The sequence below is a fragment of the Leptonychotes weddellii genome, chromosome 8, assembly GCF_054177405.1.
Source record: "Leptonychotes weddellii isolate Sample4059 chromosome 8, ASM5417740v2, whole genome shotgun sequence".
In the NCBI taxonomy this organism is placed as follows: domain Eukaryota; kingdom Metazoa; phylum Chordata; class Mammalia; order Carnivora; family Phocidae; genus Leptonychotes; species Leptonychotes weddellii.
In genome coordinates this window covers 102018253-102089525 of record NC_138376.1, presented here as the reverse complement: position 1 = coordinate 102089525, position 71273 = coordinate 102018253, and the positions used below count along the sequence as shown (strand labels likewise).

The 71273-nt window shown below is 40.2% G+C and overlaps 2 protein-coding genes, 4 non-coding genes and 1 pseudogene across 11 annotated transcripts; 1 reads left to right on the top strand and 6 right to left on the bottom strand.

The window, feature by feature from the left end:
• Positions 1–14306: 14306 nt before the first annotated feature.
• Positions 14307–14413, bottom strand: LOC115943265 (U6 spliceosomal RNA). Its single transcript, XR_004077864.1, has one exon. It is a non-coding gene; the product is annotated as a U6 spliceosomal RNA (small nuclear RNA).
• Positions 14414–19096: 4683 nt separating this feature from the next.
• LOC115943260 (small ribosomal subunit protein eS12) lies at positions 19097–21884 on the bottom strand. 2 transcript variants are annotated; one of them, XM_081829030.1, is made up of 6 exons: positions 21758–21884; positions 21593–21643; positions 21290–21406; positions 20145–20247; positions 19602–19703; positions 19097–19186 (listed from the first exon to the last, which is right to left on the bottom strand). In XM_081829030.1, the coding sequence occupies exons 2-6, from the start codon at positions 21604–21606 to the stop codon at positions 19124–19126; spliced, it is 399 nt and encodes a 132-aa protein (XP_081685156.1). In that variant the 5' UTR covers positions 21607–21643; positions 21758–21884; the 3' UTR covers positions 19097–19123. The 2 variants fall into 2 exon arrangements, with proteins under 2 accessions (XP_081685156.1, XP_081685157.1); XM_081829031.1 differs by lacking the exon at positions 21758–21884 and adding an exon at positions 21726–21744.
• LOC115943266 (small nucleolar RNA SNORA33) lies at positions 19310–19439 on the bottom strand. The gene has a single exon (XR_004077865.1). It is a non-coding gene; the product is annotated as a small nucleolar RNA SNORA33 (small nucleolar RNA).
• On the bottom strand, positions 19792–19868 carry LOC115939247 (small nucleolar RNA SNORD100). The gene has a single exon (XR_004074116.1). It is a non-coding gene; the product is annotated as a small nucleolar RNA SNORD100 (small nucleolar RNA).
• LOC115939246 (small nucleolar RNA SNORD101) lies at positions 21000–21072 on the bottom strand. The gene has a single exon (XR_004074115.1). It is a non-coding gene; the product is annotated as a small nucleolar RNA SNORD101 (small nucleolar RNA).
• A 12472-nt stretch (positions 21885–34356) lies between the features above and the next one.
• SLC18B1 (solute carrier family 18 member B1) lies at positions 34357–61932 on the top strand. Of its 5 annotated transcripts, XM_081829025.1 has the most exons (15): positions 34357–35849; positions 35936–36003; positions 37758–37897; positions 42274–42369; positions 43064–43137; positions 44430–44577; positions 47858–48014; positions 52191–52327; positions 54501–54602; positions 56417–56508; positions 57635–57730; positions 59394–59468; positions 60369–60462; positions 60559–60608; positions 60832–61932. In XM_081829025.1, exons 3-15 carry the CDS (start codon positions 37856–37858, stop codon positions 60896–60898), a joined length of 1230 nt encoding a protein of 409 aa, XP_081685151.1. In that variant the 5' UTR covers positions 34357–35849; positions 35936–36003; positions 37758–37855; the 3' UTR covers positions 60899–61932. The 5 variants fall into 5 exon arrangements, with proteins under 5 accessions (XP_081685151.1, XP_030891434.1, XP_030891433.1 ...); XM_031035574.2 differs by having other exon boundaries at positions 34357–36003; XM_006740283.3 differs by lacking the exons at positions 34357–35849; positions 35936–36003 and adding an exon at positions 36438–36659.
• Positions 61933–65088: 3156 nt separating this feature from the next.
• LOC115943259 (splicing regulator RBM11 pseudogene) lies at positions 65089–67130 on the bottom strand (annotated as a pseudogene).
• Between the last annotated feature and the right edge of the window lie 4143 nt (positions 67131–71273).

Here is a 71273-nt window from a genome sequence, read left to right as displayed (position 1 = left end):
CTCTGTCTGCCGCTCTGCCTACTTGTGCTCTCTCTCTCTCTCTGTTAAATAAATAAAAATCTTAAAAAAAAAAAAATTTAAATGTATTTACATCTAACATATGAAATACATTTTCTCATTTTCCTCCTACCTAATGACTCGGATGGCACAAAATTAGCTTTTGAGGCAGGTATAGAGCATTGATAAAATTGTAATAATTCCATTTAAAAACTTGAATTCTTTAATATGTAGATTCATAAATACATTAAGATGTTGGGAGTGATGCTCCATCTGGGGACACATCTTTTACTCATTCATCCAGGAGGCGCATTGAGTGTTCACTGCTCTGTTAGACTGACTATAATTTTGCCAGGTTAAAAGTGGCATTTTAAAAAGGCAACTCGGGATCTAAACTAGAAATGAGGAGTAACTTGACAACATGAACATTGAGTTTCCATATTCACACACACATGTCACAATGGCTGTATGTTAATGATTTAAAAATTAATAGATTTCTGTAACTCCTTTAGGGAGAGATCCAAAAGGTGTTCGAAATCACAGCAATTAACTTTTAGCCAAGTGAACAGATATTCTGTGTATTTATTTCTTTGATAGGTTTAATAACTATTAATTGGCAAGAGTCAATTAATAAATTCCAATCAAAACAATAATCAGTTCAATGAGCAAACATTACACTAAGAAGAAAAGTGTTAATGTAGTAATATGCTGGTGGTTTGTGCTCATTTCTCAGCAGATTAACATTTATTTAGTCATTTAACTAATGATTGCATTTTCAATATACAAAGCCCTCTGTTAGGTGCTGTACTAAGATAATAATAAAAAAACAGTAATCTGTTCTTTATGTTCAATTCATACTGACAAATACAACTACAGATCAGTGCACACACATAGGAAAAATTGTGCCTATTGATCCCCTGAGAGCCTAGTCACTGCTGTCTCCGAGACAGATGAACATCACATTTTCTCCTGAAAGTCCCTCTACCACTGTAGCATTGGTATATAAATTGTTTCCCAAATTCTGCATCGTCTCAGGTTTATTTTTTTCCTTCTGTTTATTTGGGGTTCCTCTGGCCACTACGTGCCCTCTCTCTTTTCCTCCACAGATGTCTTTCCCTTTAGAGCTATTTTGACACAGGTGAACTGGTGATGGCCTGTTTGTTAATCTTATTTTACAAATCAGTATCATGCAAGAATTACAGGACATGCTAAATAAATGTTAACAGTGAAGGAGACATTCAGGCTAGAGGGTGTAGATGTCAAGGGAATAGAAAAAGTGAGCTATTATCATCACCTTTCCGTGAACTTTGCTTAGCTGGAGCTTAATATTGAGGAAAGGGCATCATCAGTCTGTAAACTTCAGAACGTATCCTAATTCATTTTCCTATCTTTGTGATGATGGGCATGGACTTGGACCAGTTGATATCAGTCTACTCTATCCTCTATTTGCAAATGTCTAGTGTCAGTCAGTGTAAGTGTTCTCTCTGGGTGTTTTGCATCGAACCTCAGTCTCTTCAGATGTTTTGTGTCTGTGCGCAAACTCCACAGAACAGTCTGTAATCTCCCCAGTCCTCTTTAGCTCCCTAAAATTATTGTTAGAATGTCCTGTGTCCTTACATCAGTCCAGGTTCCCATGGGAAATAAATGGCATACTCAGATTGTTTGAGCAGAGTTTAATAAAGAGATTATTTATTTAAAAATAAGCACATTTGGAGAAACAGTAAGGAATAAGATAGGATCCTAGGACTAGCAAGAGCAGAAAGCTGTCACTACCCCTGGAGAGAGTAGGGACAAACCTATGGTCCTATAGGACGGGGGTGAAGCAACATGGAGCCCCAGTATGAACACACCACCCTTACCCCCTTCCCACCCTGCTGGCGCCTCTCCTTGTTGTGGCTAAAGTGAAGGGAATGAGAGAAAAAAAGGGATGGGGGGAGAAAGATCATAGAGATAGCAGAGTCAGACAATGTAGGGCCTTGTATGCTTTTAAGGACTGGCTTTTACTCTGAGTAAGATGATCTAATTTTTCAAAGGCTCACTGTGGCTGCTATTGGGGAGAATAGACTATTGGGGTCAAGGGTGGAAACAGCGACCCTGGTTAGAAGGCGACTGCAGCTATCCAGGTGGGACATAATATTGACATGTCCCAGAATGGAAGCAATGAGGGTGGTAAGAGATCACCTCATGTTGACTACATCTTGAAGGTAAAAACAACAGGAGTGGCTGACAGAAGTGAATGTGGAGTATAAGAGAAAGAGATGACTCCCAAGTTTTTGGCCTGAGCAATTAAGAGGGTAGAGTTGTGATTTACTACAATGGGGAGGAATCAGGAGTGGAGGGAGTTTTTTGAGGAAAGATGAGAAGCTTGGTTAGAGAAGCCTGTTAGACATCCGAGCAGAGATATCAAGTGAACAGTTGGGTATAAGCTATTTGGAGTTCAGGGGAAAGGTCTGTTAAAAAGATATAAATGTGAAGCCCTCCACAAAAATATGGATGAGACCACCAAGAGAGTAAGTGTGGATAGAGAAGAGATCCACAGAATGAAACCTCTGTTCTCCAATTTTTAGGTCAGAGATGGAATGAAGAATTGGTAATGTAGACCAAGAAGGAGAAGTCAAAAAAGCAACCAAAAACAGAAGACAAGTAAAAGAAGTGGCTCACAGAGGAGGGAGTGATCCACTCTCAGATACTACCCAGAAGTCAAGGACTGAGGGGCACCTGGGTGGCTCAGTCGGTTAAGCATCTGCCTTCGGCTCAGGTCATGATCCCAGAGTCCTGGGATGGAGTCCCACATCAGGCTCCCTGCTTAGCAGGGAGCCTGCTTCTCCCTCTCATTCTGCCTGCAGCTCACCCTGCTTGAGCCCTCTGTCAAATAAATAAAATCTTAAAAAAAAAAAAGAAAGAAAGAAAAGGACTGAGGAGTGAACATTAAATTTAACATGTAATTCCCTGGTGACCCTAAGAGAGGTTTCAGGGGAATTTTTAGTAAATACTGGTTGGAGTGGTTTCGAGATGAACTGGAAGGAGAACTGAAAACAGGGATGATAGAAAATCCTTTGGATAGTTTTGTTCTGAATGGGAATTAAGAAATGGGGACAGTAGTTAGAGGGGATGTGGGATCATATACTTTGCCCATTCACTCTGTCTCTCTCCTGGATGTCTCCTCTCACCTCAAATTTCCATCACCTCCTCCCTCACCTTGATTCTGGCTGGTGACCTTCCTTCTTTATTTCACTGAGAGAAAACAGAAATAATCAGAGAGGAACGTCCACTTGCAACCACAATTTCTAACCGCCAGTCTGCAACATGAACCCAGTTGGTTTGGTTGCATGCTTTTCTGCAATGGTATTCAGCTATGTGGGTGTAGGAATGGACGAGGTTCACTCATATTGTATTAACCAGTATTGTATTAACAGTATTGTAATAACCAGGGGTGGGTTTTGATATGTGAGGATGATGAAGGGTGCAGGGACAAGGACAGAACATGAGCACTGGGTGTTATACACAGCTAATGAATCGTTGAACACTACATCAAAAACTAATGATGGCTAAAACTAATATGTTGGCTAACTGAACATAATAATAAAAAAAAGAGAAAAAAGAAAATTAAAAAATAATAATAATTATAAAATTGTAACTGTGATCCATTCCATTCTTTATGGCTCCTGAGAGCGTAAGAACTGTCATATTGTCAAAGCCTGGACCCTGCTAGTTCAATAAGAACTGCTCAATCTTGGCAGAAATATGCCAAGATGGTGACAGCTCACATTAGTTCTAAAGTTCAGAGATTTGCTCACAACATGCAGCTTCCTTTAACTCTTTATTTTACAATTGCCTCTACACTTATTCAAACCTACTCTTTTCAGCCCGTATCACACTTGAAATAACATGGTATCTATTCAATATGTAAAGTAGCTATTTCATGTAACTCTTTCATAGATTAGCCTAAATTATAATGGTGAAAAGAATGTGTTTGTTTAGGGATGCCTGGGTGGCTCAGTTAATCATCTGCCTTCGGCTCAGGTCATGATCCCAGGGTCTTGGGATTGAGCCCCACATCAGGCTTCTTGCTCAGTGGGGAGTCTGCTTCTCCCTCGGCCTGCCGCACCCCCTGCTTGTGCTCTCTCTCTCTCCCTGTCTGACAAACAAATAATTAAAAAAAAAAAGAGTGGGTTTGTTCAGTCTGTACCACACATGACTCCTGTCATGGGATTCAATTATCATCTTTCTAGAATGAAGAGCCTCCATTTTAGCCTAGTCATGTTTGGCAGTGATACCCCCAATACACAAAATATGACCACAGTTCATATTCATGTGCTCATTTTTCAAGTACCTTTTATTTTTTTTTTGAAGATTTTATTTATTTGACAGAGAGAGACACAGCGAGAGAGGGAACACAAGCAGGGGGAGTGGGAGAGGGAGAAGCAGGCTTCCCGCGGGGCAGGGAGCCCGATGCGGGGCTCGATCCCAGGACCCTGGGATCGTGACCTGAGCCGAAGGCAGACGCTTAACGACTGAGCCACCCAGGCGCCCTTTCAAGTACCTTTTAAACAAAACATCACATTAGGCATTGGGGAAAGCATATAAGAAGAATGCTTCCTACCTTCAAGAAAGTCTTAACCAAGTATGAAAGTGTAAGCTAGTGTGGGTGGTGTAAATAAGGGTTCAGAGCAGGTAAGAGAAGACGGGGAGAAGAAGGTAGGATAAGGGACAAGATTATCTGACCTCATTGTTCAAAAACCTAAACTGTCCTTGAAAGAACACACAGAAGACCCAACATCAAAGAGATTTCAAGGCAGGAGGCTTAGATTTTAGAAATATTTGTTTGTTTTGTTCCCTAGGTAACAAAAAAAAGTTCGACACCAATAAAGAGTAACGCACTGTGTGAAACATCCAGTATGTTAAGTAGTATGCAGAAATGAATGTCCTGTTTGACAAACGCTGTTCAGAGTAACGGCTCCACAGAGCCACAAACAACACTCTTAACACGCATGCTGTCTACGGGGGCACAAAGCCAGAGTTGAGAGCTGAAGTCAAGAGCAGGGATCTGAAGAGACATAAACTCCCATTGGGCACAACAGTTTTCTATAATCTTTCTAAATAATCTTTAGACCAGCTTCTATGAACCCCTTAGGACTGGGACCCTAATAAAGTCCATGGCCTTCGAAAGCTATTTATAAAACTTTTCTGAGAAGGTTACACAAATATATTGTCTCAAGCACTGTGTAACTAAAAGTTATAAACTTATTCCTTAAGGGATATCCAAGTTTTTAACAGATTTTAAAACTATCTTTATATAGCCTAGGGCTTTGCAAAGAAAAAAGTAATCTAATTGTATTGTGTGTGTGTGTGTGTGCATATACATATATATAAAATTTGCTGTGATAATTCTGTATCATCATAATACTAACCACCACCATTTATGTTCTGAACACTGGGCTAAGCACTTCACACATATTATCTCAGTTAATTTTCATTTTAAAAAAGCTATAAGACATTATTAGTATTCCTCATTTAGAGAAAAAGAATTAGGGTTTATATAAGCCAAATGACTTCTCTAGGGTCTCACAATGACTAATAGGCAAAGCCAGGATTCACACCCAAGCCAGTGTGGGCTGAAATAACTAGTACGTGAACACACACACACACACACACACACACACTGGAGGTCACTGTGTTCCCTTGAGTTCTCATTTTCAAATTGGTTATGAACACCATATCAACTTATACTATTCAGTCTGATGCCCAGTGGTTGGTCCTACCAACACACCGAAAACCTCTGTCAAGTCTCATTTTAAAGTCCTTAGTACATCAAAAAGGATGGAAATTAGCAGTATCTTTGTTCACAGTTATTTAATGAGGAGACACCGGACACTGAAAAAGAAAAGTGGTACATGTTTGGGGCGCCTGGGTGGCTCAGTCGTTAAGCGTCTGCCTTCGGCTCAGGTCATGATCCCAGGGTCCTGGAATCGAGCCCCGCATCGGGCTCCCTGCTCGGCGGGAAGCCTGCTTCTCCCTCTCCCACTCCCCCTGCTTGTGTTCCCTCTCTCACTGTGTCTCTCTCCGTCAAATAAATAAATAAAATCTTTAAAAAAAAAAAAAAAGTGGTACATGTTTTAAGGTTAACTATTCCCTTCCCGCTACATATGGAGGCAAGGATAAACCTCTTACTGAGTTATGATTAAACATCTATGGTTTTCATTTATTCACACTCAAGCCATTATTTCTGATAGAGTAACCCTGTCAGTGAGATAAGCCAAGTGGTAGACTCAATTTCAAGTTCACCTTTGACTCTCTAGTCAACCTATAAATGCTATGTTTATGTACTTGTTAACTTCGGATTTTAATGGAAAGAGAGTTAGCATATTAATAAAATGTTCTGTTTAGTACACACAATCCCAACTTATGCAATTGTGGAAGGGTTGCTTTCTAAAAACAAAAAAACAAAAAAAACAAAAAAAACAAGCATTGCCTGAAGCAGACTCTATGCAGACATGAGGAGATTAAAGCTCATAGGTTAGTGAAAATGAGCAACAGAAATCCATATATTAAAGGTAGAGTTTTTGAAAATATCTCCTAAATAAGACTCCTAAGAATATAGAATTTTTAAATTTTTTTAGAGAGGGAGCAATAGAGAGTACTAGCAGGGGGAGGGGCAGAAGGAGAGGGAGAAAGAGAATCCCAAGCAGGCTCCCCGCTCGGCATGGACCCAGCGAGGGGCTCAATCTCACAACCCTGAGATCATGACCAGAGCCAAAATTAAGAGTCAGGTGCTCAATTGACAGAGCCACCCAAGTGCCCCTAAGTATATAGAATTTTAAAATGAAGGTTAAGGCTGGAATGCAACTCTCCAATTTCAAACGATCCATTGAATCTTTTCTTTCCTAACCAAAGACCTACCATAGGTAGCAAAAACCCTTTTCTACTGGCCTTCATTTTCTCCTCTTTTTTCATAAAGCCAATAAATTTTGATTCTCCAGGTACTCTTCCAACAGCTGCTTAAAATTCCTGCAGGGAAGCTAAGAAAGAATATTCCAAGTTCGTTACACAGAGAACCTATGTAAATTTATTTACAAATACATATCATTTTAAGTATGTCAGTAAAACATATCCAGGTTGCACATTACATGTTTGTATTTCTTGAAGTTGCCTCCTCCAAGAGAGGTACCAAACCGAATACTGAAAAGAAGCTGAGGTCTTGAGACCTGGAGGCCCATGGGTTTACCAATCTAATAGCTTCTTTCCTACACTGACATTGTCACAGACAGACAGTTCTGGTGCATTTATGTATTTTTATGGATCTGAGATCCAGCTTCCTTGTCCATTATTATTAAAGTCTATTTAGAAATTTGAGAAGAAATAAGGAAGATAAGTGTTTAGTGTTCTTAGAAAATTACTTCTCCATAAAAAAAAAGAAACAAAACAAAAAAACAGAGATTAAAAATCCCACAGCTGTAGAGCCAAGTTCTTTGTTAGGCTTGTACAGCTTTCTAAATCCCATAAAAATCTCAACATCTGACCCATTTCATTTTTACAAAGGAAGGGACTATTACCCTGGAAAATATGCATAAAAATCTGCAGCATTCAGAGGCATTAAACAGTTTTATTTCACATGTGTTTCCTATGTATCCTGCTTGATAGACACACTGTAGCACCTGCTGCTATAACTCTACTCTCCATCAGCCCCCAACCTTCTCTTTTCAGAAGGGATTAGAAGCCTCTTCTCGAACATCTGAAGTCATGCTGCCATCTCCTGTTCACTATGCAGAATGTAATGAAATCACCTTCCAAAGGCTAGCAAAGGCATGCAAAGGACAAAACCGACCAACTGGAGAAGGCTGGCTCTTTCATATTTCCTCAGCCAGCAGATGAAAACCGCTTTCATTCCAAGTGGCAATGTCATAATAATCTTGCTTTAAATGTAATATGTTTTAGATAGAAGTTACTGTAGAGAAGTTGGGGAGTTTTTATCTAAACATTAAATCGGTAGTTCTGATTTTTCTAAATATCACTTCCACATGACCTAAATTTCGATTCTCTATTTTTTCAATGTAAACATGAATAAAGCATTTTAAAACATTAAAAATAACAACCATGTATGTTGAATTTTATTATTAGCTAGAGTGTTCTCAGGAAATTAATTTCTCTCAATGATTCCAAACTTAGAAGCAGTGACACAGAAGACAGTAGGTGGAAGACAAGTTAACGTTGACAAAAATTACAGTTTTATCTTGGAATTTTACCAAACTACAGAGACAGGTAAGTAAATAAACTTTTCAAATTTTCTTTTCTTTTTTCTTTAATTTTTAAAAAATATTTTATTTATTTATTTGTCAGAAAGAGAGAGAGAGAGCACAAGCAAGGGGAGCGGCAGGCAGAGGGAGAAGCAGGCTCCCTACTGAGCAAGGAGTTTGATGTGGGACTAGATCCCAGGACCCTGGGATCATGACCTGAGCCGAAGGCAGATGCTTAATCGACTGAAACACCCAGATGTCCCACAAATTTTCTTTTCATCACTAATTTTTAGAATCTGAAAACATACCCAAGAGGGAGTTCCATATTTTCTAAACCTATTTTTTTTCTTTTGCTCTTGTTATTGCCATAAACCATTAACACTGATGTGTTAATGCAATTGTCTCCCCAGATTTGTGTGGATAGGAACTGCATTCTGGGCTAGGATAAGAATCCAAGTCTCATTCATAATTTAGATTATTAGGAGGTAGGCTCTTCTCTACAAACATTAGCAACATTCTGCCAACAGTATATCAGAAAAATGGACACCTAATCCAGGACCATTTTTAAAAGGAAAAGTCCAAGACACCTGGGTGGCTCAGTCAGTTAAGTGTCTGCCTTCGGCTCAGGTCATGGTCCCAGGGTCCTGGGATCGAGTCCCTGCATCAGGCTCCCTGCTCAGCGGGGAGTCTGCTTCTCCCTCTACCCCTCCCCACTGCTCATGTTCTCTTTCTCTCTCTCTCTCTCAAATAAATAAATACAATCTTTAAAAAAAAAAAGAATAAAAGTCCAATTCTCCTACCAATCAATTATAGATGGCAATGCTCCTCCTTTAAAGTTACTTATAACTGCTTCTGCAAATTAAGACTAATATATTTTTTTTTCCAGGTTTTTTTGTTTTTTATGTTTAATGGAAAGGCAAAGCCACTAGCTGTAACCTTTTGTAAAACACATCCTCAGTATTCACTTTGAGACAGGTTTTCTTCAAATCACTGCTTTCTGGACAAGTAGCTCCCCTTATCTTCGCCTTTTTGTTTTTTAAAGACACATCTTTCGGGACACCTGGGTGGCTTAGTTGGTTAAGCGTCTGCCTTCGGCTCAGGTCATGATCCCAGGGTCTTGGGATCAAGCCCCGCATCGGGCTCCTTGCTCAGCAGGAAGTCTGCTTCTCTCTCTGCCTGCTGCTCCCCCTGCTTGTGCTCTCTCTCTCTCTGACAAATAAAAAATCTTAAAAAAAAAAAATAAAGACACATCTTTGAACCTATTAGTTCACCTGTGTACTGAGGGCCCCACAAAGGTCTCTGTTGTAGATCTCTAATTCAGGAGACATCACTACTCTGTATCATGTTGTTGGCCTGGATAATATGGAACAAGTGCAGATCAGGAAAATACTGAATAGCCAAATTCCAAGTGCTGAACATTGCAAAAGGATGGCCTGTGGAAGCTTATGCATGTACATTTTAGTCTTGTATAAACACTCTTCCACATCTGTACATTCCTCTTGTGGGAGCCAACTAAATTGCCATCATTAACTTTTTTTCAGGCTCTAAAAAGTGTTTACGGACTCATAGTATGTTTGTGGTTCTCATCACTGATATTTTTCACTTACACACATCAATTTACAAATACAATCCTTCTACATATATTAAGTACAGAATATTTTAATCTTCAACAAACTGACAAATCCTATAATCTCTCGGTTTATTCACACAGCCAAAGGCTTCTTGGGGCATGTTCTGGGATTTGGGACTCTGTCTTCTCAGCTGGAAAATGAGGGAATCAAACAAGACCATTTCTCAGGTCCTTCCATCTTAAAAATTTGGATTCTAACTGCACGTAGAGTCTACAGTGGGAAAAATTTTGTCGCTTCAGGCCTGAACTCCAGACCCAATTCTTTATGCGCAAAAGAGAGCAACTTCTCCAGAAATATAGGGAGAAAGTAGCAAGGTCACATTTTGGTCAGCCCACAGCTACTTCAAAGACATAACACAACCAGAGGCAAGGTAACTACTGACTGTCAGAAAATAATTTACCACAATTGCTATGATTACTTTAGATGACAGTATTAAAGAATATCACTTGCGTCATTGTGTAGAATACTAAAATTCCCTAAATTTGTATCATTTAGCAATAAGGTAACTTTAGGAGGTGATCATGATAGGTATAATAGAAAAAAAAAAATGTTCACTAAATGATTAAGTCTAAGATAGAGCCTAGAATTATGTAAGAGCCCCTTCCTGGTAGACCCTCTTCAAAGGACTCAAATCAGACATGAAGCAATTTGGGGATTTCCTACAATGACAAAATGATAGAATAAAATAAAGGTCTGTTATTTCTTTGCACAGTTGTTTGACTCTCATTATCAAGGTATCAAGGCAATAATCAAAGATTCAGAATTAGAAGGCTAAAAGGCACAGTTTACATACCCACACACTCAATTTTGTTTTGATTCCATGTTATTTGTATGTTGGGAGGATTTTGCTTGGTTATTTGTGTTCCAGTTTAGTTAAAGCAATATAAATGTTATTAAATATATTTTTTACTTGAATAAGAGTTTGCTTCTTTCATCCAAACTGGCTGTTAATCTCCAAATTTCAATGCCTTACGAGGAAGATAGAGTTAACCTATATACGTAGGATATAACTTTTTATTTTGCTGCTCAGAGAAAAATTTTTAGCACACAAGCACAAGTCTGGGGACTGGCAATGATTATGAGCACTTTCATTTCAATAAAACACCACTGCAGTTGAGACTGTGATCACCAGGGAAAACAACTACCGGAGTTCTAGCCAACGCAAGAAAGGTGGAACTGGTCAGCTGATCTGCAACTCATTTATACGCAGTTTCAACTAATGATTTATAACATTAAGTGATAGCTGACCTTCCAAAATCAAAGGCAAATGTTGATATTCATTTTTTTAACTGAGGAAAATAATGTGTGGAGTAAATAAATTCTTTCTACTAATTTATATATAAATTATACATAAACATACACTTCTCTCCCTCTCCCTCCCTCCCTGCCTTTCTCCCCTCTGCCTTCCTCCTCTCCCTCCTTCCTCTCCTCCTTCTTCCTCTTCTTCTTCTCCTTCCCCCTCCTCCTCTTTCTTCTTCTCCTCCTTCCCTTTCTTCTTCTCCTTTTCCTCCCCCTCCTCCTTCTTCTTCTTGTCTGTCTCCCTACCTCCTTATTCCGTCTAGGAGGAAGAATTTCCTCTGCCCTTCAAGGTCCTTTCAGCTGGACTAAGAATCAAATTAAACAAAATCAGGTTAACAAGAGAAAATAAATTTTCATTTCATATGTACAGGGAATCCACACAGACATGGAAATTCCAAAGACAGGCAAAATGAGGTATATATGTCATTCTGAACTTAAAGAGAAGGGTGTAGGGGTCTGGGACTTCAAAGGGATGGGATGCAATTCACAAGAAAATGAAAAAGAGTGAATGTTTGGTAAACAAATGTTTGTTGGGCCACTCAGAAACAATGGGACACCAAGGACCCTGATCAAACAGGTCTTGCTAGGCTCCCCCCTGTCTACTACACCTAGTTCCCATTATAATGTAGTTATCTGTGGTGATAGCTCTCTTTCTGGAACAAGTCCTCCATCTAGATTCTTTTTAGGGGCACCAGGGTGGCTCAGTTGGTTGCCCGTCAGACTCTTGGTTTTAGCTCAGGTCATGATCTTGCAGTCGTAGGATCAAACCCTGCATGGGGCTCATGCTCAGTGCAGAGTCTGCTTCAGATTCTTTCTCCATCTCCCTCCCACTCTACCCATCCCTGCTCATGCTTGCTCTTTCTTCCCCTCTCTCTCTAAAATGAATAAAATTTTTTTTTAAAAAATGAATACATTCTTTTTAGACAATTGTGGAGGAAGTTAAGAACTTTTCCTGAATCTACTAGGTTTTGATTGCCTTTAACTCAAAAATAATCTTCATGCCAAAGTGTCCCATGTTGGGGCAGTCTGCCCTTGGTCCCCACAACTCCCTCTCCCATTTTCTATATCTTTTCCCCCATTCCTCCCCCTCCTTCCTCTTCTTCTCTAACCCCCAGGCCCCAGAAATAAAAGCTTGCTTTTAAAACGTCACCTTTATTTGCCACAAATGAACTGAACACTTACTTCCAAATTGTCATGACTAGAAAGTCCTGGGACTCATTGGTCAGACAAGTTTCTGCTTCATTAAAGGAACCGTTGCCCATTGTTCTCAAGTCATGACAGGAGAAATGCACTCAGTGGTTTTACTAGAAGACCAACTCATTTCTTACCTGTTTGATTTTTACTGCCACCCAACACGATAGTTGCAGGCTGCCACTGACCATTAGCCACATCTACATCTGTCCTGCATTCTACCCAGTGCTGCAGATGGCTGCCACACTCCCTGGAATGCTTTGAATGAGCCGGCCTCCCATGACAACAGTAGGCCACAATCAAGGTCCTAACAAGGAGGATCTTTATGCCTTGATCACAATTACTTAAAAATCTTAAAGATTTACTATACATTGATTCCTGTCCATACAGGACTCCCAATTCTGCTTCTGCATGGTTCACATTATGCATGTTATCATTTCCATGCTTTAGAGTAAAGTTTCTAGATTCTTTACATGAAAGAAATTTAGAATACAAAATTTTGAACTGGGTATCAAAATGCAGCTGGTGGCGTGGTTGGGAGTATAGTGAGCATAGCTGCCTTCCAAAATGCAGCTTGTGGGTGGGGGTAGAAAAGGGTATTTCTTCTTTAAAATTATACATGTGGTCCCTCCTGAAATAACAGCATAACTGCATCATTTTATAAACCACGAGTGGGTAAGCACCCCAGCAAGACACAACATGCACCCACTTAGCAAAACATCTGCTGACCCCTGGAACTCACCAAGTATATTCGAGCATCAAATCCAAAAGCGAAGACAGGGCTTTTAATTTGTAGCCTTTTGTATGTTAATATTTTATTTTCCCCTTATGAATATCATATTTATTTATGTGCATTTTGTTCCTTTTAATCTGGTGGCAGCACTGTGAAATATCACAGGCCTTTCACTCTGTATTTCGCTAACAAGCCAACCAGGTACAAACAGGATTTTTATATCCATTTGTAAATTTTAGTTGGGGGCAGTTGAGAGAAGGAAAAATAAAAAGACAAATACTACATTTGTGTAAGGTTTAATTCACATCACTTGTACGATACTGTGCTGTTGGCATGTGTCTTAATAAATAGGCTTCAAAAAGAAATTATTGCAATGTAAAAATAGTTTCACTGAATTCACGTGCTTTTTACTGTTCCCAGGTCTCAAAGTGGCTTTTAAAATGATTTTTCAGACTCTTAGAGCTCTGTACCCCATATTGTGATAGGATACATTTCTCTGCCCTGCTCCCTAGAGTGGAGCTGGAGTGAAGGGAGGCTGCGAGAGCTTGGCACCATTCTAGTCTAAAAGAGGCCCAGCTTGAGAGATTCACTGTTGTTGCCAGAAAAAAAAGGAACATGAGAGATTGAAGTGTCAAAAGAAGCTGGGGAGTTTAAGCCTGAGAAGAAAACCCACAAATTAACTAGCTAACTTACCAGATAGATAGGCAGGTCAACTCTTGTTTATCCAACAGAAAATCTCTTGAGTGCCTAGCACACCAAGCACTATACAAGGCACTGGAAAACACTGCATGGAACAAAGTCAATGCTTCCACGGAGTTACAGTGTGGACTGTAATGTCCAAAATACATGTTACCTTGATACACTCCAAATTATGCCCATTCTCCAAAATTGGCCTGCTCTGAAATCTTCTGGCCTTCAGGTAGCTCTAGACAAATCTCAGTGTGGAGGAAGAGAAGGAGTCTAACAGAAGCATACAATTATGGACCCAAACCTTTTTCTCTAGGAATGTGTTGCAGTTTCAATGTCTTAGTTGTATATAGAATAACCACAGTCACCCCTACTGACAGCCTCCTGGCACATAATGAAACCACCTCACCAGCTTGGGATCCTGGATTCGGCAATATCAGGGGGAAAAAAAAAAATGCTGCTAGAAGTAGTAAACTAAAGCCCAATAATCTTACTTCCGGGTGGGAGGAGACGCTTTTCCTACGGGGAGCCTGCTGTAGTTAGTGCTGCTTCACGAATCTGCATGGCATTCTTGCGCAGCGGCCACGCTAATCTTTTCTGCATTGCTCCAATTTTAGTGTATGTGCTGTGGGAGGGAGAACTGTATTAGTGCTTGTTTTTGGATAGGTCCCTCACCAGGTACCAGCTTCTTACTGCCCTCTGCTGGTTAAATCTGAGTTCAGCCTTTTTTTTTTTTTTTTCAAGATTTTATTTATTAGAGAGATAGCGAGAGCAGGAACACAAGCACACAAGCAGGGGGAGCGGGAGAGGGAGAAGCAGGCTTCCCGCCAAGCAGGGAGCCCATGAGGGGCTCAATCCCAGGAGCCTGGGATCATGACCTGAGCTGAACGCAAAGGCTCAACAACTGAGCCACCCAGGCGCCCGGAGTTCAGCCTTTTTAAACTTGTGTTTTAACCAACTGCTATTTTTTTTTTAAGATTTTTATTTTTTGACAGAGAGAGCGAGAGAGGGAACACAAGCAGGAGGAGTGGGAGAGGGAGAAGCAGGCTTCCCACCGAGCAGGGAGCCCGATGCGGGGCTCGATCCCAGGACCCTGGGATCATGACCTGAGCTGAAGGCAGACGCTTAACTGAGCCACCCAGGCACCCCAACCAACTGCTATTTTAGTAGACAAGTAAATAAATGCACTTGTTCACAAAACATTATTTTTTTTAATTTTTATATTAGTAGTACTTAATATTAACCCAAAGAGAGCCCTATACCATTATCTCGTTTCTTTAAATATGTTTTCTTACTACAAAAGCAATACATGTTGAAGAAAAAATAAGCAAAAGGTAAACCAAAAAACCCACCTTCTCAGAAACCACTAAAACCTTGATGTATATCCTTATTTTTTTTACAAAATATGGTCCTATTGTACATTTTGAATATTGCTTTAAAAGTATATGAACAAATGTCCTTCATATTGTCCGTTTTTTAGGCACCATAATATCCCATTATGTAATTGTACATTTTAATCATTCTCCTACTTTAATGCCAAAAAGTATATTCTCATAGCCCTGTGATATATTAATAGCTATAATCATGCTTTCCCTTGCAATCCGTCAATAAATGTGTGCTCTTAACTAAGGGCATTCTGAATTGATGCTGTACAATTTTTTTTCCTTTATCATCAAAAACTGAGTAGTTAACAGAACCTCTTGGATTGGCAGGGCCACGGGATGATCACCAGTCTCTCCACCTTCACATATTTCACAACCCAGTTTAGTTCATAAAGAGACTTGAAAGAGATTTTCTACCTATAGAAGTACTTCTCTCTCTCCTCTTCGGCACTTTCCCTGTCCAAACCTAATTTGCTGCGGAAACCAATTTAGGAATGCAGTGATGATGGGGACTATGGAGTCAAAGAATAAAAGCAGAGGGATACTCTTAAGGAATGCTTCATGCAAACCAGGAAAAAGCTTAGAAAATTGCCCCTTTTGTGTAAAGAATCCTCAGGATCACCTTCCTCCCTCATTTCTAAGCCTTTCCAAGCAAAAGCCAGATTGTAATGCAACCTCAATCAGCAGACTGTGGTTAGGTAGTGCAGGGTTTAAACAGTTGACTGAAACACCTTGCTGGTGATACAGTTTGAATTTAGGTGTGCTTGTGCTATTTGAAGCATAAGCCTGTTTTTTTAAAAGGACGCAAAACTTTTCCCCCTGGGGAATGAACATCAATCTGAATCCTTCTGGACACTCTGATGCATTAATATGTAGCCCAAGTCCCAAATGCCTGACCACTCTCTGGAAGATTAATCTTCAACTTTGACCTCCATCACCCCTCTGCCCCCAGCACCTGGCAACCAGCAATGAGTCATACTTCACCCAATAGGTTCTCTGAGAGAGCCTGGCAGCCACCATCTTGGACACCTCCTCAGCCAGGCCATGATGCCTCCATTGGTCTTGCCGGAACTTAACTGCCTGGAAGTTCTGGCTTGTGGATTGAGCTTTCTGAGGACTGGGAAGACAACGCCTTAGCCCTCTCAGCCCGTCCTATCATCCACATGGAGTGATGAAAACTGTGATCCTATTTCCCTTCCTTGGCTAAATATCCTCACCTTCCTTCTCTGTGGGTCTCAGGAGTACATCAAGAGGCATTAAAAGCTTATTTGAACATATCCCTTGAACCATCTAAAACTCTGCCTACACAATGGTTCCGTTGCCTCTATAACCCAGTTAAAAATGAACGAATTCCTGTTAACAGACACCAACTTAATACACCCGTCATTATTCCACTATGGATGTCCTGGGTTTTTTTTTTTTTAAAAAAGCCATTTAAAGTGGCTTACCAAAAACACATGTAACAGAAATTTTAATAAAACCAGGACCAAGCAAAAATTTACAAAGTAATAATAGAGTTAAGGACAAAGAAAACGGAGTATTTGGCTTGGAGGCTTCTTACAGCCAAAGTGAACAGGAATGCCCAAGTCTCACTGACCATAGGAGCAAGAGAACAGTATAGTGCTTGGCTCAGGTATGTTTGGGTCCATGAGGGAAGTCCTCAATGAGTGCACACAGCAACTGGTTTCACAAAACTATCATTTTCCCAGTAAAAAAGGACACCTGCTTCGGCCTTAGCACTTTAGCATGGATGAGCTGCCTTGTGAATCCCATATAAGCTATACAGACCAATCACAATCTTAAGGTTGAAGTTACATTCGAACTGGGTTTTGAAAGATAAGTAGACTGCCAGAGAAAATTGCAGTTCAGGCAGAATGAGCTCAGAGAGCTACCATGAAAGCAGCGTGGATGCTAAGTCAAAGTGAGCAGTCACTCAACAGCGTTAAAGTTAGTTGAGCAGCTACTGCAGTCCACGAAGTCTGTGATGACTATACAACATAAAGAGCAGAAGCAGAGGACGCCTGACGTCTCCGCCTTGAAAACTGGTAAATGCTTGGTGCAAAGCCTGATACACTAGATACTCAGTAACTACTTACTTCTAACTGACCACATTTTATGATCAAGTTCAGTTTGAGGTATACAAAAGTTGAGGTACAAGTGAGTGTTCACAGGGTGCTCCCTAGTGCACACCATTTGTCTAGAATGGACCAAAACTAAAACAGAACTCAGATTTAGAAAAAAGGAATCCAGGGCAGAAGCTACAGGAAAGGTCCCAGGAAGGCTGCACAGAAATAGGGCCACAGCAGAACTGTAGTTCTAGTGGAAAGGGATAAGGGACCAAAGAGGAAGTGTGGCATAGTGTTCAAGTATGGACAGAAGTTATTCTAGAAAATGCAAGAGGGTAAGAGAAAAAGGCTGTGAAGTTATTGAATTTGACCATAAAGGTCTTGGTGACCACACGGACATTTAAGAGGACAAAAGCCAAAATAACAAAAGCAAATGAGGATAGAAACCATCTTGAGTAGTATTTTGAGGAACAGCCACAGCAATGAGTAGGCTTTCCACCTGAGGGGTCAGTGGATATGCAAATACCAAAAAATACCCAATGCTATCTAAGTCAAGGTGGAAGGTTAATATTCAGTTCGGCTTCGGTTTTCCCAAAACACTAATCTCAAAAGAAGCCTGAGTGAAAAAATGGAAATGCAGTGCTGTACTCCGCCATCCTCCCTAGCACAAGCTACAGAATTCCCAAACTGTCAAACCTAAGACAATGTTAGAAAAGAAGGTCTTGGCTACTGCATCAACAGCTCAAACAGTGCCACATACACTAGGACTCAACTGTTTGCTTCATAGATGTTGATATAAACCAGATTTCAAAGCAAATAGAAGTCCTTTCCTTAGAAATGCCAGATAGCTTGGGTTTACATTTAATGGTAGCAGATGGACCCCAGGGTACACTATCTAAGGACACTATCCTTAAGGCTTTATGAACTACATTAGCTTTAGGGCTTTTGAGGCCATTCACTCCACAGTAGGTACCATGCAGAGAACAAGCAGCCCTTAGTGATACCAGAGGTTGCTACATTATCTAAAAGGTTGCTACATTACCTAAAAGCAAGCTTTAGAAAAGGCTTAAACCTATAAATTCTCAACATACAAAAAAAAAAAATACAAGTGAGCATTCAAAACCAGATCTGGCTCCCATTTAGCTTCATGTGCCCCCATAACTATACAGCAGTACTAGGAAACTAGGTAGAGAAATTCAAAGTATCCCCTAGCTCCAGTAATTTAGCAAGGATTTGGACTGTAACATTTCCATTAATCCTAATTCATGCTTGCACCAACTTGGCCCAGGCCTGAAATACATGGGTCATCACTGACTCTCCCTATGGAGATTGAGACTTGAGTATACTGAAGCATATCCTGCTTCCACACTTAACACTTAAGTAACACCAAGGGTTAACAAAAGCCACGGACACGCTGACCTTTTCCAATGGGTACATCCATATGCACATCTGGACATCCTGTGTGTCCCACAGCCTAAATCCAAACCTGACCACCTTTGTACTTTTCTTTGATCAACTTGTTCAGCTTTTTCAACCTGCCATCAAGCTGCAGGATTACAAAGTTAACACCCACACCATGACTAGCCTTGGCCCATTTCTCCAGGTCCTAGGGCTGTCTAGTCTTCATTGTGACCAATAGCACACGTAAGAAATGCTGGCTGTCAATCACTATAAGGCTATCCTTACTTAGGTCATCCTGTTTTCAGTTGCTAACACTTTAGTCACTGACCCATTAGAGTAGGCTTTCATTTAGAAACCAGGAGGAGACAAATAGATTTCCAGTTATTTTGCTAATTCTACAATGATTATCTTTTCTCTGTTGCTAACAGGGACCTTATTCTATTGCTCCAAATTAAAAAAAAAAAAAAAAAACAGGTGTGGAACAAGAACCAAGTTTATTTGTTCATTTCTTGCACTTGAAGTATTCCTCGATGACATCCTTCGCCTGAGACTCTTTGCCATAGTCCTAAAAAATAATTTAAAAAGATTTTAAATTAAGATTTACAAACTCTACCAAGTTGTTAGCACTAGTTATATTGAAGCTTTACAAAATTACTTGTCTTATGAAAGTGTTTCCATCATTAAAATTTCTTATAGCCATTTTCAGGGACCTTAAGGACTTCAAGGTCTTTAAGGCTCGTAACATGGCATTCCTATTGCCAGCGTTTTCTCAATTTCTGCAGAAACACATTCAAGTAAGCAGATTAATTGGCTGGCTTAATTACAGTCTATCCTCTACTCAAAGGCAGAAAAGGAGATTTTCAAATGTTGAAAATCACACATTTCTTAGGACATTCCCAACTTCCTGAAAAATTAGAATTCTGCACAGAATTATGCAGCTCCCAACACAACTTTCACCCCAGAAATAAGTACTGACTTACCTTAACCACCACACAACTGCAACCAACCACTTTACGGGGTTTTCCCTCTCTGTCAATTTTACAGAGGCCTACCCATTCCCCTAGTTTCTTGTTGTCATCAACCTATTGAGATGAATTAAGAAAAAAAGAAAAAAAATCACCACATTAGCAAACATTAATGCTACTGACAATAAATCAGACCGAAAGGGTAGCTGTAGTCAGATAGGGTGACATGGCAGTTTCCTCATGGCAATTCAGTAGAGGGAGCCAGTTGTCATCATGTACAGCCCCAAGATCACCTAAAAGCACTCTACCTCACCTCTGTTCTATACCAACACCAAAATTAGCAATTAGTTCTGCAGGAATAGAACATTTCTGTTACTAGCTTTACAGTCCAAGAATACAAGTCTAGGTGATGTTTTTCACACCACCAGAAAGCAAAATTTACTGATCTTTACAAAATTTACTCATCAGATAAAACAGCATTAATCAAGACATAACCCTAACTGGCTCAATTTTCATTAAGCTAAAGCATCTCTTAATTCAGATAAATAGGTAACTTACCTTGATTAGGTTGATTTGGTGTTCAGCACAAAGGGCCTCCACCAACTTGACATACATAGGCTCATCACAGTTGGATGCAAGCACACAAAGATGGGCCTGGCGCCTGAAACGCAAAATCCAGTTTAAGCTAAAACTCAGGTCTGAATCTACTACTCTCGGAACTTTTACAAGGGATTTATCTTTGCAATCACTGGCAAAACACAAGCAACACCCCACTGGAGAATACATTGCTTCAGTTTGAGGAACCTGTTAAAGAGCATAGATCCACTCATCGACAAAATCAAGCCTCCAGTAACTCCCCAAAATACTGAATTTATATAGAATTAGTTACCAATTTGTGGGCAAAGCAGTATCATGCTTTCTTGCAAGCCACTTAAAACACGTTTACAAGCTATCGTGTGAAACACAAACTACCACTATTAAGAGTTGTTACCCAGAAATTAGTATGTGCAGCACTGCCATTGCATAAACAGTGCAGGGGACACGTCAGGACCTGAAGGATTTCCAACAAGAGCGCTATTCCCGGTGGATTCAAGTGGCTAGTCTACACCAAAGTGAGTTAAATGAACTTAAATTTACTGTCTAACAAATTCTTAAAGTGCACTAAAATTCAGCTTAAATAGTTAACACGTGCAGTTATTTTGCCCATACAGCCAGCCCAAGAACTAAACGGATGTATTTACAAATGCTCCATATTTTTTATTTCTACAGCTACTACTTTCTCATTTGAAAGTCCAGGTGCTTCTGCAACATTAGCTTAAATTCCCTAGTTTAATATGATGGTTCGGTTTTTGTAAACTGCCAAATGAGGATTCTTATCTATCCTTTAATCGAAATTAGCCCCACAACGTACAGGTTTGTCAGACTGTTATGTTTCACTCATAAAAAGAGTGAAGGGGTATCCGACAATTTAAGTCATCATTCAAACACTGTAGTTAAAAAATTCAAATACTCATTCCCATTCCAAACAGAAACCCACAAACTCTGTGGGCTACATAGATCTGAGTTCTGATACCTTTTCCTAGGTTTCCTGTAGGACGGATGCCATTCAGAACTTTTGTGCTAACACCATGAACTTCACGCTTTCTTGGTTGCAGTTTTGTTCCGGTTCCAACAACCCACAGTATTGAGACTGATACACGTACTTGTCTAAGGCTTTGGCAGCTTCGCGAATTCCACGTGCTAGGCCATCGTGGATGAGGGCGGTCTTCAGCACCTCTTGTAAAGCAGTATTAACGTCCATTACACCTCCAGCAGCAATGCTGAAATGCAGCAAATCAAGTGAAAACCATCAGTAAATTCCCCACACAACACTTAAGACCCTGGACTCAATAATCATAGGAGACACATCAGGTGCCGTCCGTTAAGGCGCCGCGGCCTACCCTGACCCCGCACCGCCCGCTCACTGTCCACGCCCTCCCCGCACCAGACCCCCACCCTCGGCTCACCCTTCCTCGGCCATGGCGGTGGATTACGAGTGTAGCCGAATCTTGACTGCACTGTAATACAAAAACAAAGAGAAACCAGTTAGCTAAAATAGCTCAGCCAAAAACCAATCCCCGCCAAAAGCGACAAACGCACCACAACTACGACCCCAACCTCGTTCAACTCACCGCGACCTTCCGCCTCCGCACCACTCGGCGGCGGCAGGGAAAGAGGTCGTACGCGTCCGCATGACGGTATTTAAGGGCTTCCCAGGACCCCTGTGCGCATGTGCACTCCTTTTCATGAAAGAGGTGGCTCTGGTGGTGCCGGGCCTCAAGAATTTCTGTTTCCGGATAGAGGCGGTTCTGAGACAAGAGTATTCCTAGTCTTCTGACTCTGCACTGCTGGTTATTGACACGCGCAACAGGCACCAACGCGGGCAGCCTCACACCACCCTTCCCCGCCGGAGGCGTGGTCTACGGAGGCCCAGAAAGCTCGTTCTACGGAGCGCGAGAGGGGCCAAGCGCGTCTGCGCTGTCTCGTTAGGTCTCTGGCCCTTCATTTCCTCGCTAAGTCAGTTTTAACTTTTGTCACACTACCTTGTAATTTTTTGTCGACCTCCCTAATTGGGCCTTCCTGCATGGCACGCTCTCCTTTCGCTTCTAAGTCTCTGTAAATGTCTGCGAATGTGTCGTTTTGTGGGTGATCCACATTTGTTGTGAAACGAAAGCCAGCACGTTTTCAATACTAAGCACGTGGTAAATTCCACTTTACCGGTGATGTGTTAGTAGAGTGGAACCTTAGGTGGTTCGTTACGGTTTCTAAACGTAGTTGGTTCTAAATGAAATTTTTTCTTTCTTTTTTTTTAACGCTAGATTGTCCCCTAAATTCGTAATCCCGTGCAAATCGGGATTCAATAGGTGCATTAAAAACGCCTACAATGTGCCAGACACAGGAACTGGGTCCGGAATAACAGTGATGAGAACGTGGTCTTTGAGAAATCCGGAATTAATTTTGCCATGCAGGACTGGCGGAGTTAGACGTGGAATCTGAGGACCCTAGAACTCTTACTACCAGAAGCAGCCTTTTGAATTTTGCATTTATTGGCCATTCTCCTACGCCCATTTCAAAACGCAAATATATGAAATACGGCCGCGTATTCTCAGCACAGTCTCTCTTTTTTTTTTTTTTAACTTCCTCTCCTGACAAGTCTCCAAGCCAGTCAGCAATTAGGCTTTTGATAAGTGCCGGTACCGTGGATAAAGTGAGACGAGTGCTGTGAGAAAACAGAAATGAGTAACATGAGTGCGGGGCAGAACTAACCAGAACAACAGAGACATACTGGAATTTTAGTAAATTTATATAGTTCATTTTTACCTTTTTGAATGCTTACAGATTTTCGTTTTTAAAGTGTTGAGCTGTTTCTATTCGTAATTCATCCTAAAAGGCTGCTCACTTATTTGTTGATTTAATTACCTATTGAACATTTGCTTAAAAAAAAAAACTACGGAGTTTATAAGAATGAGATTTATTTCTGCCGCTCTCACAGATTGTAGTAGGATTAAGATTCGAACCAAAGATTAGAATACCTAAACGCCACAGGGAAGGTACAAAGTGGCATGGGGGTTTGAGAGTGGGGATGATGTGGAAAGATAAAGGTGAATTTGAGTCTGTGGCAACATTTGAAATGGGAAAACAACAACAAATGAAAGGGTTCCAAAGAGGGAGCATGAGAGAAAAGGAGAGGGTATTCTAAGAGAAGGAGAGAGTGAGGCAAAGGCACAGATGCCTCCTTTGCTTTTTTGGAAGTTATCACACCACCCTTGTATTTTCAAAAGAGAATGTGGTAGTTTCAGCAATTTCTAATTATCTAAAGTTAATAAAATTTAATGTGCTAAGCATTAGATTTCATATCCGATTTCTCCGTGCCTTCCCAAAACAAATCTTAGAGAGAAGGCAGAGAATTTGGTAAAAACTCAAGAAACATAAAAGGGGATAATAATTTGCAAACAATGTATTTATACAGAGAGAAAACAATTAAGTACCTTTTCGCTTGGTTGTTCATTTCTGTCTTCTAGCAGCTGGTAGTCTTATGTAGATTCAACTATCATGGGCCTATGCCTTAATATTTCACCTTATGAATACCTTTTCTATCAGTTGTAACCCTCTTTCCTTAGAACCAGACCAATTTTTTTTTTTTTTGAAGTTCTAGTATATAGCTGTTTTTAATCCTAGGAATGAACTTAAAGGACACAGTGGTGATTCAAGGATTCTTTAAATTTTCTTAGTTCACTTGCTTAAGGTTACCTCCTCTCAATTTTAGATATTGCCAAAGGTGGAAGACAATACTACAGAGACTAAAGGCCAGAGTCACTCTTATACCAGCAGATTATAATACTTATAAAAAGTACACAAATGAGCATCTGAAATACCCATGAAAGGTAAATTCTAAAGTTTGTTTTAGGAACAAAAAATAATAGTAAGTGATTTTGCTTAGCACTTTCTATGTGTCAACTAATGTGCTAAATTATTATGTTTTCTCCCTTGATTGTCCTTGAGACCCTACATGGTAGTGGTGGTATTAGCCTCCTTTAACAAAGGAAGGAAATAAGCTTAGAGAGTTGCTCAAGCTCACACAGCTAGTAAATGCAGACACTGGTATTTGAGCCCAATGGACTTCAAAAGCTCATGCTTCCAACCCCTCATCCATTTGAATGATTGCCCAAATGTGGATGATCACAGAATTCAATAACTCTTCACATCTGAAGTTGGGAACAATGCAACTGGTTCTACTTCATTGTGCTAAAAAGCTGGATAGATGGAGAAAGGGAATATTGCAGTGTTGGGCAGAAAAAGAGAACAGTAGAAATTTGCATTCCTGATCTTAGTAGATATTTTATTAGTTTGCTACAGTTGCCACAACAAAGTATCAAAACCTGGGTGACTTAAACAATAGAAAGTTATTATCTCACAGTTCTGAAGGCCAGTAGTCTGAAATCATGGTGTCTGCATGGTTGGTTCCTTCTAAGGCTGTGAGGGGGAATCTGCTCATTCCTGACTCCTAAATTCTGGAGGTTTGCCAGAAATCTTGGTGTTCCTTGGCTGTGGCAGCATAATTCCATCTTCACATGATATTCTCCCTGTCTTTGTCCAATTTTTTTAATAGGGATACTAGTTATCTTTTTTTTAAAGATTTTATTTATTAATTTATTTGAGAGAGAGAGAGAGCGAGTGAGAGAGAGCACAATGGGGGAGGGGGGGCAGAGGAAGAGGGAGAAGCAGACTGCTGGCTGAACAGGGAGGCCGCTGAGGGAATCTGAGATCATGACCAGAGCAGAAGGCAGATGCTTAACCAACTGAGCACCCCAGGTGCCCCAAGGATACTAGTTACCTTGTATTAAGGGCCCACCCTACTCTGTTATGACCTCATCTTAACTAATTACGTTTAAAACAATCCTCCAAATAGGGTCTTGATATCTGGTGTTGGGGGTTAGGACTTGAACACATGTATTTCAGGGAAACACAATTCAGCCTATAACAGATGTTAGAAGAAGAGATATAGGACAGATTAAGTGATAGAAAAGATCTTTGAGTTAAACTACCGCAAACTAACTTGGAAGATCAGAGCTGGGAAGAGAAGCTGGGTCAGGGCCCATTAAAGATTTTATATCTTGGAGTGATGGGGACCAGCTGAGCTGAGTTCAAATTTCAGCTCACTCTGTGGCCTTGGGCAAATTACTTTTCTGAGCCAGCAAAATCCTGGTAATACTATAAAATTTTGTGAAGATTAAATGGGATGGTTGTTTAAAGTGTTTACCACTGTGCCTGTGGATGTAGTTATTTATCTTATAGAGAACTTCATATAAAAATATATGGAGGGGCGCCTGGGTGGCTCAGTCATTAAGCATCTGCCTCCAGCTCAGGTCATGATCCCAGGGTCCCCCTTGTTGGGCTCCTTGCTCAGTGGGGAGGCTGTTTTTCTCTCTCTCTCTGCCGCACCCCCTGCTTGTGCTCTCTCTCTCTCTGTCAAATAAATAAATAAAATCTTTAAAAAAAAGAAAGAAAATATATGGAAAGGTTCTTAAGTATTACTTTTTCTTGCCCTAAACCACCCAGCACCTGGTACAGTGACTTGCATATTGGAATAACCGAACTAATGTGTACTGAGTGAACACATCAAATTAAATAAGTTTAAAGAAGCAATTGGGTAGATGGCATACCTAAAAGAAAGCCATGTTGAAAACTATAGATAACTACAGAACTAGAGCGAGATAAATTAACATCTCTTGTGAATTAGTGGGAGGTTTTGGGCATCCCAGAAAACCACATTTAATTTGAAAACTTTTTAAATGTCCCTACTTTGGGGGATAGAAAATAAACCCAATGGGTGGAAATGGGAGCTAAGAAATAGGAGAAAACTCAGGAAATATTATCCTGCTGCAGCTCAGGATCATATAGGCCTAGTCTTGGCTTAGGTAGCATGTGGTTTTAAACATACTACAGAAAATTAGTTGTAGCTGAAGAGAGGTTTAGGCCAAAGAAGATAGAATCCTATTATATCAAGGGAAGAATCAAAGGAGAAAGAAAAGTTGGTAAGAGGGAAGAGAATGAAAAAGAAAATAAGAAACGAGATGAATAAGAATGGAATAAATTAATAAAGACACCTGGTCATAGCTTGTAAAGTTAATATCTAAGGCCTGCAACTGGAAAACCTAGTTTATTAGAGGGGAAATGGTTATAGGAGAGAATGGGGCTAGATGATTAAAAAGCTGAGTATGAAGCCTATGTTAACAGCTTACATATTTTGCAGGTTTGTGTGATTCTCATCTAACTTTTCGTAAGTCTTTTTTTATAAAGATTTTATTTATTTGTTTGACAGAGAGAGAGAGAGTGAGAGAGAGAGCACAAGCAGGGGGAGCAGAAGGCAGAGGGAGAAGCAGGCTCCCTGCTGAGCAAGGAGCCAGACACAGGGCTCAATCCCAGGACCCTGAGATCATGACCTGAGCCGAAAGTAGCCGCTTAACTGACTGAGCCACCCAGGTGCCCCAAACTTTTCATAGGTCTTACTAAGAATGTTTGCTCTGTCCTTGTTGTTATTGCTACCAGATGCTCCCCAGAGCTCTTTGGGTGCTGTTGCTTCTTGCTACAGCGCAGATTCAGAATTAGTGGGAACTGAACATACTGAGGAAGATAATTAGAGATAACGCTTAAGATATGTGAATAAACTAATTATAAACCAGCAACACGGGTAATTTAAAATGAAAAAGAGTAGTAGCCAATAGAGCAAACCCTAAATTCACATTAAATGTATTCACTTGGGATACAAGGAGGACCTGAGTGTGTAGACCTCCAGATCCCAATGCTGCTTTCTTTAGACTAGATCTGCTGTTGTCTGTGTAACATTTCTTTTGAATAATGGGTCCTGATGCTCTAAAATGTGTTCGATGGCTGCAGTTTTTATTAGAGAACCACTGGAATAAAACCAGGACGACTCTTGTCCTTAGAACTAGAGCTACATTAAAGAGAGAAAAAAGTCCTAGTCACCTAACCAGTTCTAGCCCCAAACAATGAAGTTAAAAGGCAGACTGATGATTCAAGAATTCTTTATGTCGACTCCTTCCCTCTATCATTTTCTGACTCTGTAGCCTTGGTCAAAATGCTCCTAGTCTCTTCAGGTGCCTCGTCTGCAAAATGTAGTGGGGAATTGAATGAGATGCTCTTAAAGACTCTTGGTTTGGACATTCTATACTATCATTTTGCAACAATAATTTTAACTTCTAGTAAATGCTGAACACTTATGCAGTCTGCTCTATTCATTTTTTGATATCATAAGACTTCAGCACATGACACTCAGTTATAGCTGATGCCAACTCTCCTCCTGTGTATACAAGTTATAGATGATCTCTTTATTTGTAAATGACGGTTGTTGCTTTCTTATATTAGAATAAGAAAGCATGTTCATTGTAGAAAATTTGGATAATACTGTATCAATTATAGTTCTTTGCATACAACTGAATGACCTATGGCCAACATTAAAAAAAAATGAATCTACCGATAAGCTATTAGATGGCTCAGAGAATTAAAGGGTTTGCTGAGTAATCAAGTTTGAGAAATAGTAGAAACAGGATGGTTCTAGGAATCTTGGTTATAGGAGCTATGGAAAGTCTCGTAAGGCAGTTCTTCTCAAACTGCCTGACTATATGGAGATTTTTCACCCAATCCAGCACATAATAAAATACAACACAACTCCTAGGGGCTTCTGCAAGACTAACCATCTTGCAGATAACAAATGTAAGCTTAAAAAATTTCAAACAATTACCTAAAGACACTGAACAGTAACCAAAAGTAGACAGAACTGGGGGAGGGAGGGTGAGGATGGTGGTCAACACTTGAAAAAAAGAATGGCAGTGGCTAACCTCCCATTTTTATGGCTTTTAGTATAAGGGCAGACCCCAGTCAGTGCCACATGGGGCAACTAATTGTCAAAATTTTGTTTTACTTCTTAGAAAATCAGAGAGCAGAGTTTAGAGCAACCACATCTACTAGAAATGGAGGTTCGGGGAAAATCCCAGAAAGGAGAGACTCTGAAAAAGGAAAACCACTATTCTATGTATTAACTCTGTCTAAATGGCTGGCTTTTAAACTACACGTATGTGGGGCAGATTCTTAGCAATGTAGCCAAGGTGAAACAAATGCACAGCAATTTCAGCTGCTTCCTACTGGGGAAACATATAAAGTCTAAGTCAAGGCAAGTTAAATCTTGATAACATTTTTTTAAAAATCAATATTATTTGAAAGAAAACAACAGAATTCAGAGTCCGTGCCATGTATTACTCATGGTGCCCTTGATATGATATAAAATTATTACATATACTAAGAAACAGGAAAACATGACTCTTACACAAGAGAAAAGGCAATGTGGAAACTGAATCCAAAATAATCAAAATGTTAAAATTAGCAGAATTTTAAAGCACCTATTAAAATGTGCTCAAGAATGTAAAAAAACTAATTCTCATAATGAATGGACAAATAGGAAAAAGCATAAACTATAAAAGAAGATCAAATAGAAATCTGAGAAAAAATAAAATGTGAGAAATTTATTGGAAGGGCTAGCAGTAGGCTGAAGATGACAAAAGAAGGACTCAGTGAATTTTAAACAGTCTGAAATTATCCAGTGTGAAGAACAGAGAGAAAAACTATTGAACTGAAAAAAAGTGAATAGAGCTGCAATGATCTGTGGGACAAAATCAAAAAAATCTAACATATGTATAATTAAATGCATATTTCTAACATTTTTGCAATTGGAGTGCCAAAAGAAGACAAAGAATGAGATAGGGAAAAATATTTGAAAAAGTCATGTCCAAATCTTCCAAAATTTCATGAAACACATACATTTACAGTGCACCCCAAGAAGTATAAATACAAATAGAGAAGGAGGAGTTAAGATGATGGAGGAGTAGGAGGACCTTATGCTTGCCTCTTCCCTTGAACATAGCTAGATAATTCTCAAATCATTCTGGACACCCAGGAAATCAATCTGAGGACAGAGAGAACTACCTGCACAACTAGAGGGAGAAAAGAGGCCACACCATGGAAGGTAGGAGGGGCTGTGATGTGATTAAGGGGAGAAAAGAATTGTGGATGTTATGGAGAGGAGGGAGCCCTGATCACAGAGAGGAGAGAGAGAGAGAGCAGCATGTGGGGGATTGCATAAGAAAAGCACTTGACCAAAACACTGACTGAGAAAATGAGAAGGGCTAATTATAGCAAGTTTTTACAAGCAGCGCAGCTGAAAGTCTGGTTTTATTTATTTATTTTTTTAAAGATTTTATTTATTTATCTGACAGAGAGAGACACAGCGAGAGAGGGAACACAAGCAGGGGGTGTGAAGAGGGAGAAGCAGGCCTCCCGCAGAACAGGGAGCCCGATGCAGGGCTCAATCCCAGGACCCTGGGATCCTGACCTGAGCCGAAGGCAGACGCCTAATGACCGAGCTACCCAGATGCCCCGAAAGTCTGGTTTTAGAAGTCTGCATCATCACCAGAGTAAAGCCTGGTGGGCACAGCAATGCTCCTGTGAAGGAGATGGAGGACAGAGGTCAGAGAGTGGAAGCATCCTCTGAGGATCCCCTGGGTCCTCCTGGGAGAGACAGTTCCCCTTCTTGAAGTACATTTGGGAGAGGTGGCCCTGCCTCTCAGGGAACAAAAGAGTGGGAGGGCTTCACTGAACTGCTGCATTCATTAGCATACAAGAAGAGGCGCCTGAGGGTAACTAACCTGGATGCCAGCTTTTTGCTGTGTTTTAGCATAAACTCCAAGCCCTTGTGCAGTCCTGCGACTGCTATTCTGGGACAAACCACAGTGGGGCAAGACCATCCACCAGAGGACCAGCGCGGGTCCACACCATGCTCAGTCCCTAAATGAAGGAGAGATAAAGAGTTTCCCAGACACACAAAAACTAAAGGAGTTTGTGACCACAAAACCAGCCCTGCAAGAAATATTAAAGGGGACTGTGAGTGGGAAAGAAAGACCAAAAGCAACAAAGACTAGAAAGGAGTAGAGAAAATCTCCAGAAACAATGAATTTACAGGTAATACAATGGTGCTAAATTCATATCTATCAATAATCACTATGAATGTAAATGGACTAAATTCTCCAGGCAAAAGACATAGGGTATCAGAATGGATTAAACACACACACATACACACAAAATCAAGACCCATCTATATGCTGCCTGTAAGAGACTCATTTTAGACCTAAAGACACCTGCAGATTGAAAGTGAGGGGATAGGGAAACATCTATCATGCTAATGGGTGTGAAAAGAAAGCTGGAATAACCATGCTTATATCAGACAAACTAGATTTTAAACCAAAGACTATAACAAGAGATGAAGAAGGGCACTATATCATAATAAAGGGGTCAATCCAACAAGAAGATCTAACAATTGTAAATATTTATGCCCCAATTTGGGAGCATCCAAATATATAAATTAATTAATAACAAACATAAGGGAACTCATTAGTAATAATACAATAATAGTAGGGCATTTTAACACCCCACTTATAGCAATGGACAGATCATCTAAGCAAAAAACCAACAAGGAAACAATTGCTTTGATTGACACACTGAACCAGATGGACTTAACAGACACATTTAGAACATTTCATCCTAAAGCAACAGAATACACATTCTTTTTGAGTGCACAAGGAGCATTCTCCAGAATAGATCACATACTGGCTCACAAATCAGGCCTCAACAACTACAAAAAGACTGAGATCATACAAAGCATATTTTCACACCACATGCTATGAAACTTGAAGTCAACCACAAGAAAAAATTTGGGAACCCACTAATACATGGAGATTAAAGAACATCCTACTAAAGAATGAATGGGTTAACCAGGAAATTAAAGAAGAAATAAAGAAATACATGGAAACAAATGAAAACGAAAACATAAAAGTCCAAAACCTCTGGGATGCAGCAAAGCAGTCTTAAGAGGGAAGTATATAGCAATACAGGCCTACCTCAAAAAGCAAGAAAAGTATCAAATATACAACCTAACCTTACACCTAAAGGAGCTAGTAAAAGAACAGCAAATAAAACCTAAAGCCAGCAGAGGAAGGGAAATAATAAAGATTAGAGCAAAAATAAATGATATAGAAACAAACAAACAAAAAAAACCAGTAGAACAGATCAATGAAACTAAGAGCTGGTTCTCTGAAAGAATTAATAAAATTGATAACCCCCTAGCCAGATTTATCAAAAAGAAAAGAGAAAGGACCCAAATAAATAAAATCACAAATGAAAGAGGAGAGATCACAACCAACACCACAGGAATATGAACAATTATAATAAGAGTATATTATGAAAAATTATATGTCAACAAACTGGGCAATCTGGAAGAAATGGACAAATTCCTAGAAACCTACAAACTATCAAAACTGAAACAGGAAGAAATAGAAAATTTGAACAGACCTATAACCAAAGAAATTGGATCAGTAATCAAATATCTCCCAACAAAAAAAGTCCAGGGCCAGATGGCTTCCCAGAGGAATTCTACCAGACATTTAAAGAAGAATTAATACTTATTCTTCTCAAACTGTTCCAAAAAATAGAAATGGAAGGAAAACTTCCAAACTCATTCTATGAGGCCAGCATTACCTTGATTCCAAAACCACACAAGGATCCCACTAAAATGAATTACAGGCCAATATCCCTGATGAACATGGATGCAAAAAAAAAAAAAAAATCCTCAACAAGATACTAGCAAATCAAATCCAACAGTACATTAAAAGAATTATTCATTATGATCAAGTGGGATTTATTCCTGGGCTGTGGGGCTGGTTCAATATTTGCAAATGAATCAATGTGATACACCACATTAATAAAAGAAAGGATAAGACATATGATCCTCTGAATAGATGCAGGAAAAGCAATTGATGAAATACAGCATCCATTCTTGATAAAAACATTCAACAAAGTAGAGACATATATGTGGGGCATATATGAAAGACCCACAGCTAATATTATCCTCAATGGGGAAAAACTGAGAGCTTTTCCTCAACAGTCAAGAACAAGACAGACATGTTCTCTCTCACCATTGTTATTTAACATAGTACTGGAAGTCCTAACCTCAGCAATCAGACAACAAAAAGAAATAAACAGCATCCATATCAAGAAAGAAGAAGTCAAACTTTCACTATTTGCAGATGACATGATAGTCTATGTATAAAACCCAAAAGACTCTACCAAAAAATTACTAGAATTGATACACAAATTTAGCAAAGTTGCAGGATATAAAACCAATGCACAGAAATCTGTTGCATTTCTATACACCAATAATGAAGCAGCAGAAAGAGAAATCAAGGAATTGATCTCATTTACAATTACCCCCAAAACCATAAGATACCTAGGAATAAGCCTAACCAAATTAGTAAAAGTTCTGTACTCTGAAAACTATAGAACACTTATGAAAGAAATTGAAGAAGACACAAAGAAATGGAAGAACATTCCATGCTCATGGATTAGAAGAACAAATATTGTTAAAATGTCCATACTACCCAAAGCAATCTATACATTTAATGCAATCCCTATCAAAATATCACCAGCATTTTTTCAAACAGCTAGAATAAACAATCCTAATATTTGTATGGAACCACAAAAGCCAAAGCAATCTTGAAAAAGAAAAGCAAAGCTGGAGGCATCACAATCCTGGACTTCAAACTATAATACAAAGCTGTAGTCATCAAGACAGTATGATACTGGTGCAAAAATAGACACATAGATCAGTGTAATAGAATAGAAAACCCAGAAATGGACTCACAACTATATGGTCAACTAATCTTTGACAAACCAAAAAAGAATATCCAATGGAAAAAAGACAGTGTCTTCAACAAATAGTTTTGGGAAAACTGGACAGCTACATGCAGAAGAGTGAAACTAGACCACTTTCTTACATCACACACAAATATAAACTCAAAATGGATAAAAGACCTAAATGTGAGACAGGAAACCATCAAAATCCCAAAGAAGAACACAGCTAGCAACCTCTTTGACCTTGGCAGCAGCAACTTCTTGCTAGACATGTCTCCGGAGGCAAGGGAAATAAAAACAAAAGTGAACTATTATGACTTCATCAAGATAAAAAGCTTCTGCACAGTGAAGAAAACAATAAACAAAACTAAAAAACAACCTATGGAATAGAAGATATTTGCAAATGACATATCTGATAAAGAGGTAGTATCCAAAATCTATAAAGAACTTACCAAACTCAACACCCAAAAAACAAAGAATCCAGTTAAGAAATGGGCAGAAGACATGAACAGACATTTTTCCAAAGAAGACATCCAGATGGCTAACAGACACATAAAAAGATGCTCAACATCACTCATCATCAGGGAAATGCAAATCAAAACCATGATGAGATTACCACCTCACACCTGTCAGGATGGCTAAAATTAACAACACAGGAAACAACAGATGTTGGTGAGGATGTGGAGAAAGGGGAACCCTCTCACACTGTTGGTGGGAATGCAAACTGGTACAGCCACTCTGGAAAAGGGTATGGAGCTTCCTCAAAAAGCTAAAAATAGAACTACCCTACCAACCCAGCAATTGCACTACTAGGTATTTGCCCAAAGGATACAAAAATACTGATTCGAAGGGGCACACACACTCTGATGTTTATAGCAGCATTATCAACAATAGCCAAACTATGGAAAGAGCCCAAAGGTCCACTAACTTATGAATGGATAAAGAAGGTGGAATGGAATGGAATATTTTTTCTTATTAAAGATTTTATTTTATTTATTTGACAGAGAGACAGTGAGAGAGGGAACACAAGCAGGGGGAGTGGTAGAAGGAGAAGCAGGCTTCCCGCCAAGCGGGGAGCCCAATGCGGGGCTCGATCCCAGGACCCTGGGATCATGGCCTGAGCCAAAGGCAGACGCTTAACGACTGAGCCACCCAGGCACCCCACACAGAATGGAATATTAGCCATAAAAAGAATGAAATCTTGCCATTTGCAATGATGTGGATGGAGCTAGAGGGTATTATACTAAGAGAAATAAGTCAGTCAGAGAAAGACAAATAACATGATTTCACTCATATGTGCAATTTAAGAAACAAAACAGATGAACATAGGGGAAGGGAAAAAAAGAGGGAAGCAAACCATAAAAGACTCTTCACTAGAGAGAACAAACTGAGAGTTGATGGAGGGGAGGTGGGCAGGGATGGGCTAAATGGGTGATGAGTATTAAGGAGGGCACTTGTAATGAGCACTGGGTATAACATGTAAGTGATGAATCACTAAATTCTACTACTGAAACCAGTATTACACTGTATGTTAACTAACTAGAATTTAAATAAAAATTTGAAAAAAACTACACACATACCTAGACAGATATAAGTGAATTATTGAAACTCAAAGAAAACAAGAAAATTCCAAAAAGCAGCCAGGACATAACATTCAAAATTATACTGATTTGTCTTGAGGAATTATAGCGACCAAAAACAGTAGAACCATGTCCTGAAGAGGCTGAAAGATAACAACTCTCTCCCCATATTTCTATATCCAATAAAAAGATCCTCCAAGAACGAACTTCTCTGAGGAAGTAGCATTTAAACAAAATATTCCACTTTAAAAAAAAGAAATGTTTCCATAGTTTCCATATGTGTCCATATGTCTATGATGAGTATATAAAACTTCAATGAATGGTTACTTGTGGTAGGCTAATAATGGCTCCCAAAGATATGTTCACATCCCAATCTCTGGAACTTGTCACCTTATTTGAAAGAATGGTCCATGCAGATTAAGTTAAAGATCTTGAGATGAGGTGATCATTTTGGGACTTTGGCTCAGTGAAATTGGTTTTGAACTTCTGGCCTTCAAGTCTGTTGTTTTAAGGCACCAAGTTTGTGGAAATTTGTTACAGCAATCCCAGAAAACTAATACGATAATATATTCCCCTGTCACATTGATCATGTGAAGGGAAGATAGGAGGTAGCAGATAGAAGTGGAAAGGAAGTTAGGAATATGAATATATACCACAATACACTTTATATAAATGAAAAATAGTTGGGTGCAAAATAAGAGTATACATTTTATGAAGATATATACAAACAAAAAGATTTGTATTAAACATGCAAGAATGGGGTGTCTGGCTGGCTCATTGGGTAGAGCATGCAACTCAATCTTGGGGTTGTAAGTTTGAGCTCCACATTGGGTGTAGAGATTACTTAAAAATAAAATTTAAAAAAAACATGCAGGAATGATTGCTGATGCAGGGGATGAGAATGGGGATAGAGAGAAATAAATGACAATAGAAATGAAAAATTCAGCTGAAGGACTGGAAGATAAAGTTGGGGGAAATTCCTATAAGATGGACCAAGAACAGTAAGAGATGAAAAGTAGAAGAGAAAAAGAATAATAAATAAGAGGGCCACTCTAGATGACCCAATATCTGCATAAGGAGCAGTCCAGAAAGAGAGAACAAAAAAGGAAATGTAATCATCAAAGAAATAATTCAAAAAAATTTCCCCTTTATGGTTTGATGTTAGATTGGAGAGGGACTGTAGAGTACATTGTGATTGGAGAAGCTAGTGGGGGTTAGAAAATAAGATTCTGGAAAGCCACTTGAAAGAAGCTGGGCTACAGCTAATCCGTCTATTTTGAATGGCTCTAAAGACTCTTCTTACCTACCCAAGGAATTTCTGCATAAACTTCAAGACCCAAGGTAACATCGCTTCCTCAGGAAGCCATCCTGGCCTCACTTAGCCAAAGTAAGTAGTTCTTCCAATATGTTTCTATTACAGAACTCATTGCATCACAATAAATTATTAACATAGGTGTCTGTTTTACCTGCTAGGTGGAGGTATGCTACTTGAGGCTGGATGGAGGCTCATTCATCTCTAAATTCACAATGACTGAAACAAGGTGGTAACTCAATAGTCTTTTAAATTTTATGTTGGCCCCAAATCAAGAATTTCCCAGGCCTCAAACGTTAACTGTTCCCAAATAGTAAATAAGGCTGAAGATAAGTGAAGCCTGTGTGTGTGTGTGTGTGTGTGTGTGTCTGTGCGCGCGTGCACGCGCAAGTTGTGATTGTGACAGTAAGGTGGTAGCCTATCTTTTCTCTGCCTATATAAGCTTCCTTTCTTACCTTTGGTGGAAATACATTTTACTCATTTTAGGCTAGGAGGAATGTAGGTAGTTCTCCCCCCACCCCACCCCATACAGAATGAAAAGTACAGCCTATCCAAGGGCGTGAAGTATGGTAGTACCCTGTGTCTTTAAAAAAAAAAAAGGCGCTATTCCAACCCCCCCGCCCTGGCCCCGCCCCCGCCCCCGCCCCGCCTCCCGGAGCGCCTAGGTGTCCTCCCAGGCTGCGGGCAGCTCCAGGGCCACCGCTGCCCGAGGGGAATCGACAATGCCAGGGTCAGGCTGAGCAGGCGCCGCCAGCTCTTGGCTCCTGCGAGGTCGAGTCCGAGGGCGCGGGCTTGGACCCCGGAGCCGCGGCGCGAGAGTCCGCGCACCGCGCATCGCGCGCATGGACGCGCCGGGGGACCAGGAGGGCCCACGCCTCCCCCGAGGTGACCGAGAGCGGCGCGGACAGACACCCCTTGGTGGCGTGGGTCCTGTCCCCTTTATCGACGATTGAATTAGTTTTAGCTTGGTTTGTTTGGGAGAGATTCGAAAAGGCTGGGGCCTGGCGGGGGACTTCGGGTTAGAGTTTCTCTCTCTCCCGAGGGAGTTAAAGTTCAGGGCCGGGGTGAGCGAAGTCTCTGAAGACTTTTCTCCTCTGTAGCGCTGCTTTTATAAATATCGTGTGTTTGGGAACGCATTCAAATAAGATGCCATTAGACAAAGGTGGACATTACATTTCGAGCACCTACTGTTGCTCCCTTCTTTAACTTTCAGTTCCTTTCCTCATCTATTCCAGAAGTTTTACAGAGATTCTTGAGACTTCCTCATCTTGCACAGATTATTTTTTTCCTGGACTGCAATAGCAACCTCTGAAAAGTAGAGCAAACCAAGTAGTTTTCTTACTTGAATTTCTTTTTCTCCAAGCCATTGAATTTAAAAATGATAAATTTGCTGAATATTTGAAACTGAGTAATTGACCTGTTGCCTTTAAATTAAATGAACACTTAGCCCTGAAAATAAGTATTGAAATAGTCAATGCAAAAGGCCAGTTATTATGTAACATATGTGTGGATTTGTGGGACTTGTCTTTCCAGCAGCATGCCATTGTAAGTATTCATTCGCCAATTGAATGCTTTAGCTTGTTTTCTCCTGCTTACACTTAACTTCAATACTACCCTAGAATGCTTAATGAACAGCTAACTTGACGTGCTTAGAACATTTTGAGTCCATGTAGCATATGAAGCTAGTAATTGGAGAAATTACATTATACTTTAGAGAGCAGTACCCTTTGGAGATCTCCTTGTTGCCTCCTCCTTCTTGAAGGAATTTATTAAGGTGGAAGAAATAGTGAAGGCAAGACAGATCAGATGGTTTGATAAATTCTGTCCTAAAAATGATATGTTTTCAATTACATTTGGTCAAATGTGCTATATTCAAAATAGCTCTTAGCTCTGCAAATATTATCTTCAGCGTGCACAAAAGTGGCAAACTTTGATCAGTAATCCCAATTATATGCCTGTAATTGTAGCATGTTTGCATTTAAGGTGATGACCCTCCAGGAAATGCAAGAGGGACACCCAGACAGCTTTCAAGAGAACAGCTCTTTGTACTGATATCAGCAGCTTCCATTAACTTGGGTTCTATGATGTGCTATTCTATCCTTGGACCCTTTTTCCCCAAGGAGGTGAGACATTTTTATATTTTTATGGATTTTAATTTTTTAAGAAGCACTTTGAATTATTTCATTTTATGGTGTGTAAAATGTAAAAATCTGCATTTAGTAAAGATGATGCATATAACTTTAGTAAACAGTAAGACTTCTGATGGAATATTTGATACCAGAGAAAAAAATCCAGTCAGAAAGAAAATCCTCTTGGGAGATAACTCACCTAAATATAATTGACCTTCTGAGGATTACTTTGCTTACCATGTAGTTTGATCAATCTTTGTTTGGTTTCTGCAACTGAAACAAAGGGGGTGCTCTGAGTAATCGAGATTTTAGCATTATTGCAAAAGGTCTATGCTAAGACAGGAAGTTTGTCTCCTGGAGTTTTTAGCTTATTAAGATTTTGGAATTAGAAAGACATGGTCCCACTAAATCCCCCTTTTTCGACTTGAATTTCTTATGGGATCTAGTAGTGATGGTTTGTGCCAAGGAGGAATTCTGATTAATATTTGCTAGTTCCTTCCAATCATTGCCTTTTATGTGGCTTTATAGGTCATGACACAGACTCAAAGGGAATTTTTTTTTTAAAGGTTTTATTTATTTATTCATTTGAGAGAGAGAGAGAGTAGAGCAGAGGGAGAAACAGCCTTCCCGCTGAGCAGGGAGCCCAACACGGGGCTTGATCCCAGGACCCTGAGATCATGACCTGGGCCGAAGGCAGACGCTTAACCAACTGGGCCACCCTGGCGCCCTGACACAGACTCGAAGGGAATTAACTCCTCGAAAATCCACCTGAAATCTGGAGGTGGGTGGGATGTAGCCTGAAAGGACTGGTACTGGCTTTGCACTCTTTGCCAAAGCCTCAGCTCTTACTGCACTCTCAGTCCTCTCACTGCCTTGATAACATGGAGTCCTTCATTCTGTGTGTTACCAAGGAGGATGGAAATGGCTTTTCTGCTGAAGGAACAATGTGACTCTGTACCCATACAGTGCTTTTTAGTTTTCCGTGTGCTTTCCCACATGTTTATCCCATTTGGTCTCTGCAGCTGCTCCATAAGGGATAGGCAGAATAGTAAGAATGTGATCATGTTGCCAACGAAGACAAGACTCAGGAGTTCAGTGACCGGCCTAATTTAGTTCTCTTTACTGAATGGGAGTGGGAGGGTTAATGGCCTCCCGCTCTAGGGTATGCAGGCATTGGATGTGTTAGGGCAGAAAAGAGATCAGGAAAATGTCCCTCTCTTGTCAATCCATTGGGAGTGAAAAAAATGTAAGTTGCAGAGTATTTGGACACCCTTTACCAAAAGGCTATTCAAATTGTTAGGAGACTCTAGAGAAAGGAATGGTTAATTTTGTCCTGTGTGAGGGTAGTGAGGGAAGGAGAGAGGGAGGGAGACAAAGGGGTAGTACTCAAAGGGACTTCATGGGATAGATCCAAGGTGAGTCTTGAGAAATGTAGTTCTCAAGGTGAACAACAGAGGCGAAGGTGTTGTAGGAAAGAAATAGGTTGAGATAGTCATGGGATTACCAAAGTAAATAGCATGTTCTTGGGGAAAGCAGACAACTTGATGTGGTTTGGGCCTGGGCAGGAGGGAGGTCCAAGAGGAGGCAGCAGATCAGTGGAGGCAGGGGGAGCTGGAAGGCAAGGGTCCTTCCCTGCATGCCAAAGATGTCAGCGAGAAGTCATCCGGGATGTTTGAACAAGACAGAGTAGCCTGATCAATTTTGGGTTTCAGGAAATAAAATGATGGGTAGAGCCTCTGGAATTGAGAGAAGAACTAGAGTAACTGAACAAGTTAGCAGAGCATTTCCTGGCTTAGTTGGAACTCAGAGCAACTAATATTAGCTTCCTCTTAGTGGAATACAAAGGAAAACCAGAGTACAGATGTGTGGTTTTTTATTTTTTTAATTTATTTTTTTAAAGATTTTATTTATTTATTTGATGGAGAGAGAGAGCAGAGTGAGAGAGAGATAGCACGAGGTGAGGGAGGGGCAGAGGGAGAGGGAGAAGCAGGCTCCCCGCTGAACAGGGAGCCTGAGGTGGGGCTCGATCCCAGGACCCTGAGATCATGACCTGAGCTGAAGGCAGACGCTTAACCGACTGAGCCACCCAGGAGCCCTGATTTTTTATTATTTTGTTAATAATTTTTCTAATCTTTTTAAAAAAAAGTTGACATAGAGTTGACGTACATTGTTATATTAGTTTCATGTCTACAACATACAGTTCTATACATTATGCAGTGCTCACCACAATGAATGTAGTTTCCATGTGTCACCATTCAAAGTTATTGAAGTATTGATATTCCCTATGCTGTACTTTTAAGTTTTTGATTTAGTTTTTTTGTTTACAGGAGGGAAGGCTGAAGGAAAGAAGACAGAGGCAGGGAGAGAGCATTCTAACTTTAAAAGATCTAGATACAAAGAGTGGGCTCTTCCTTTTCATTTCTTATTAAAATAAAGCCTAGTGGTTGCCAAATGCCCTGGGAAAACTTACCTTTCCTCCTGCATGTATCCTTCCTATTAGCTAGAGCTAATTAGACAAAGGAGAAACAGGGCCCTTCTTAAATTCTTGTGCAAGATTCCTGTTTCTACTCATCCTTTTTCTGGCACCCTCCTTCTTTGTCACAGGACAACATGTGAACTAGAAATTGCTTTTAATAGCTATTCGTGCTTTTCTAATGTGAAGCAGCCTCCACATTCCAAAAGTGATATTTAGCTGCTGCCATGGAATGTAGTTCCGGGATATCTGAAGTCACCATCCCAGCTCCACAGCGAATGTGGGAACCTGCTCAAGATGGAAACTATCATGGCTGCCATGACCGTGTAATTTTTGCACGTCTGCCTCCTCATCTATAAAATGGGGCCAGCTAAAAATACATACCTTATTTAACTGTTGTTAGAAAGCATGTAAAACAGCACTTAATAGAGATCCTGGCTCATAGTGAGAGTCCAATAAATGTTAGTTGCAAAGCCATTGTATAAATAATGCCAGACTCTAGGATTAAATACTTATCAGATCGACTAAGCAAAGGACATGCATGGATAATGGGACTTGACCAGTGAATGTTCTTTCCATATCTTTATTGACTCCTTTGATGATACCTTCCTGTTGAGGTGCCCATTGAGTTTGCTAGCACTGCCATAACGAAGTACCACAAACTGGGTGGCTTAAACAACAGAAATTCATTGTCTAACAGTTCTGGATGCTGGAAGTCTGGGACCAAGGTGTTGGCAAGGTTGGTTCCTTCTGAGGACTGTAAGGGAGGGGTCTGTTCAGGCCTCTCTCCTTGGCTTATTGATCGCCGAGTTCTCATCCCATCTGTCTACTTTTGGTTTTATTGCCTGAGCTTTTGGTGTCAAATCCAAGAAATCATTGCCAAGACCAACGTCAAGAAGCATCCCCCTTTGAGGAGTTTGACAGTTTCAGGTCTTATATTTAAGTCATTTTGAGTTGATTTTGTGAGTGGGTGTAAGACAGGGGTCCGATTCATTCTTTTTTTTTGTGGATGTCTAGTTCCCCAGTGCCATTTGTTGAAGAGACTATCCTTTCTTCCTTGTGTCCTTGACACCCTTGTAGAAGATCAGTTGACCATATGTGTGTGGGTTTAATTCTAGGCTCTCTAATCTGTTCCATATGTTTGTCTTTATGCCAGTACCATGCTGTTTTAATTACTTCAGCTTTGTTATTAATTAATTAATTAATAGAGTGTGCATGCATGTGTGAAAGTGGGGGCAGGGGGCGGGGCAGAGGGAGAGGGAGAGAGAGAATCTTGAGCAGACTCTATGTCCAGCACGGAGCCCCACTGCGGGGCTTGATCTCTTGACCCTGAGATCATGACCTGAGCTAAAATCAAGAGTCAGATGCTTACCCGACTGAGCCACTCAGGCACCCCTGTAATTTATTTTTGAAATCATGAAATACGTTGCCTCCAGCTTTGTTTTTCTTTCTCAAGGTTATAAAGCCAACAATTCCTTATGGGTATGGTGAGAGAACAGTTTTCATGTCAGAGACTAGGTTTTACTCTAGTTTCCCTTCCTTCCCCATCCTGCTTATTTTAAAATGATAATCTTTGGGGCGCCTGGGTGGCTCAGTCGTTAGGCGTCTGCCTTCGGCTCGGGTCATGATCCCAGGGTCCTGGGATCGAGTCCCGTGTCGGGCTCCCTGCTCGGCAGGAAGCCTGCTTCTCCCTCTCCCACTCCCCCTGCTTGTGCTCCTGCTCTCGCTATCTCTCTCTCTGTCAAATAAATAAATAAAAATCTTAAAATGATAATCTTTGAAATTGCTATGCAGATAAAGGTTACAAGAAAACAATGCTCTGATCTAATAGCTCCATCTTTCCACATGGATGAGAATTTGTCTTTCAAACTTTGTTTCCTTTTCTGTTTCTTTAAAGGCTAAAAAGAAAGGAGTCAGCAATACAGTTACGGGTATGATCTTTGGATGTTACGCTTTGTTTGACTTGCTGGCATCTTTGGTATTCGGAAAATATGTAAGTATTAAAGTTCATATGAACATTTTAATTTTTATATATTGTGTAATGAGTTATTCTAATTTATAAATCTAGAATTTCCATTGATACAGAAATAGCCACCATTATATTTTATGAATTATGGTGTTGATGGTTCCATTCTTAGGGTTGATTGATTTTTTTTTTTAAAGTTTTTATTTGAATTCCAGTTAGTTAACATCAGTGTAATATTAGTTTCAGCTGCGCAATATAGTGATTCAACACTTCCATGAAACACCTGGTGCTCATCACAACAAGTGCTCTCCTTAATCCCCATCACCTATTCCCCCCATCCCCCCCCCACCTCCCTTCTGGTAACCCATCAGTTTGTGCTCTATAGTTAAGAATCTGTTTCTTGGTTTGGGTCTCTGTGTCTTTCTTCTCCTTTGCTCGTTTGTTTTGTTTCTTAAATTCCACAAATGAATGAGATCATATGGTATTGGTCTTTCTCTGACTGACTTATTTCATTTACCATAATGGGTTGATTGATTTTTCACTTATTCTATGTTTGCAAGCAATGTATGTTGTCATTCCACTAAAGAATTATTATAATCTTATATTAATTGTATATGTATATTTCCTAAACCTTATATTTCCTGATGCAGTGGATTTGTTTATGTGGATGTGGACTTGTAACAGTCATCAATTTACCACTCTTCTCTGACATTTATTATAGCTTGTACAGATTGGAGCAAAATTTATGTTTGTAGCAGGAATGTTTGTCTCAGGAGGAGTTACAATTCTCTTTGGGTAAGTCATGTTCTGATATGTTTGGGAGCTTGAACAGATTTCATAATTTATCTTCAGTTTAAAATGTTAATGGATTTTATAAATCAGTCAGTACCATTGATTGCCTGTTGAGGGCCCAGCATGTAGCTATTGGTGAAGGGAACTGGGTGTTTAGAGGATAGGGCAAATGAAGGAAAGGGTCTTCTAAGGACTTACCGTTAAGTGGCTTCTGAATCTGTTCATCAGGACTCCTACGAGTGTGAGTGACAGAAACTTAACTCACTTTTCTGAGTCACGGATATATTGTGGCTCAAGCGCAACCTGCATTAAAGAATCAGCTGAAGCACCTCAGGAGACAGATGTTAAAATAACGTCATCGGAAATCTTTCTCAAGCTCCTGGTTTTGCTTTCCTCTTCTTGTGTTCTTGGACAGGCTGTCCCCTTGTGGTAGCAAGAGTTCCCCAGCAGCTCCCATAGGAAGAATTCCCCAGCAGCTTCCCACTTTTCCTGAGCTTGCAGTAGATTCACAGAACGGAGCCATTGGCCTGATCTTTGTTGGTGACCCATCCCTGCAACACGGGCAGTGGGGGGGGGGGGGGCGGGGCGCTCTGATTGGCCGGGTTTGAGTCATGTGCTCCCTTCGGAATGGTTCCCCCCAGTGCTGTTTCCCCGGAAAAGGGAAAATAAGTGCCAGAGGCAAAATAGCTGTAGAAGTTCTTAAGCTTAGAGTCCTTGCACCAACAACAAAGTGGCAAATCATATGGAAGAGCCTGCACAACTTCTTGGGGAACATAGAGGAATGGAAAGAGTATGGTAAGATTATGATGAAGTAAGGTCAGGAAGCCTTCATATCCAACTAAGTGGTTTTTTTTGTTTGTTTTTTGTTTTTTCACTTTTTCTTTTTTTGCAGGGGAGGAGGGATGGCCTTCTATTTTCTGTATTCTTTTTTTTTTTTTTTTTTCCCTTAGAGATTTGAGTTCTACCACTGAGGGGTACCTGAGACCAAGGAGTCTTTCTTTTGTGTATGTTCTTGTCGGAGTGATTCTACATACTTCAGAAAGCCGATTTAGGATTATCATGTAGAGGCCCAGTTATGTCAGCACAAAAGGGCAACGAAACTGTCACTATGACTCAGACTGTCACCCAACAAAGAGATAATTCCCTTCTACTGAAAGTATAACAAAGCAACTGAAAAAAAAAATCGTATTCTAAAGAGATTTATTGTGAGAACTGTGGATGAGATACTATTTTCAGTGAGTCGAGATACAATAGAACCCAGCCTGGCATCTGTGAATTGTCTTGTTCTTTTTTAGTGTATTGGATCAAGTTCCAGAAGGACCAATATTTATTGCTATGTGTTTTCTGGTGAGAGTGGCAGATGCAGTCAGCTTTGCGGCGGCAATAACTGCTTCTTTTTCCATTCTTGTAAAGGCTTTTCCAAATAATGTGGCTACGGTGTTGGTATGTATTTCGTACATGTTTCCTATGTTCCTCTTCATGTAGGCTAAAATATTTGCCCTTTCCAAGTTGACACTTTCTTTGAGATCTGCTTTTTCCTATTTTCGGTGTTTTGGTTACCTTTTACCCCAATTACTACTTCCAGCAGCAGGCTGTCAGCAAATGTACCATTAGCCTTACTTAGGTCTCTTCCTAGGCTTAGGATTCCCTCAGTGAGCAGTTTGACAGGTAAGTGTGGTTCACACGAAATATTCTTTTTACCATTAAAAACAAAACCGAACAAAACGAGCTCCCCAGTAGTATTTTGTTGTCTCTCTGTACCCAGACTGTGACTGAGCAACAGTGGACAATTCCCTAGTGGCCAGACACTTGATTCATGCTCGAATCCTTCCTCTACTTTTCCCACATTCATGGTAGGAATCTGAGAGAGCTTGAAGTCCTTGTGTGCTCTCTTACTTTCCCCCAAATGCAGAACTTGATTGACATACATTCCCATATATTGCCTGGACATCTAATATTAGTGACATACCAGATTTCTGTCTCAGCTCTTGGCTACTGTCTCAGACCCTAAGCAGGCTCTCTTATGGCTCTCTCCTCTGGACCCATGCACTCCTGAAGGACCTGTGGTTTGCATATCAGACCAAATGCAGCCCTCAGAAGGAATAATTGTCCTTTAGACTTTAGGACCTCATCAGCTTAGTGCCAAGAATGCCCTTATTTATCCATATTAATACTATAGTTTTGGCCATTAGTATTTTTGCTGTGTAGGTAATTATTTCTTCCCACTTTTTGTTAAATATCTGTATCTGTAGTTAGCTAGCTGGCTGCTCAGGCTCATTTTAGGTTCTGGGGCCATGTGGCATGCAGTGGTGGCCACCGTAACAGGTGTGCTGTTTACATTTCCCAGAAATACATTTCTCAGAAATGGTTCAGAAGAACACGAGGCCATTGACATGCTCTGTAAAACAAGGTTTTGTGGGTAAAATGTTTGGAGTGTACCTGTGCTGTCCTCCAACTTTCACGTGACTGTATTAAGGCTCTGAGAAATCCTGTAGTAAAGATATTTTATTTAATTTTCCACAACTCAATTTGACTATGGAACCACTTTTTGACTCTTCAAGAACTGCTGTTCTGTGGAACACTCTGGAAGGTGCTGCCCAAGAAATTCCTGTGATGACGGCAATAGTCCCTTCGATTTTCTGATCAATAGGGGAAATTCATGTTGCCATACCCCATTTCTGTATAAAAATTGCAGCCAAAAGCTGACACACCTAACATGGTAGTTGATCTGGATGGTTTCCTTGTGACTAAATGCAGAATTCCTATGTTCTTTATGAAATTGAAAGTTACCAATGGACTACTTTTGTGTCCTCTGTGAGGTCTGAGGATGCTAGGTTGCCGGCCACAGTCTCTGCTTAGCACCCCTAAAGACTAGAGTGGTTTAAAATGGCACAATTTCTATACGAGTTTTTTAATAGTACAATATCTTCCATAGCACTGTTTTGTTGATTTTAATTTAATTTAATTTTTTTTTTTAAGATTTTTTTTTTCATTTATTTATTTGAGAGAAAGAGAGAGAGAATGAGAGACAGAGAGCACGAGAGGGAAGAGGGCAGAGGGGGAAGCAGACTCCCCGCCGAGCAGGGAGCCCGATGCGGGACTCGATCCCGGGACTCCAGGACCATGACCTGAGCCGAAGGCAGTCGCTTAACCGACTGAGCCACCCAGGCGCCCTGTTGATTTTAATTTTAACCAAAAAGAATTTTATACGGTGCAAAATTCAAAAGTTGCCAAAGGAAATATAGAATGTAGTGAGTGTATTCTTTGTATTACTTTTTCTCACCTTCATGGGCACACCTGTTGTCCAGGCACGCAGTCCAGCATCGTTCTCGCAGGAGGCCGCAGAGATTATAGTTTCCTTCTAGAGTGATTCCATGTATGTATGAACAGGTGTGAACATGCTCACACACAGGACATGATCCCTTCCCCCTCTGCTCCCTTTACACTTGTGGTAGCATACTCTACACTCGTCAGAGCCTTGCTCTTACACTAACAGTGAAATCATCTTGGAGTTCTTTCTCGCCTATATACGAAGAGTTTCTTACTCTCTCTTTCCCTTTAGTGGCACTTTATAGTTCTCCGTTACATGGAGGTAACGTACAGCCCTAGTTTACGCAAAGTGTTGATGAATATTTAGATTGTCTACATCTTTTGCTGCTGCAAGCGGTGCTGCAACACATAAGCTTGTGTAGATACCACATCACATCTTTACGGCTGTGCCCACAAATTAAATTTCCAGAATGGCACTCTGCGTCAGAGAGTATGTGCGTTTGTAATATTGATACATTTGCCAAATCACCCTCCTGTGTTCATTCACTGGCACTGTATGTGTGGGTTGCCTTCCTCACTTTCTTGGCAGCAGAGCGTTTGATGGCTGATTGGTTAAAACTTATGTCTTGCGGTTTAACCGTTCGCTTCTTTTGAAAGTGAGGATGAGTTTTGTTTTACATGCGACACATAAAACAAAATACAAATAGCTCTTAGGCATGTACTAAGAGCTATTTGGATTTTGTTTTATGTGTCAATAGTCTACTTATAGCATTTGCTCATTTTCCTATTGGGTTGTTCATTTTTCCCCCCCATTGATTAGTATTAGCTCTCTTGATATAATTGGGGAAATTAGTCCTTTGTCAGTATTTTTTCCCTGTTCTTCATTTGTCTTTTGATGTACTTAACCCGTTCATTGTTTTTCATATTTTCATGTAATCAGGTTTATGAATTTTTTTCTTCTGTGTCTTGTGAGTTTTATGTTGCAATTAGAAAAACTTCCCCACCATAAGTATTACCAAAAAAAAAAAAAAAAAAAAAGCCTGCCGGGTGCCTGGGTGGCTCAGTCGTTGGGCGTCTGTCTGCCTTCGGCTCAGGTCGTGATCCCAGGGTCCTGGGATCGAGTCCCGCATCGGGCTCCCTGCTCTGCGGGGAGCCTGCTTCTCCCTCTCCCACTCCCCCTGCTTGTGTTCCCTCTCTCGCTGTGTCTCTCTCTGTCAAATAAATAAATAAAATCTTTAAAAAAAAAAAAAGCCTGCCATATTTTATTTTTCTAGTATTTCTATGATTTCAATATGTATGTTTAAGTTTTTGGCTCATCTTGGGTTTGTGTGGGTTTGTGTGTATAAATTGTGAAGTGGATAGAATTTTTTCAGATAGTGTCCATTAAATCTTTGTTAATTCTTCAAACAAACTATAATGACTCAATTTTCTTTCCCCCCTCCCCCATTTTTAGGGAAGTCTTGAGATTTTTTCTGGATTGGGACTAGTGTTAGGGCCTCCTTTAGGTGGCTTCTTGTATCAATCCTTTGGCTATGAGGTGCCTTTTATTTTTCTGGGATGCATAGTTCTGCTGATGGTACCACTCAACGTGTACATTTTACCTAATTATGGTAAGACCGCATTTATTACTCATTTTAAGAATCTGAAATTTAAGAATTTTTATGCCTTTATAGGAGACCAATTTAACAAATACTTTATTTTATATAATCGATAACAGATTTATGGAACACCCTGAAAGAACTGATTCTCTTTTCAGAAATGTTGCTGTAGGCAGTTATATGAATTTCTATATATTGCAAATTCTTTCTAACCTTTAGAACTAACAAATATTTAATTTCTCATCATAAAACATTCCCCTGTGAAGTGCCCATCAGAGGTCTTCTTGGACTTAATTCAATATTCGGAATGACAAGTTATCAAAGGCCAGAAATGGCACTGTCTTCTTGGAAGGCCTGCAGGCAAGAGGGCGGGCTCAGACCTTCTCCCCAGTGGTCCTCCCAGCTGCCAGTGGGAGAACACAGAGCAGCATCGGGCAGTAATGGTGGTCACCCTGGCTTCAAACCTTCATGCCACATAAGAGTCAACCTATCCTGTAACAGCTCCACGGACATAGCTGCTAGGGTCGCCATGAGGGACACGCCCGAGTCAGCACACTCAGGGAGACGCCAAGCATGGTGTTTCATTTCTAGTTCCTTCTTCTCTACAGATGACATTTACCACAAAAAGGTTATTTTTATTACCAGCGAGATTGCCTAGTAACATCGTTGGCATTTGACCCTTATCAGGTGATGAAGGGAACAGAGCTGGAGAGTTAACTTGAAGACTGGAGAGGAGAGAGCGAAAGTTTCTAGAGAAGCACTACCCCCCTGAAACGCAAGGTGGTGCTGTCAGTCTTTCTGCTTATAAGACAGTGGTTTCTGTGGTCGAGCATCCTGGTTGCTTGGTTCACAGATGAACACTGGGCTGATAATCAAGAAACTGACACCAGGTCAGAGTCTCATGCAGTGGGGAAAAGAGTTCTGTCAACGCTTTACCACACTGTGTAGGGAAAAAAGACTTTGCTTATTAATTCATGGTAGGACAGGGTATTTAGAACTTCTGTGATGAAGCCCTGGACCGCCCCCTCATCTTTACTTCTAGAGTCTTGGCCTGCTCTCCTTATCTCCTTCCTCCCCCCACCACATGGTATCTTTTGCAGCCCCTCCTGACTGCCACCAGCCTAGTTACTTGGCACTTATTTCTCCTCATTTCTGTTACTCCTCAATTAAAACCTCCCAGCATTTTCATTGAACTTAACAAAGGCCCAGTTTAGCTATATTTTCATGAACAAAATGGTTTGGCAAAGTTGCTGTTCGTCTATGGAAGAATCTTCTATTTAGATTGAATGGAAAAAACTGGCATTAAAAAAAAACTCTGAGATTGATAATGTAAGACTGTAAATACAGATTTAGGTGTTCCTGTGAAGGAGTACTTACTAAAATTAATGTTTTTGGAGAGCTTATGGATAGAAGCTAGAAAATGAAATTTTCTTTTATTTTGATGATATTGGCAGAATTTTGTGTCCTACAAGTTCTACCCCACTCCTTTACCTCCTTCTAGACTCATAAGACAGCGTGGTTCTAGCTTTGGGGTTTTAAGAGTCAACTTTAGTCTCTCCCTCTCTCTCATCCTTTGTATCTGCTCACCAAGTCCCCTCTTCTGTACTGCTCTAATGAAGTATTTCTAAAATGGTCACAGATGTGATGTGCCAGTCCTCTTATTAAAAATCCCTAAATCTGTGAAATGTGAACTTTGTCTTGAAAGCCATGAGGAACTGTTGTGAGATTTCAGTAGAGGAATCACATGATCTGAAATCTCTCCCCTTCCCATCTGCTCTGACCCCTCCTCATCCTTCAAAACTTACTTGGTATTACCTCTTCTGGGAAGTCTTTCTGAACCTTCTCAATCATCCAACTAAATGCCGAGTAAGTAGTGCTGCGGTGGTCAGCATTTTTCCTGCCCCCTCACACCTAAGGGGTACCCCACTTCCCTCCCTGCTTCCCCACCTCTAACAATAGCTTCCTGTGGCAGCATTGTCAACCAGGGGTCCCATCCCCCTAAAAGAATAGGGCAGAATTGTGGGGAGCAGAGACAGTACCCGAGTAGCTTAGAAAAGCTCCCCAGGTGATTCTGCCATGTGTCTCTTGCAGCAGATATCTCATCCTAAGGGGTTTTCATTACTTGAGTTTCTTCCACAGTTTAATTAAACTCATGTGTTTGCTTCTTTGGGCGTTCTTATGTATTCTCATTGTGATTTCTCATTTTTCCCACTTTGGATTTAGAGAAGGCGACCATTTCCGCCATAATAGTTTATCTTATACCCTAAATCCATAATGCCTTTTATATGCAAATAAATATAACCGATTAAAATTGATCTTCTATAATTTATATCTCAAAGGTGACTAATGAACATCTTTAATAAACCATTCAAAATCCACACCAAATGAAGTCTCTCCCTGCTGGCCCTTTTGCACCAAGCCATATGGTGGTGTTTGTCCTCTTTCTAAGTCTAACTGCACACCTACTGTAGTTGAGCATCCTGGACTGTGCTCACATTTGGTTCACCATTGACTATTTGGCTGATAAATAAGAAACTAACATCATGGTTTAACTTTATCCCTTGGATCCTGACCAAGTCTAAATGTAACACTCAAAATTCTTGAACCATTCTTTGTACTTTTTTTTTGTATTTTGCTCCATACTGGATCCTTATTCACCAAGAATTAAGTAATGAACCATGACAAGTGTTTTTGGAGAAATGAGAATCTACAAGTGCTGATCCTCGCCCTCGAAGAACTTCCATGTCCACACCTGGCCAGTATCATCTCTGGTCCAGCACTGGAGCAGGTCCTGACTGGTCCCCTTGTCTTCATTCTCCCCAAGGCCACAGAGAGGTCTTTTTAAACCACAGATCTGATTCCTACCCCCTTGTTTGGATTCCCTAGGGACTTCTCAGGCTTCTAAGCATGTTTTACAGAGTCTTGCATAAACATGCTTCTGCAGTATGATCTCTCTCCACGCTGCTGGTGACCCCTACGCCAATCTCCATCCTCCAGCTTTGCTTCTCTCCTTTCATTTCCTCAAACACAGAATAGTTTTCCTGACTTCTGAGTCTTGGAAGGTACCATTCCTGGAATAATGTGCCTGGCTTATTCTTTCCTCTTTCTTTGCTTGCTCATCTTAAGCTCATGCTTTGGGCATCAACTTAGATATCACTACTTTAGGGAAGCCTTCTTTATATGGCTTTCCCTGATTTTGTTTGTTTGTTTGGTTGGTTAAGGCAGTCCTCTCATATGCTCTGAAAGTTTCCCTCCTAGTTCCATCCTAGCTCTCTCCATTCCTTCCTGTAACTTCTTTGTGAGGACAGGGCCTGGGTCTGTCTTCTTTGCCTTTGTCTGCCTAGCGTTTTGCATGGTATCTGACTCAGCAAAGATTTTGCTCAGTAAATTAACGGGAAGATAGGAAAATCACCAAACAATAGTAAACAATGTAAAATGAAATGTAGTTTAGGTGCTGAAAGGTATGGTAGAGACCAGAAGTGAGGTAGGAAACAGAGGAAGGTAAAATTTGTGGGCCACAGCCAGACCTTACAGAGTGGATAGAATTTGAAAAAATAGGAGGAGAAGAAAGGAGTCATGGCATGTGACTCGAGGCTTGAAAACAACCATTCCTATTGCTGGGAACAGTGAAGAAGCTGGGTTCCTGCAAGGGGAATGCTAGAAGTGAGGTCCGCGCAGTTGACCTTGAATGCCAGTGTAGTTTACGCATGATTCAGTAGCACCCCTCTCAATCTGGTGTTTTCTTTGCCATCAGAAAAAAAAAAATATTGTTTTGTGCTCTTTGATGAACTTAGATTCCTTCTCACTATACACACATTGTTCCTCGATAAAGCTTCTGGCTTTTCCCATGCACCAAATCTAAATTTACATATTCTCTATCCCATCTGGGAAAGGCCTCACTTGCTTCTCGTTTATAACCTGTAACCTAAGACCTCTCTTCTCCTCACACTCTGCTTCCACTTGATTCTTTATGAATTTGAGAAATTGTTTTTAAGAAAACTCAATCGGGCTTCTAGGTTTGAATAATTTATATGCAAATATAGATAATAGGCAACTTTAGGCAAACTCAGAGGTGCAGTTATTTTGATTACCAAATAAAGATGGCCTTACCAATTTTACTTTTCAAAATAGTTCAAAATTTTAATTACTCTGTTTTTTTCTTTTTCTTTTTTAAATTTTTACCCAAAGACTCTGATCCAGGCGAACACTCATTCTGGAAACTCATCACTTTACCCAAGGTCGCTCTCATAGCCTTCGTCATCAACTCACTCAGCTCATGTTTTGGCTTCCTTGATCCTACTCTGTCTCTCTTTGTTCTGGAGAAGGTAGGTAACCTGATTGTCAAAGAGCTCTGCACTGTAGAAGGTAGGTATGATTGCTTGCTCTTGGGTCCTGCTTGTGGAAAGAGCTCTGGATAACTGTGAGAAGGAGACAGGGTGAGAACTGCACCCCAGTGTAGCCTGTACCTTACCTCTGTGACATCCCTTTGACTAGGGGTCTGATTCAGGGTAAACGAAAGAAGCTTTTCACTAAGTGGCCCGAATACTTGTCTCCTTTTCAAGGTCTTGCTTGAGTCATCACAGGTCTGGCTGCTCGACAAGGACACTTTCCTCTACTTGTTTGAATTCCAGTGAGACATTTGGGGTACTCAGTAGCTCATTTAATGTTCTTCTCTAACAGATCCCCTCTGGGTCCACTTACTTTTTAGGCTATTACATACGACGAAATGGCTATGGAATATATTAATCTGGGATGGTAGAAAGGAATCAAGAGTCTCTCTCAATTTTTTTTTTTTTTTTTGAGTGCTGGAAAATAAATGTTGAATTTAAAAGTTGGTTGTTGTAGAAATTTGCTCTTAGATATTTCTGAAAAAAAGATTAATAATGTGATAAAGTGCATTACTAAGTCTGATAGTTAATTATACTGAAAGAATTAATATGTGTTTATAAAGGCAGAACTCTAACTGCAGCCCACACTGTATGTGAAGTATGGGAATTCAAAAAGCACAGTTACCAGAAACACAGCTCCTCGAAATCACTAGAGACGGTTTTGGGTGTGTGAGATACCCAAAAAGATTTGTGGAGACTGTGGAGACTGTGATTTTAGTGCCTGGCCCAACATTTAGAAAATAATATAATATCTTGCGTGAGCATCCATGAGGTAACAAGAAACATATTTTGTGTTTATGATGACACATGCCCTTCCCATCATCAACAATGTCATTTTTCTATCCTCTGAAGAATTTCTGCCTAACCAAGGAAAAAATATCATAACCAATCTTTGGTAAATGCAAGTTGCTCATAACTATTTCATCAGAAATCTTTACAAATATTATTTTCTAAATACATTTTCTAAATACACTTAGAGATGTAGCTTTGTATTTTCCTGTTTTTCTATCAAAAACCTGTTGCCATTCTTCTGACTTCTCACCAGTTGTTTGAATTGGCAGCTTACTGTCCCGTCATTTGTCACCTAGCCTTTTAGGGTAGGAGGGTTCCACCCTGTCTCCCCCAGTTATAAAATCAGAAGACACCTCTGACTTTTTTTCTCCCTACTAATATCTTTAAAGGACTAGTTTGTCATAAAAATTTTTAAAACACATATGGACTGATATATAAATTTCATGGGCTTACTTAAAAGAATTAGTTAAGGAAATTAAGGAAAATGAGAACAACTTAGTTAACCAAAGAAAGGTGGTAATAGTTACAATGTCAAAGTTGTGTGGTAGCTTACTGTTTTAAAAGCCTTTTGTAATGTATCCTACCATCTAATTCTTTAATTAGATATTAACATCCCTTTGAAATGGTTAGGATAGATATCATCCTCAGTGTTTTTTACACCAGTGCATTTCAGTCTATGAGCAGTCAGCATCACCTGGTTGCTTATTAGAAATGCATATTCTTGGGGTGCTTGGGTGACTCAGTAGGTTAGGTGTCCCACTGTTGATCTCAGCTAAGGTCTTGATCTCAGGGTCATGAGTTCAAGCCCCATGCTGGGCTCCATGCTGGGCATGGAGCCTACTCAAAAAAAAAAAAAAAAATGCAAATTCTCTGGTCCCGTCCCATACCTTCTGAATCAGAAATCTTAGGGCTGAAGTCTAAGAACCTCTTTTTTTTTTCATCCCTTGAACCAAGGCATGTTAGCACCTTGTTTCCAACTAAGAACGTCTTTGAAGCTCTCCGAGTAATTCTAATGCACACTAACGTTTATGAAACACTGGTTTACATGTAAAAAATGCTATGAGTCATAGAAGCAAAATTATATGTTCAAAATCAAATGCTACAAAGCAAGACATCTAGGACTTTTGACCTCTGGTTAGGTTTTTCTTCCCCTCATAGAGAAAAAGGAATCCGTTTACAAAAGTAAGATCACAATTAGGAAGGATGCTGAGTGGTAGCAGTTCAAGGTGACAAGAACTGAAGAAGTGGCTAGAAAAGGTTTATGTTTATTTTAAAAATGACTTAAAGACATAACTCTAATATAAAATTTCTTTTACAGTTTAATTTACCAGCTGGATATGTGGGACTGGTATTCCTGGGTTTGGCACTATCCTATGCCATTTCTTCACCATTGTTTGGACTACTGAGTGATAAAATACCAGTACGTACACTGAATCTACATTTAAGAATCACTTTTGTTTATTTAGGCCAGTGGTTTTCCGACTGTACTTCTGGAACTCTAGAGGTCCACTGATTAGAATTGATATTCAATCTTTTAAAAAAGAATTCAGCTTATTAATATATAATTGAGAAATAAAATTGTAAGATATTTAAAGTGTACACCATGGTGATTTGGGATCCAAATACAAGAGTGCCTTCCATCTAGTTAATTAACACATCCATCACCTCTATATTGTCTTTTAATTTGTTTTTTTTGAGGGGCCAAGAACATTTAAATTCTGTATTCAATTTTTGGAGTCGATGGAGAGGTTCCAGTGTCTTCCAACCTGCCATCACTCTGAGAAAATTCACTATTAATTGCTTCTTCTGGGGAAAAAGGAGTCTGTACTGAAGCTGTTGACAAACTATTGGATTTGACTTTCTAAAGGAAAAAAGTCCCCTGATGCAAAAGAACATTGGGATTGGCCTTAAAAATTAGGGCGGAGTCCCAGAAGTAGTTAGGACTTGGGCACATTGAGTGGAGATAATTTAGATTTTCTGTGGGCATGAAAGGATTGACTACATAAATATACATTGGCTATCCTGTGGCCATCCTGATAGAAAATCCCTTCTATTCTCCTTTGCCTAGGTCTAAACCATTCAGTCCAGATGATTGGTATACAGTACTGATCACCAAATCTCCAGCTTCTGTGGCTTTAGTGTTTATTTATTTATTTTGCATTTCTCCTCTTCATTAAACTTACATAAATATTTATCAAGACCTAAATTACATGGTGATTACTTCGTAATCTGGGTGACAAAAAGCAAGTGTCTTAAACAGCATTTGGAGCTTGGTTTTATAAGACCATCTTCTTTTTTTTTTTTTTTTTTTGATCCCCACTTCTTTTTTTAAATTTTATTTTATTATGTTAATCACCATACATTACATCATTTGATGTAGTGTTCCATGATTCATTGTTTGCATATAACACCCAGTGCTCCATGCAGTACGTGCCCTCTTTAATACCCATCACCAGGCTAACCCATCCCCCTCCCCTCTAGAACCCTCAGTTTGTTTCTCAGAGTCCATATTCTCTCATGGTTCGTCTCCCCCTCCGCTTTCACCCCCTTCATTTTTCCCTCCCTACTATCTTCTTTTTTTTTTTTTATTAACATATAATGTATTATTTGTTTCAGAGGTACAGGTCTGTGATTCATCAGTCTTACACAATTCACAGCACTCACCATAGCACATACCCTCCCCAATGTCTGTCACCCAGCCACTCCATCTCTCCCACCCCCCACCACTCCAGTGACCCTCAGTTTGTTTCCTGAGATTAAGAATTCCTCATATTAGTGAGATCATATGATACATGTTAAGACCATCTTCTATAACTGAGCAGATATTTTGCCCCAAGAATTTTCAGCCTGCACTCAAGTAGTTTAAAAGGAATAATTTTATTGGGTACTTTTTAAATAATGTGACTGTGGATTGCATCTACCAGGTAGTTCCTTGTGGTGCCTGCTTTTTAAATTGTTATTTTGGAATTGTTCATCGTGTGCAAAATCTATAATACACTCCCTTCCCAAGGAATCCCTGTCCTTAGAAACTCCCTAGCTCGGGGTATATTGTCTTTGCTTTTCTGTTTACCATCTACCTATTTTCTCTTAAATGTAAAGTTTTGTTTTCTTCAATGTATTTGGATTTTTTTCATGTCCTGGCTTGTGTTCTTCAATGATTTTTTTTGCATATGCTTTGTTTATGGAGGAGCTTTACCTCTCAGGGTTTTTTTGGACTCTCCTTCTCTTTACCAGCATCTGAGGAAATGGTTTCTGGTTTGGGGAAACATAATCACGGCAGGATGCTACATGCTCTTAGGACCTATCCCAGTCTTGCACATTAAAAGGTAATGTTTTTCCTCTTTCTGCATTTTTGGCAGAATAGCGTTAAGAATTATTAAAGAAATTTTTGGTGGGACGAGGGCATGGCTTCATATTTTGAACCTTATTACTTCAATAATTACCTTGATTTAGGACTATAGTGAATTGTTTGTTAGACTGGCAGTATTTTACCTTATTTGGAGCTAATGGTAGTACAAGCCAATAGAAATAGAAATGCCTAAAATCTATCTCAAATGAGGAAAAATGCTTCTTTTCCCTTTGCATTTCAACTGCACGCTTGTTTGTACTTTATTTTAAAAATAGCATTTGTTGCTACCTACTTTTAGCTGATAGTTCTTACAGTATGTTTTTGTTTTTTCTGTTCTTTCTTGATCCTTGAGACTGGGATCAAATTTTCTTTTGTTTCTGTCTCATTCTTAGCATGTAGTAGCTGCTCATTGGAGCTTGTTAAATGTAATTTGTTTGCTGAAATAAAGGGAGCTTAGAGCTTTTCAGGTAATCCTGGGATAAAGTGTGACATGGAAGAGCAAGGATCTCAGGGTCCTTCAGATTTGGGTTTGCATCCTGCCTTTGCCACTTACTAGATATGGGAACTCCGGCAAATCATTTAGCTTCCAAGAGCCTCAGTTTTCTTATCTGATCATAGTGCTTACTTGGCAGGATATTGCTGCAAGGATTTAATGGGGAAATGGATATTAAGTAAATGGCACAGTGCAGGAAGTGGAACAAAATTAGTTTCCTGTCACTTCCTTTACCACTTCCCTTCTACACCATTTTTTTCAGTCAATTGAACTTCAAAGCTAAGTGATTGAAGTAGCAACATTAACATTTAGCCAGTTTTGAAAAGATTTTGTATGGTGATAACCTCTTATCATGTTGACTCCAGGCAACATGTGTGACCAAAGAAATTGAGATATCATGGTGAATTGATTTCCCCCACCCCCCCCCACCAAAATGTAAGGGCGCTGTCACTGAATGAAGTGGGATCAGATGGGAATGAGGCAGACTAGTCATGTAATCTGTGAAACAAGATCTCTGGGATTCAGCCTGCCTTCCTTAATGTGAGGTTTTGTGTCTGTCAGCATGCTAATGTTGTTTTGATTTGTTTCTTTCTCCAAAACTCTTTTGCAGTCAGCTCTGGCTGCTGGTGCTAATATTAGTCCTGAACGGTATCTCTGCAGGAATGAGTATAATCCCAACTATCCCGGAGATCCTCAGTTGTGCGTAGTAAGTTACTTCTGTGCTTGAGGAGCTGTGTTGTGAATAGCAGGGAGCATCACACGCTTTCTTGAATTTCTCAGTTTTGTAGGATGTTGGAGTTTTTTTCACAAGACCAAATCTTCATGATTTTATGTCACACAATATTGTGATATAGATAGTATATGCAATAATACTATAGTATAGAGGACAATATATGGTAATATTAATACAGCGATAGGTAAAATGAGTTGTGGATCGAGGCTTGGCTTGGTTTATGTCTAGGAACACAGATACTTTTGAAAAGCCAAAGCACAATGGGAAGGTCTCAGCATTGTTTCCTTCTCGTGGAGAAGGTCCACAACAAGGGCATACAATCACCAGGTAAAATGATTCTAGTACCATTTCCAGTGTGTTGGGGGGTTTAGGAGGTGGGGGTGGTTCCTACACCACCAAACAACTCTCGAGAACCAGCTAGGTGTCCTACAACGCAACTCAATTCTGACACTATCTACCTGGAGAGAACATCACATCCCGCAGGTGAAGGGCTCCGTCCCACAGACTGCCCTGTGCTGCAGGTGCTCATTGCAAGTCCAGGTTGTTACGTGTACTTGACTGACTGACCTGTAAATCAGAGGTTCCCATGACAACGTCCTTAAGTTCAATTAATTTGCCAGAGTGATTCACAGAGCTCAGGAAACCAGTGTACTCATTAGATTTACTGGTTTATTACAAAAGAGATTAAAGGATATAAATCAACATGCAGATGAAAAGATCCACAGGGTGAAGTCCTGATAAAAGGAGCTTCTGTCCTTGTGGGGTTTGGGGCCCCGCACACTGGCATATGGAAGGGTTCTGCTTCACCAACCTGGAAGCTCTCTCATTCTGTCCTTTTGGTTTACTAGGGACACTTCATTACATACCCACGGTTGATTAAATCAGTGACCATTGGCCATGGATTCAACCTTCAGCCCCTGTCCCCTCCTCAGAGGTGGGGGGTTCCAGGAATGGACTGAAGGTTCTAACCCTCTAATCACATGCTTGGCTCTCTTGGCATCCAGCCCCTAAGACTCAACTCATTAACATGACCAAAGGCACTTGAAATTGCTTTCCCCAGGAAATTGCAAGGGTATTGGGGGCTCTATGCCAGAAACAGGAGGTCTTCCTGTTATATAGTAAGAAATATATATTTCTTATTATAAATCCCAGTATCACAGCAGGCATTTGTCACTTGGCCACCAGTCTTTCGTTTAGGAGGCATGATGACGAAGAACACCAAGGGATCTGGAGCAGGGAGAATAGCACGAGCTCTGCTGGCTCAAGGCAACAATTCTCCGAGCAATAAGGAGCTGCCTCTGGGTTTTCTAAAAGTTTCCCGTTATTCTCCTTGCATGTTCATCTCATTTTAAGATTTTTTTCGTTAATTATGTGTTTTTTATGAGATTTCATGCAAATGGGTCATGACTCAATGTCATGCTTTATGTATGCAATAAAATTATTTTTAGAAAACCACAGAGTCAACATAACTATGAAAATTCCTTCAAATTAGATTAGCTTTTCATCTTAGAAATGGAGTGTTCTGGCTGTTGGTTTTGTTCAGATCATTTCCGGTCTATTTTAACTTACCTGTCACACACTATTTGCTTTCATGTAGGTTTCCCTTTTCATAACATCTACTCTTGTGTGTCTGCAGCGAAAATGGCTTTGAAGAGGGATTAAGCACCTTGGGACTCGTGTCAGGTCTCTTCAGTGCAATGTGGTCAGTTGGGTGAGTAGCCATTTCATTCACACCTGCCAGATGGAAAATGCTGTCTTCATTTCCGTGAAGAAGTCCGACGAATTGCCGAAAGGCACCTAATCCGTTTAGAGCAGAGCTGGAGTCCTAACCCACCCCCTCTGCCTCTAAGATCAGTGGTTATACCAGCAGCTTTAAAACCTCATCAAAATGGTCCCCTATGTTTTGTCTTTTTTAAGTGATCTTTCTAAGTTCCTTTAATGGGCGTATCTCAAGTTTTAAAAATGTATTCATTTCTTCATTCATTTGTTCATTTTTTACTCTTTGCTATACCTGGGGGGTAACCATGTGCTGTCATTGTAGTATATCCCAATAAATATGTACCAAATTAAATTATTTTAAATACAAATACTGAGGGACGCCTGGGTGGCTCAGTCGGCTAAGCATCTGCCTTCGGCTCAGGTCATGATCCCAGGGTACTGGGATCGAGCCCTGCATCGGGTTCCCTGCTCAGCGGGGAGCCTGCTTCTCCCTCTGCTTGCCGCTCCCCCTGCTTGTGCTCTCTCTCTCTCTCTCACAAATAAATAAATAAAATCTTAAAAAAATAAATAAATACAAATACTGAGAAGAATAGAGAGAATAATATAAAGATTCTTTTGGGGGCGTGTCACCTTTTTAAAATTTTTCTGTAAGGCACCAACTTTTCAGAAACAGTTATAATTTTAGAACTGTTTAAAAAATTTGAACATCGTCATTATCAAGTACAATTGTTTTCTCACACCCAGTGCTCTGTCCAGGAACTGGCTTTTGTCTTTAGTGCTTACAGTTCCAATTTAATGAAGATTTATGATCGAGGAATTGTGCAGCCTTTAGGAAGTAATTCTTCTTGTTGTTGTTGTTAACATTATTTAAGACTCTTCTTTTTATTGTTAGTGCTTTTATAGGACCAACACTGGGTGGATTTCTGTATGAGAAAATTGGTTTTGAATGGGCAGCTGCTGTCCAAGGCCTTTGGGCTCTAACAAGTGTGAGTAATCAGTCTTTTGTTTTCATCTTCCTTACATTTGTGGAAAAATGTGACCTGGAGAATTGGCATTAACCAGTCCCTTTCATTGTTTTCAAGGGACTAACGATGGGCTTGTTTTATCTGTGGGAGCACTCACGGAGAAGAAGGTATGGTCAACTCTTGAGCTTTTTTCCCCTTTAAAAATCAACCTGTGGGAATGGAAAAGAAATAACCATTCTATATCTATTTTTCCAGTCAGCAGATTTCTGGGCACTCAAAGCCTCATTACTTGGTAGATGCATTTAGGGGGAAAGGTAGAGATGTAGGTACTAGGTTTTTTTTTAAGATGGGAAATACTGAGGTTCTCTTCTTTTTTTTCTTTCAATGCAGATCTAAACTCCAAAATATCCTGGGTACAGAGGAGGAACGGACTGCCCTCTTACCTGATGAAATCTAGCCTTAAGAATCCTGGATCCATACGCATTGGGAGAAGGATGCTCCTGGCCTTGAACATCAAAGTTAAAAGGGTTTTCTTAATATTACACACAAAACTCCACGGACTCTGTACAAGTCTCAATGCATTTTTGGATTGTCCTGTGTTGGGCTGTCCTGAAAAGCTGGCTTGCTAAACCAGCCATATTTGCAACATTAAGTATGAGAAGAGCAGTTGAAAATCAGCAAAAGTTTGTGTTTTGAGGTGATCAAATTTGCCATTGAAGAGGTTATTGACTCTTGATCTCCTGTTTCCTCTGTTTACTTTTTAAGTGCACTAATTCTGTGAATGTACCTTTTCTTTATTAACAGGGAAATAAATGAATTAGTTTGATATGCTTAAAAGTAATATAAAGATTACTCAAAATGTATAGAGTAAATACTGTGAAATCAGTTTTTAAAAGGCATGCTTTCTCTGTGTCCTAAGATTTTTGTTCTTGTTCAAAAGGCAAAATTCCTGCCTCCCATGCAAAAACTCTATAAAATTCCCAAGCCCTCAGCTTTTCTAGAAGTATTGTTTTTGTGAGAGGTATAAGAATAACATTACTTCAGACTTCCCTTTTTGTAACATACTTTGAATTAGGATCTGGATTTATAAACAATGCTTAGTGAACATTATCCATTTCCCTTAATGTCCCTATTTCAGTTCTACCACCTGTTGTTTTTTTTTTTTTTTAAACATATTTCTGGTAGATGTATCCCATTCCCAGAGCAAGTGAGCTCACAGGAATGCTTATTGTATTCTAGGGAATGGATTCATCTGATTTCAAGTGCTGTTGCTTGATATGAGTGAATCCCTCTTGTGTCATTCTCATACCTCCTGATGTGTTTTCATGCAGTAGTAGCCACATTTACACTTTTTTTAAATAAAAGTAATGGTTTTATCGTGTATTAATTCAAAAAGATTTATTGAATGACTTCTCTGAACTGACACGCTGCGAGATGCTAAGAATTTAGGTGTGATCAAAATAAACACAATCTCTGCTTTTACGGAACTTATATTCCGGTGGAATGGACAAACTATAAATAAATACCAGAATCTCCCATTATCCTCCAGAGTTGTCATGAAGGGAAAAACATGGTGATACGAAAGAGTAAGTGACTGAGGAATTCGGTGTGGGGTCCTAATTTAGATAAGGCCTCTCCACGGAGAGGAGACTTTTGAACTGAGACCTGAAGGATGAGAATGAGGCAGTCATCCTGAGGGAGAGTCTTCCCTAGTGTGTGCAAAAGGTCTTGACGTGGTCAGAGATGACACCAAGGCCCATATGGCTGAAATCTAGTAAACAGAGGATGTTGCAGAGGTAGGGAGGAGCCAGCTTTTCAACAGGGAATGCCAGAATTTGATTTATGTTTCAGGAAGGTCATTGTCTCTGCTTGTGCACTTGAGTGGGGATGTAGATTAGCAGGGATGGAGGGAGATCTATGGGAGCTTTGAGAGAGAGAGTAGTTTGGACCATGAAGGTAGTGGTGGAGATGAAGTGAAAAAGATGTGGTTGGAAGTGGAACCAACAGGACCTGCTCGTGTGAAGGCAGGGGAGAGAGGAATTTAGGGTGACTGGAGGTTTTGGCTTGAGGGTGTGGGTGGGTTGATGGTTCCTCTTAGTGAGATGGGGAAGAACAGGAGTAAAACAAATCCTAAAGGGGCAAAATAACCCAAGATGGGATGCCCTTTCACACCACCAAAACGAAAAAAATTAAAAAGATGATGGAGATGGGGATGATGGATAGCAACACACCCGTTTTGGAAAACTGTTTGGCATTAATTACCAGAATTGAACCTTCACAAATCCCATGAACTCTTCATTGCCCTCCTCTCTCCAAGTGCCTTTGTTGTGAGCACTCCAGAGGGTGGTCCAGCGCATGCGAGCAGGAGTGGCCGGTCACCCAGCCCCCTGCCCACCCACTTCCCAGGGCAGAATCAGGACTGAGTGTGACTCTGACCCGCGGCGCCCGTGCTCAGCCCAGTGGCCAAGTTTGCCGCTGAACACCTGCAGTTCCCTCCGCTGCCGCGTGGGGCCGCTATTAAAGCACGAAGGCGGTGGATCCCGCTGCATCCAGCTGGAGCGCAGAGGCCGGGCTCTCAGGGACACCACGCCGGGGGGGCCCTGACCGTGGCTCAGGACCACCAGCGCTGTTGACTGTCGGAGTTCAAGGTCAATGCAGAGATTCCAAGCTCTCTAGTGAGAGGTTTCTGCCACCATTCCCAAACACGTTGCTTTTAATATATCCCGACAGGCACTTTGTATGAAACCAACTTTGCCCCTTCCTCATTTTATGATTCTGCAAATACTAAAATAGATGACAAAAAAGTTAAAAATATGAGTAAAGATAGAGGAACATTGAGCTGAAAAGGTAGGTCAAAACAATCAGGGGAAATCACTCTGTGTTTATATTTTTATATATTTGTTTTCCTCTAAATGTAACAAAGATGCCCAGCTTTAAAGGAACCTTTTTTAAAAAAAATGAGACTGAATGTAGAATATAATAATAAAAGGTATCATATCTATGATATGCAAATTAATTCAAAAGGAAAATAAAAAGGGCAAGTAAAAATTCACAAATCATTTTTCTAGAACTTTTTTTTCCCCCTGATAATTGCTGATTCACATGCAGTTGAAATAATACCCAGAAATAATACAGAGACCAAGTTTACTCTATACCGAGGTTCCCCCAATGGTAACATCTTGCAACGCTACAGTACAATGTCAAAACCCGGATAGAGTCAAGATACAGAACAGTCCCATCCTTCATCTTGCTTTTTTACAGCCAAGCCACTCCCCTCTTACTCTCACTCCCTCCTTAATCCTAGGCAAGCACTCATCTGTTCCCCCGTTGTATAATTTCATCCTTTCAAGAATGCTGTATAAATGGAATCCTATAGTATATTCCCTTTGGAGATTGTTTTTTCTCATTCGGCCTAATGCTCTTTAGATCCATGTTGCATATATTGATAGTTTCTTTTTTTAAGATTTTATTTATTTATTTGACAGAGAGAGACACAGCGGGAGAGGGAACATAAGCAGTGGGAGTGGGAGAGAGAGAAGCAGGCTTCCCGCCGATCAGGGAGCCCGATGTGGGACTCCATCCCAGGACCCTGGGATCATGACCTGAGCCAAAGGCAGACGTTCAACAGCTGAGCCACCCAGGCGCCCCTCGGTAGTTAATTTCTATATGTTGATGAGTAGTATTCCATGATATGGATATACGGCTTGTTTAACTATTCTTCATTTAAGGACATCTGGATTGTCTCCATTTTATGGTTATAACAAATAAAGCTGCTATGAACATTCACGTGGTTTTTTTGCAAACATAAATATTTCTCTGGGATAAATGCCCAGTAATACAACTGCTGGATTGTATGATACTTAGTTTTCCCCCCAAATAACCCATTTATTTTACATAGGAAATTTGGTTTAGACAATAAATATTAAATATCATACCTTAATGAAATATTCTATTTACTTTTTTATTAATTTATCAAGATTTAAATATGTTAAATATACCCTCTCAAACCTAGCTGGCAAAAGAAGTGGACAATAATACTGCATAGCCAACTAATTTTCACTAAATATAATTAATAAATGAGAAATAAAGCAGGTACCTATATTTACATACAATCATATCAAAAGGGAATGATACAAAGACCACTCCTATGATCGTTATCTTTCCTTTGGTATCACTGTCATATGTCCTCAATTTATGAAATAAACTCACAGAAGAGTAAGGTTCAGAAACAACATATTTAGACTGAAAAAATATTTTTCTAAAGTATTAAAGGAAACTAAAGCCTGCTTATTTAGTCTTCATTAGGAAAAGTTGCAACTCTGAGGGTGCCTGGGTGGCCAGTTGGTTAAATGTCTGCCTCTGGCTCAGGTCATGATCTCAGGGTCCTGGGATCTAATAAAACAACTCAGAGCGTATTTCTTGTTGACAATGGCTCAACAATAATGTGACAAATACAAATACAAAAAAAATCATTTTTAAGTTTTTGTCATTCAAGGTAAATTTAATACCAAATTAGTTGTCACATTATTATATATTTCAAAAGTGACAGCCATAAAATCAGTTGTTGGATGAATTCAGATAGAGTTTTCTTTTTTCTTTTAAGAGAATTAAAACCAGCATAGATAAAGATATCATTTGAACATAATACTAATACCTTTTCTTTGTACACTTTCGGAACTTTGGGCTATATTCATTTCCTCGATTGCTTTCTGTTCTATCACTATTACCGATTTGCTTTTGCCTCTTTTTACTTGTCTGATAAAAATCAGAGTCACTTGTTTGTTGGTGAGTCCACTCCTAAGAGCTGGGTCCAATCTCTGGATCTGGAATAAGAGGGGGACGGGCTAGGGGGGTCTGTTAGGAAGCGGCACCGTCATCGGACAGTAAGGTAGCTTCAGCACTGGATTATGCATGCCACTGCAAAGTTTCTGGAAGAAAACATATTCTTGAGGTAAAGCAGTGTTATTAATTGGAAAAAAACTGCATGGGACAGTTAAGGTCTGCCCACAACTTTCATTCCTGTAGCTAGTGAATTTATCTTAACACAGCTTTCAAGACTGTGGTTAGTTGATTCAGAAGAGCATTAACTCCCAAATAGATATTGCATATTAATTGATCTTCCATATAAATGAATTCCATTTAGCAGAGCTATGGCCTCAGACTGGGGTTCTGCATGTTCAAGGCAGACAAACACAAAACCTCAGCGTTTCTTCTGTCTTGGCATATAGTCACTTTAGTTACCGGTGCAGCCCATAAGAAATGGAAGAAACATCTTGTAAAGAGTTTCTCCCCACACTGGGGTCTCTAAATTCTCCACACTGTCCTATCTTCTCTTCCAGAGCAGGGAACAAGAAGATACAGGAGGCACAGTGACCCTGCCCCACATCCCCGATTTACTGTGCCATCCTGGAGTGGGCCAGGCTGTGGATAGTTTTGTTTTTGTTTTTTTTTTAAGAAACTGCCAAGCTGTTTTCCAGAGTGGCTGTACCATTTTCCATTCCCAACGGCAATGTATGAGTGATCCAGTTTGTTGGTAAGTTTTTTTCGTATGAGTGTGAGGTTTAAAAAAATAGAATAATGCAAGAAATAAGGATAGAGGGCTATTGATCAGAGGGAGAATCTATGGTAGTGTTGGAAGGAAAACCATCCAGATTACCTAGTAGAAATGGACTTGAACAATTTCAGGAGAAACCATTCTGGTTAGGTTGACATAGAAGAGATGAAATAAGAAAAACTTTGTGGAAAGAGACAGAAAAATGAGAAAATAGAGATTGTGGATTAATTGATGTGCTTTTAACCAGTTAGTAGTTAGGAACAGGTGGGCCTCTGACCAGCAAGAGTTAAAGATGTGGTTCAGAGATGCACTGGGCATTGCCTTCATAATGGGGCCCCTGTCATGTGGGCCTGAGGCAATAATAATAATGCAAAAATGACTTAGCACACATTATCACCATTGTGCAGATGAGGAAAACCAGCACATAACCTGCTCACAGTCACACAGCTAGAAAGTGGTTCGAACCCAGGCATTCTGGCTTCAGGGTGTATGTCCTTAACCATAACCTGAAACCATCATGACTCATAACTGTAGTGAGAAAAACTCATGTCACCCAAGTTAACGGTAATTAGATGCAGGACCATACAGAATTTAGTTATCTCCACCTTGAGGAAAGTTCTAGAGTAGATCTGTGTAACAATAAAGGAACAGTGTGCTCAAGAGAATATGACATGAATTGAAGAGTCAATTTAGGCCTTGAGAAATAGAAAATGCCCAGCTTCTATTGCTCTCTTACTTCTCCTGGCCATTTGGTCATCATTCAGTAGAAATCATGCAATCCCACCCCGCCAGTGTCAACCTGGTCTCTATGACTGCTTGAAAGAAAACCCCAGAAATCAGACTTGTCAGGCGAGGATAAAACAAAGACTCCCTTTGCTGGTGCTGGACTAAGGTGGCAGAAACCTCTGGCCAGCTGGGGCTCACCTGGAAAGTAAAACAAAACTGGAAGGTGGGGGCGATTGGAGGAGCCTCAGGCTTTGAGAAAAAAACAAGCAGATGGGATCCCAGGGGCTTGGAGGGCTTCATTTAGACAGAACCTGTAAGTAGTTATCTTAGGCCTCAGACATGTTTTCTATGTCCTTGCTCACTGAAAATGAACAAGGTGAATTATGGCAAATTCTTGCGGCACCTTCATATTGCTCAACAAAACAAGAAATGTACCATAGCTTGACACTTTTCTATTTTTATTGGTCTTTTTCCTCTGTAAGTTTCTGAGATTTCAGTTTCATTTTTGTACCATTTCCTTTCAAAAACATGTTTCTTCAAAAGCTTCATAAATGAAACAAGTGATTTTGATCCATTTCTCTTGGTGGCAGTTATCCTGACCTTGAATCTGGCTGTGTTGGTCAGTTCAGACTGCTGTAAGAGGACGCCGTGGACTGGGTGGCTTATAAGCAACAGAAATTCATTCCTCACAGTTCGGTTGGCAGGGAAGCCCAAGAACCAGGCCCCTGCAGGTTCCGTGTCTGGTGAGGACCTGCTCCCTGGCTGCAAACTGCCAAGTTCTCAGTGGGTCCTCACAGGGTAGAAGGGGCAGGGAAGCTCCCTGGGGTCTTTTATAAGAGCAGGCATCCCACTGGTGAGGACCTCACCCTCATGACTTAACCTCCTCCCAAAGGCTCCACCTCCAAATATCATCACACTGGAGACCAGGATTCAACCTATGATGTGTGTGGGGGGGGGTGGTTTGCGGTGAAGGACACAGACTTTCAGTCTATAGCACCAACCAAGAGAATTTTTTAAAGTTCCTGTTGGTGAATGCAATGGACTTTTGGCAGAGTTGGATCAGAATGCAAGTTAACACTCTGGGGGCACCTGGGTGGCTGAGTCGGTTAAGCATCTGCCTTTCGCTCAGGTCATGATCCCAGGATCCTGGGATGGAGTCCCACATTGGGCTCCTTGCTCAGCGGGGAGCCTGCTTCTCCCTCTGCCTGCCCCTCCCTCTGCTTGTGCTCTCTCACTCTTTCTCTCAAATAAATAAATAAAATCTTTTTTAAAAAAAGAAAGTTAACACTCTGCAAATAAAATCAACAAGAGAGCCCGTTACTGCTTTTCTTTTGAGGAAGTGGGGGCCCTCAGTATGGGAGCATGCTACCTGCTCTCTGCAGCGCAGCATCCCACGGTCCTAAACTTCTGAGGGCAGAAAGCAGCGGGGCAGGTTGAACCACATGAAATCGCCCTTGCTGTAGGTCAAAAACAGTTAGCTAGTGGCAACTTCCTGTGGCATAGCTCTGTCCATCCAGCAGGCATTCAAGGACCCCTGGACTATCATGCATCATTATTATCTGACCCTCTCTTGGCTTCGGTTGCATCAACTGTCTGAAGAGGTGAGTGCCCACACAAGTGAAGAGCCAGAGGAGGGCTGGTTAAAGTTCCCACTGGCTCTGCTCAAGTTCAGGCTGGTTCTGCTCAAGCTGCCATTTCCTTTCACAGAGGCTGATTCAAACAGTCTTGCAAAGGACACGTGCGAGAATCCAGTGCAGGGGCAGGACAGCAACGTTGTTCTTTCTCACCATGTTCTTTTTGGGGGTACAGTGTCTTCTTCTTCTTCCTCTTCCTTTTTTTTTTTTTTTTTTTGTGGCATACAGTATCAAGAGAAAGTAGTTTTAAGAGAAGGGCCTGATTTTTCTGTTTCTTGCTTTCTCTTTGTTGGGTCATCCTTGCTGTCTTTGAGGAAATGCTGTCAATAATTGTACGTGCCATTTCCAACACTTTATTTCTTAACTCACTGATTATCATTTCCTATCCGGGAGAGAGCTCAGACCCGGAGGTCCCGTAGCTTGTGTAAGAGCCTGGAGCTGCTCCTTGCCCTCCCGTGGCTGAGTTCCGTGGCTCCTTTCCTGTGCAGCCACCACCCCGCGGATGTGCACCTGCCTTGCGGGGCGGGGCGGGGCGGGGCGTGCTTTCCGGCCCGTTCCCTCCCCAGCAGTTCCCCAGCAAGTACCCCAAGTAGACTAGATTCGTTTAACTGAACAACAGTAGTTTTGCAAACTTAACGAATAATAGTAAGCAGTCAGGATCATTACATGACTCAATTGTCGCTCCTTTTTGTTAATTATTGTGATCCCATCATAATCTTACAGAGGACTTTGATGTGTCTTTGCCTCTCAGAGTAACCTTGTGAAGGTGATAGAGCAGGTGTGATTACTTCAACTCTTAGGTGAGTGGTAGAGGTTCAAAGAAGGCGAGTGCAAAGCAAAGCAGAAACCACATCTATTCTTCTACCTTACTACCCAAGTAAAACCTACCCCAGTTGAACACTGTTCTAAGAGACAATCAGATGCACAATTAGAAACAAATATTTGAGCTATGACCCTTTTTATAGTGATTCTTTGACCAAATAATTTTGAATCAATTGTAACTTTTCACCCTTGTAACTAAATCCATTAATCACAAAATGGTAAATTATCAAGTAGGCACTAGTCATGGTAAATTATGATTCATCGATGCTCCCTGTGACAAGGTAACATTTTATAACTGAGCTAAACTGAAGAAGTTAAGCCTTACTTAATCGATCACTTTTATTGAACATGAAAATCTAAACTCTGCAAGTTCTAAGTTTTTTTGTTTGTTAGTTGTTTGTTTTAGTGCAAAAAGGTAAGTTTTTATTAAAGCGCTGGGACAGGACCCTTGGCAGGAAGAGCTGCCTGAAAGTTCTATGTCTTGAATTGAATTCTAAAGACTTAAAACAGTATCAACTGCCTCTGCAGCAAATGGTTGTAAAGATGATCCCCCTTTTCTTTATATCGTAAGGATCTTTCTATATTTCAATTGCTGTTTTCCATGCCTTTACTTCTGTTACTCACATCTCAATTTCAATGAAACAATTTTGAAATGCTGCAGAGAAAAAAGGGAACTTGGTCACCATCTTGACTTCACATCAGAAGCCATTGCCCCTTTCTCCCTCCAGCCAGAAACCCTATTTAACACCATCTCTCTCTTTTATAGCCACAAAGAGAAGAAAATCATCCAGGAAACTTGGGGACGCTAAGACAAGAAAGATATGGCTGTTTCTGCTCCTACCCTCAAAAAGAAAAGACTGTGGATCTTCTTCACCAGCTTACCTGACTGCTTCCAAGCAAAAGAGATAATGAGGTATCATTAATTGGTGAGTTAAGTCACATGAAAGTAGGTCATGATCTAAATAATTCTTGGAGAGATGGAAAAGCTTGAGAGTCCTGAAGGTGGTCATTTTACTTTATTTTTTAAAAAGATTTATTTATTTATTTTAGTGTGGGGGAAGGAGGGGCAGATGGAGAGGGAAAGAGAGAATCTCAAGCAGACTCCCCACTGAGCGTGGACGACATGGGGCTCCATCTTACAACCCAGATATCATGACCTGGCTGAAATCAAGAGTTCAACACTTAACCGATTGAGCCACCCAGGTGCTCCAAGGTGGTCACTTTAAATTGGGTTCTTTAAAAGGCTCCGATGTTCAGGCACTTGGATGCAGACATTAAATCAGAGTACAGACACATGCATGATATCTTAGATATAAGGGGAAGATTCTGGAATCAAGAGTGAGAATTTGCACACCCTTCTCTAAGTTACTCTGCTTCTCTGTGCCTCAGATTCCTGTCTTATAAAGTGTGAGCATTTTGTTTATATGCTCTCTAAAAGCACTCACAATCTCTAGGAATAGGTTATATTATACCAATGACCTATATTAATATAATAACTATATACAAACTATATATATATGGTATAATCACTTACTAATAATTGATTGTACAATCTGCTACAAATTCATAAAAATATCTATCCCCTCACATTTTCCACTAAAGGGCTTGACTCTTTTCTCAAGTTCTCTATGATACAGGTAAGAAGTCATTCTTAAATAGAAAATACTATTCAAAGCAGAAAATATGAGCAGACATGTTTATAGCTCTTAGAACTTTCCTTCACCCAGAACTTTATCTCAGTATGAAGGAAAACACAGAATAATTTTATTTGCTTGTTGCTACTCTACTGTCTCAAAGTATTTGAATGACTTTTACTAAAAGGCCCAAATTAACAACAACAACAACAACAAACCTAAAAAAACAACTAGAAAAATCTCTTGTATATAGGATTGGGATCAGGGAAGGGAGAACATGGATGTCCTAGGAAGGCATCAGAGGTCACATAATGTATGTGTATTCTTAAAACTCTTTTATATGATTAATTTGTCTTTAGCAAAGTGAAAGTTATATCTTATCGGGGTTATAATAGAGATTATCTTTATGATCACCAGCCTGAGATACTTCTTCCTTGTATCTACTTCTGAAGGAAGGAGGGA

Bases quoted from the DNA above. Each gene is read 5' to 3' on its own strand.
- LOC115943260 (XM_081829030.1), bottom strand. The intron at 19,704-20,144 runs GTAAGTTACCTA...TCATCTCAATAG, and splicing joins ACCAAATCAACCTAATCAAG to GTTGATGACAACAAGAAACT. The intron at 19,187-19,601 runs GTAAGTCAGTAC...ATTATTTTTTAG, and splicing joins GCAGTTGTGTGGTGGTTAAG to GACTATGGCAAAGAGTCTCA.
- SLC18B1 (XM_006740283.3), top strand. From the start codon at position 36,617: ATGGACGCGCCGGGGGACCAGGAGGGCCCACGCCTCCCCCGAG. The intron at 48,015-52,190 runs GTAAGACCGCAT...TTTTACCCAAAG, and splicing joins GTACATTTTACCTAATTATG to ACTCTGATCCAGGCGAACAC. The intron at 60,463-60,558 runs GTGAGTAATCAG...ATTGTTTTCAAG, and splicing joins GCCTTTGGGCTCTAACAAGT to GGACTAACGATGGGCTTGTT.